Source organism: Leptodactylus fuscus, chromosome 2, assembly GCF_031893055.1.
Source record: "Leptodactylus fuscus isolate aLepFus1 chromosome 2, aLepFus1.hap2, whole genome shotgun sequence".
Lineage (NCBI taxonomy): Eukaryota > Metazoa > Chordata > Amphibia > Anura > Leptodactylidae > Leptodactylus > Leptodactylus fuscus.
This window is the reverse complement of record NC_134266.1, coordinates 217,021,760-217,093,848: the sequence shown is the minus strand read 5'-3', so window position 1 is coordinate 217,093,848 and position 72,089 is coordinate 217,021,760. Positions and strand designations below refer to the sequence as shown.

Here is a 72,089-nt window from a genome sequence, read left to right as displayed (position 1 = left end):
TACAAAAAAAACCCCCGCAGCGGTAGCAGCTGTTGCCAGGCCCCTAATGTCCTGGGCCCTGTGGCAGCTGCAACCGCTGCTACTACCCCGGTATTTACACTCCTGAAACTAACTATTACTGCCCCCAGGAAGGAACCAAACCTAGTTCTTCTTCAACACCTTCCTTCAGATTCTTCCCTATGGATTCCTAAAGACCTCTATAGAATATAAAAAGACACCATAGCCTATAATGGGGTCTGTGTGCTTTCTGAACGCTGCCCACACGAGTCATGTAGACATGAAAGTAGATCATAAACTACTTTTCTGTCCGCATGTTCTGGAGAAAGCACACGGACCCCATTATAGTCTATGGGGTCCATGTGCTCTCATAAGCTCTTTGCTTGCCAATGCATTCGGTATTGCGTTCAAGGGGGTCCCATGCGGACTCCCCGAATGGATTACTAAACGCAGACGTGAACCAGGCATTAGACAGTACTAGAAATCAAAGGATGGAATTCCTCTTGGTTCCAGTAGATGGTGCTAGCACATGATCCTGGAAAATATTTCTTTTCAACATTGATCCAGAATAACACGACTGGAAGATTCAGCTCTGGTGAAAAGAAGACTATTACTTAGCAGAAAACAGATATTCACTGATACTATTCATATTGTAATACCCAGAAAACTTTCAGTACCAGCCAATGGAATATTTGGCAGTATAATATGGCATATACTGCAGTGAAATGGTAGACTACAGTTATATAGGCAGATGTAGAGATTGCTATAATATGCTATAAAATGGAAATGTCCTATAAATCTCAGGAGCTCTGTGTCCTGCTTATCCAGCTTCCCCAGTGTGAATGGCTCATTTATTCATGTTATTTGTGTCATGTTTATTAGTGAATCATCCCCTTCACTGTCACATAAAGCAGCAAGCACTTCCAGAATAGAATATGTTGCTGGGATAGAAATAAGTGCCAATATAGGCGAGATAATATTTTCTATAAGACCAGGGTCACATCATACCTTAGGCACAAAAGATGGTGTCAATAGCTAACAAAAACAATATTACAGGTACGACATACATATCGTTCAGCTCTAATATAAATAAATAAATATATATATATATATATATATATATATATATATATATATAATATACACACACACACATTAGCATAATCACAATAAGGGTGTGTTCACACAGGGCAGATATAATGCAAATTATCTGTCTGGATTTTGCGCCTGTTTCTACAGATCCAACAAACTGAAAGAGATTTTACAAAAAAAAAATAAAATAAATAAATAAAAAATAATAATAATAATTAGAAAATCTACAACATGTCAATTTATTATATTGTGGATTTTCACAGTGGTGAGTCCACAGCAGAATTCCTTCATTGCATGTAGCCTAAGGGTAAGTTCAGACGGGGTTTTTTTGGACCGATACGCAAGGCGGAGGCCACCTCACTTTCCGATCCAAAAACCGGGTAGCCGCAACTAAAAGTCGGTGCACTGCATCGGCATCCACCCGTGCACTCTGATCTGGATTAGGCCCAATGAATGGGCCCAGTCCGGAGGAGGGTGTGTCTTCAGGCCGAATCGCGAGGTGACTCGGCCTGAAGAATGAGCACCTCGCTTCTTTTTTCCCGGAGCCGGAAGAAACAGCTCCCGAAAAAAAGACCTGAGCGGCTCCCATTGATTTCAATGGGAGTCGTCTTTTTAGTCAGGGTTTTGAGGTGGATACGGCCTCAAAACCCTGACCAAAAAACTCTGTGTGAACTTACCCTAATGGTATTTTGGAAGTTACCGTACAGTATCCAAATATGTGTCCTTCATAATAAATAATAGCACTACAATGTCAGAATAAGAATGCCATGCAATATCAAAATAATACTGTCACGTATTATACTGCTACATTCTGTCTAACAGTACCTATATGACAGTGCTATAAAGTGCACAAATAATACCTATTGACATTATTGTATGCGTGTTTCCGGTTCCGTGACATCACTGTGTGTATAATCCTTATGCTGTGACATCACTAACCATAAAGAATCACATATGTTTCAAGTGCCAAACGTGCTGCTTAAGTTGTTCATGGAAGAATGTGGCCACATGGCGTCTTGTTATGCCCCTGACCACCCTCTGACACAATCTGACAGATTCCGCTGCACAATGACCAGAGGTGAAAATGGAAACTCTGGCAAGTGTGACCACACTGTGGGTGCACCGAACAATTCATTTGCATACTAATTTTCTCAGCAGCAAGATTGCACTTTAACACAAAAATAAGTATGTTCACTATGACACGAGCAGCCCGTACTACAGCTTATAAGGGATTTTTGGGGAACAAGCCACAAAAAGAGGCAAATAAATAATAGTGCATTGAGATCAAATATAAACATATAAACATGCAAACAAATCCTACACACATTGTAAAAGGAATACACTGGGCATGTGCGTATTTCTGGTATTTTGACCTTCTAGACTAGGGGTAGGGAACGTACGGCTCTCCAGCTGTTGCAAAACTACAACTCCCAGCATGCATACTTGTTCTGCTGTTCTTGGAACTCCCATGGAAGTGAATGGAGCATGTTGGGAGTTGTAGTTTCACAGCAGCTGGAGAGCCGAAGGTTCCCTACCCCTGTTCTGGACCCTTCATGCCTTTATTAAAGGGGTTGTCCAGGATATCTAGAAATCCCTAGACTATTCTACACACCTTCTACACACCTGATTAATCAGTGACGATCTGTTTCCCCGTTTCTGGAAATGGACTGTCACTACTATTTCCCCCACATCCACCCCGTTATACTTACCCTCCAGGCTTCTTCCGGCCCGACGCTCCTCCTTCTGTAATGAATCTTTCTGTGCGTGCCCTTCTCCACTGTGTGCACCTCCACCAGTAATACATCTCTACTGCGCTTCCATGCATGCAGGAGTACAGGAGCAGTACAGGAGGAGCCATCGCATCGGAAGAAGTGTGGAGGGTATGTATATAATATGGGACAGGGGTTGGGCTGAGTAGCTAGGGAAGGGTATGATAGTTACAGAGACCGGTAGGGGTTGTATGGAACAGGGGGGGGGGGGGGAGGGATTAGGTAAGGAAGTTATATAGCAAGAAAGCTGAGCATGTAAACAAAAGCAGGAGATTCTAGCAGCCCCCAGAGACACCCAGAAATCACTCAAAACACACTAAAAGGTATATAGGCATTTATTAACCCGTAACTAGCACCGACAGACTTTAAAAAAACCTAAAAAACCTTATTTTACCCGGAAAACCCCTTTAAGTGTATATTATTGTCTTTATGCATATATTTGCATTTTATTATGAATTAATAAATGTTTTCCTTTTATGGGTTTTATTTTCAGATTTATAAGTAATTTTGGTGGTAGGTTCCCTGTAATAGCCCTTCAGTAATTCCTGACCAATTCCTTGATGGCAGAGGGCTATGCTTTACTATGAAAAGCTGCAGCATCTCAGAGGAAAACAAGGCAAGCACTGGGACATGAATCCACAGACTCTTCTCCTGCTCCCTGCTCAGTTCTGTCTGAAAAGTCACAGCGTTTCCAGGTACAAGATCTGTCATCACTATCACATTGCCCTTGGTTTGGACAGCATGTACCTTTTAATATATTTTCACCATGACTGTAGGGGCAGCAGAGAGATTCTAGAGAGTATACACCACTCATTATAAGAAAAGAATAGCCGCATTGTCCCAGGACTCTTGCTTCTCAGATGCTTTAAGAGTCAAGCACAGGGATAAATGTAATATCTATCTATCAGCGGGATTATGTCAATTATGAAACAACTGCAGGCTGCTGTCCTAAGTAAACATTTCCAGAGTGGCAGAATGAAGGTTATTACCATGAATCTGGCTACTGAGTGAGTGAATATACAATACAATGATAATCTTAAGAAGGTGAACAGAAGTATTGCTGCAGCACAAGAAGCACAATGAGCCTTATCTACAGTACTTGATGGGATTGTGTTTTCGCTCGTGCTCTTGGTTACAGTCCTGTTACAGTCCCTCACAGAAACATGTGTACCACACCCAGCAAAAAGAAAACACATACACGTATATATTAACAGCAATGTTACGTAACCATAGAGATTTCCAAAAACAATAGACAATATATTTTCCCAATACAGTATAGAAGTATTCTTGTATAATGACTACCACACCCACAGGCAACAATAGATGAATACATTTCCTAATGTCAATCTGAACCTTCAACATAAATCACACCTAGGAAATCATTTCTCCAGTGTACGTGTTTATCATGAGAACGGCTCGTAGTGTTGCAAGAGATTGTTATTGGTAGGATTACCCAAGATTCACAGTACAGAAGCGTCCCCATTATAATCTCTATTAATGAATTCTGACTCATACATTGGGCTGATGTGAAGATTTCCTAGTAGTAGAGACTGAATAATAAGATGGAAAGCTTTCTGCCAAGTTTGAAGGATTTTTATATGGATATTTAGCTAAAGTTTTATATGTTGTGCGTGTTGAGGAAATATTAGGGAGAGTCCAGTTAGTTTGTTGGTGAGGTGAAGAGAAGTTTGCTGCAGTAGTGAAAATGAGAAGAATATGGGAAGCGCTTTTAGGCTATGAGTCCAACCTTTGGGACCTCCACCAATCCTGAAAATGGAGGGAACATGGCATGGATTCAGCTTTGCCACCCTGTGCTCAGCAGCAGTCCTGGCCGCCTGACTGTGCAGGGATCTACAGATGGCCCCATTCACTCTAAATTTTCTAGCACAGGTCAAATAAAAACAAAAAACTTGAGAGTCTTCAGTAGTTGATACCTTTTTTAAATGGCTAACTAATAATGATGACAGATTACAATGTTTCGAAGCTCTCGGCTAAAATCTAAAATCCATATTTCCAGACCCCCCTCTCCTGTGCTATAGACAACCACTAAACCTCAGGAATATGGTGATTAGCAGCTCACTGTCACCTCCAACTAACACAGGAACATTTCCATGCGGACAGAAAAGATGCAAAACCTGCCCTCACATACTGACCACCGACAAGATAAAGATACCAAATTCTAACAAGAAATATAAAATCCTAGGTACGTTCACCTGTAAGACACCCAATGTAGTGTATTTAATAATATGCACCAAATGTTCCACTGAAAATCCGTATGTTGGAGAGACTGGTCAGAAGCTTAGAATGCAGATTAACTCACATTGCCAGACAATTAGAGAACAAAGAATGGACCTTCCCGTGTCAAAACATTTCAGCAATGAAAATCATAATATCACCAATGACATGAAAATTTTGGTTTTAAGAGGGAATTTTAAATCAAGGAAAGAGAGACAGATTTATGAGTACAAGTTTATGAACTGTATGGGCGAGTGCGGCAGTTTACGGGCATATGCGGTGTCTATGTTGGTGATCAGCAACTACTGCTGCTGATCAGCAACTTGCGGACCATAAACTCATTACGGTAGTGTAAGACCAGCCTAGCGGTACAAAAACAAACATTTTCCTTTTAGCACAGGTCACTTAATACTCTTACATCAACCTAATGTAAAGCCTCACCTTGTCCAACAAGCACAAAATATTTATCATCTATACTTCGACCCAAACTCCACTCATTACTTGTCATGGTCCTCATATGGTATAGTTGCTTTGGTTTTACCTGTCTGTGACATAGACGGCAATGTGTCAACACTCACTTTTTTTTTTCTTTGCTTGACTTGTAGTGAACACTATATTTTGTTATTTCTGGACACCCTAGGGTCACCATTATTTTTAGTCAAGGAAATTAAACATGGTTCAGGCCCGGTTCACATCTGCATTCGGGCCACTGCGAGCAGCACTTTTCTCCACATTTTTCGTGCGTAAACCAAGTGGAAACCACATGGACCCCATTATAGTCCATGGGGTTTGCGGGTTTCCAAATGTAAATGCTTTTTTAAGCAGATTAGGTTTCTGTTCAGGGTGGGTTCCCCAAGCAGACTACCCAATCGGAAACCCATGTGTAGATGTGAATCACGCCTTACTCTATGTCCCAGACAGGCAGATGAAGAGTAACAGCAGGACTACTGTTTGAGAATCCCCTAAACAACTCCCTATATCTCAGCTTCACAGAATTCTGAGAGTGTGACCAAGACTTACCATAGAGGAAATATACAAGGCTGCTATGGTACCATTGTGTCCTATGCTTTTCCTATAATAATAATAATAATAATAATAATAATACATTTTATTTATATAGCACCAACATATTCCGCAACACTGTACAAATTATAGGGTTCAAGTACAGACAAAAAGAGACATTACAGAGTAAAAGTCAATTCACACAATAAGACTGAGGGCCCTGCTCGCAAGAGTTTATAATCTATTAATTTTGATGGTAGTAAAATCCAGCACAGGATTATGGTTGCTACATGAGCTACATTAGAACAAAGTGGTGCCACACTGCCTCAGTCGAATGCGTGTCCTCACCGGAAAGGATTCTTCAAACCACGTAGCACAGAGGTGAAAAGCCACGTATGGCGCAGGCGAGGAAAAAAAATCCAAAATGCGGCTCTCAGCTTGATGCTTTTGAATTGCGTTTGCAGAAAGTCATGCATACACTGCAGAAACAACCACATTCAGATCTTCAGTCAGAGAAACAACAATCTGCCATGTCTAAATATACCCTTAGGAATTTGTTTTAAATTATTTTATCCCCTTTTTATGTCACTGTGATAAAGCAGCTTCCCTGGACAGGCGGATTTTTAATTAGCCAGTATTAATTTCACATGGCTAGGATCCTTTAAAAGGACGCAGCTTCCTCCCCAAAACGTGTTTTTTTCTGTCCTGTGTGGACCAGGACAGGTGGAGAGGACGTTGTGTCCTCCTAAGGGATCAGGTCTGAACAGTTACCTGGCCCGGTGTTTGTTTCCACAGCTTCCTTGCGACATGCTTCCAGCAAAGATTATTAAGATCGTTTTCTAAAAGGCTCCCAGCAGACCTACGGCCGCTTACCTCGCTTTGGAGTCATGTCGGCCGTTTTCGGAGCTGCTGCCGGCTCTCCTCCCATCCTCAGGAGCCGGCCGTGCTTGTACTCAGGCGGGACCTCATTGAGCTTCCCTGTTTCCGGCTGGTCACATTTGCGGTTGCGCACTTCTGGCACGGCCCGCACTTCCTGCGAGGCCTTGTTACCGCAAAATGAAGTTCTCCCCGCTGCTGGTTAGGATAACTTTCAGCAAATTCACTTGCTTGGAGCCAGTAGCAGCCAGACTAGGTGACTTAGGCACCCTGCCAGAGATTCTGGAAGGCAAGGAGGAGACAAACCGACGCCCCTTTAAGGTGTCGGGGAGGATGGGGCGGGGCTAAGCGTAAGTCAGTTTTTAGGACTCCACAGATCCCTTATTATAGGAGCCCAACTTTCAGGGCTTCCCAGGAACACACTAAGCGTCCACCCCCCTGATCCTTCTACTCCCTGCAGCCTAACCAGCAGCGGGGAGAACTTCATTTTGCGGTCGCAGGCCAGCTCCTGAGGGAGGGAGGAGAGCCAGCAGCAGCTCCGAAAACGGCCGACATGACTCCAAAGCGAGGTAAGCGGCCATAGGTCTGCTGGGAGCCTTTTAGAAAACGATCTTAATAATCTTTGCTGGAAGCATGTCACAAGGAAGCTGTGGAACAAACACCGGGCCAGGTAACTGTTCAGACCTGATCCCTTAGGAGGACACAACGTCCTCTCCACCTGTCCTGGTCCACACAGGACAGAAAAAAACATGTTTTGGGGGAGGAAGCTGTGTCCTTTTAAGGGATCCCAGCCATGTGAAATTAATACTGGCTAATTAAAAATCTGCCTGTCCTACCAGCACACAGGGGCAGAAAATACCCCAGTCGTGCTGCTGTTAGGACTAAGGGAAACAAGATTATCTTCATAATCACTTGTTTTTTGCACTGAAATGTAAGCTGGAAAAGCTTTTATTGCACAGATTCTGCACACTTATATCAGCCCTAATGATGTCTTATAATCTTCTCCTTTATGTAGTAGTATATTATCTATAGAAATGTAGATATACCAATATTACTGTTAGCATAAACTCTAAAAATAGATAACTATCAGTGGATAGACATGCCCTGTCTAGTTATTGGCAGGGTATCAGAAGTAACAGAGGGCTGCTGAGAGCAGGATGAGGGATGATGGAACGCAGAGATAAATTCTCTACTGAACTACGTTACCATTTACAATATCATAAGTGTTAAGAGCAGAATATCAAAAATATAGGAGTGGGAGCTGAGAGAGTGGACACAGCAGGAGTATTGTGATGTTTGGTTTATGCCAGCTATGTGAAGGAGTTATACAAACTCTACAACAACACAATAATTGGATATTCCTAATGAAGACAACTAAAGAAGTGACTTAATTTTATATTTAGAAAGCAAATGAGTTAACAACAACAAAAAAAATCAATGGATAGAGTTTAAAATACATTTTTTACAATTTACATTTTTGTTTTTTACTTCCTGCCTTTCAAAAATTATAGTTGTTATTTTTCCATCCATAAATCCATATGCAGCCTTATGTTTTTTGGAGGGACATATTCTAGTTCATAATGACTAATTTAGTATTCTGTACAAAGTTCTCGGAGGATGAGAAAAAAATCAGAATGGGGTGGATTTGGTAAAAAAAAAAATGTAATTGTGCCACTTTTATTAGTATTACTTTTTTCTGTGTACAAAGCTGTGTAAGGTATCTTTTTTGTAAGGCGAGATGTAGTTCAAATTGATATTGTTTTTGGCAACATGTTAAGGGTATGTTCTCACTACCATTGTTGGGGTATGTTGCAGTCATCAGTCTCTTTTGTCATGTTTCTAACAGAAGAAAGGTAAAGGTAAAAAAAAATCGTCTGTCATATTTTTTACATGGAGTTAACACCAGAGGGGTTCCGTCTGCATGTGCCGATTATTATCCATTGCTTTCATCCTGCGATGGATGAGAGCAATCGATATTAAATAATGGTAGTGTGAACTCGTCCTTTTCACATTTTATTAAAAAATTTTGCAAGATTAAATAGCAAAACAAATGCTGATTTGGGTATTGTCGATTTTTCCCACTATAGCAGTCACCATATGGGAATGCTATAGTGGGAATGCCTAATGTTTTTGTTTATTTTCATGTGTGATTTCAATTTCTATATTTTTTTTAAATTGTTTTACACTTTTCTTTATTTCTCCTATAGGTCTTAGCCTGTGATCATCAAATTGCTTATATTGCTTGGTGGTCATTATATATTGTCATCAGGGGGACTTATATATAGGAAGTAGAGATGAGCAAATACTATTCGAAACGGCCGTTGCGAATAGCACGCACCCATAAGAATGAATGGAAGCGGCAGGCACGCAGACTTTGCCGGCAGCCGGCCACTTAACCCTTTTGCTTCGTCCATTCATTCCTTTAGGTGCATGCTATTCAAAACGGGAGTTTCGGATAGTATTCGCTCATCTCTAATAGGAAGGTGTAATAAGAATAAGAACCAATGTTACTGATGCCAAAACCTGAAGGAGGTCAAAATTATATATATATATATATATATATATATATATATATATATATATATATATATATATTATTTTTTTTTACAAAATTTAGAGATAAAAATAGTTCTAGAAATGTAGAACGTCAAGCTAAACAGTTTCACCTCACAGAAGCTTCATCACAGGTTAACTCTCCAACCTACTTTCTAAAAATACATGGGCTATATTTATCTGAGCTCTTTTCTTGAATACACTAGAGTGATAGAAGTGATATGTCACATGTTCTGTCTTTGCTGCCTTGTCCCATTTCTTCTACTTTTTGCCCCCCACTAATTCCCTGTCTGTTGCCGTCAGGTCAGTGTCTTACTAGGAACGTGAATAATAGTAGCTCAATGCCAGTGTGGTAGAATTAGCTGTCAGTTTCATGTTTGTTGAGTGTCTGATAAGTCCTTTTAATGTTACCATGCTCTGCAGTACATGTCATTTCTTCCCCACAGCTAGTTACAGTGATCTGATATCATTAGCAATTCAGGTACTTTAACCAGTTCCAGACCGTCCACAGGGTATTTATGTCTGGTCTGTCCACTCATAACTCTCCTAGGATGTATCTGTACATTCTTACAGTGTTAAGCAGCTGTAAAAAATCATCCTACAAATTGAAATTGTAACTACAGCCAGCGCTTCTATAGAGAAGGCAAGGAGGTCCCAGTTATAGGGGAAATCAGCCTCCCCACAAAAAAAAAAAAAAAAAATTGGTAAAATTCCCCCATTTACATAGTTACACAAAGTAAAACAAATTATATAAAAGTAAAAAATAAAAATTAAAGTGAAATAATTAAAAAAAACAAAAACGCCATTACCACACCCACAGCACAGGTTCTAGCTTAATAACCTACGACGCAATACTAAATAACCAAGAGGCAAAACAATTTTAGGCCGGGGCCCTAAGTAGCATAAACGCCGCGATTTGGCAGAAATCATCAACAAAACAGTCTAATCATTTTGGCAAAATATTTAACATTAACTGCAAAGTGGAAGGAATTCTGGCTAATCCCATCCACATATTGCAGAAAATAATCTGCAGCGGAAAGACTGCATTTTGAAAATTATAAGGAAAATGTTCGTTGTTGTACCGTGTTAGCCATTGGGTTGGAAATATAAAAAAACAAGAAAACTTGATAATCTTCAGTAGTTGATACCTTTTTAATGGCTAAGGGGGCGTTCACACTACCGTCGGTGTCCGACATGTAGTGTCCGCTCCTAGTGTCCGCTCAAAATCTGTCACGGACACTAGGAGCGGACACTAGATGTGTCCGTGACACCTGTCATTCACTTGAATGGGCATCGGGTGCGTTCTTTTGCACTCCGTGCCCGTCCTTCCCTGTCCGCAAGAGAAGATGTCCAACTTCTCAAGCGGACAGAGGAACCCTGCATGCAGGGTTTTTCTGTCCGCTTGAGAAGTCGGACATCTTCTCTTGCGGACAGGGAAGGACGGGCACGGAGTGCAAAAGAACGCACCCGATGCCCATTAAAGTGAATGACAGGTGTCACGGACACATCTAGTGTCCGCTCCTAGTGTCCGTGACAGATTTTGAGCGGACACTAGGAGCGGACACTACATGTCGGACACCGACGGTAGTGTGAACGCTCCCTAACTCATAATGATGACAAATGGCTGACGTTTCGGCACCTCTTGGGTCCTTTGTCAAAGTAAATTTAAAAACATTACTGAAGGATGCATATATATATATATATATATATATATATATATATATATATATACAGAGCAGGCACAAAGGGTGTTAGATTTCAGGAGGAGGGGGGGTTGTTAGTAATTGGTAGAGACAATGTAAACAATTACAGGTCTTTATCAGTTCACACGTTACTGTAAAAAGACATGAAGCCCTGTGATGCATTAAGCCCACACTCTAGTGTCTGAAGCAGTGTCATGAATTTATACTCATGTACGCGTTGTTCTCTCTTTGATCTGAAATTCCCTCTCAAAACCAGAATTTTCATGTGATCTGTGATATTGTGATCCCCACTGCAAAAATGCTTTGACACGGGAAGGTCAATTCTTTGTTCTTTAATTGTATGGCGATGTGAGTTCATACGCGTTCTAAGTTGCTGTCCGGTCTCCCCAACATACAGATTATCAGTGGAACATTTGGTACACATAATTAAATACACTACATTGGATGTGCTGCAGGTGAACGTACCTGGAATTTTATATTCCTTGTTCGAGTTTGGTATCTCTATCCTGTCAGTGGTCAGTATGTGGGGGCAGGTTTTGCACCTCTTATTTCCACATGGAAATGTTCCTGTGTTGGTTGGGGATGATAATGAGCTACTGACCACCATATTCCTGAGGTTTGGTGGCTGTCTGTAGCATAGGAGAGGGGGGTTTGGAAATATGGATGTTAGACGGTTGTCTTTTTGTAGTAGTGGATGTAATTTGCGTGTGATACCTCTCAGCGTCTCCAGGTGGGGGTTATAAGTGACAACCAGGGGCACTCAATTGTTATCCTTTTTGGTATTGTATCTTAATAACTCCGATCTTGGTATCCTGGTGGCCCTGGTGATTTGGTTATCTGCTTCAGACACTAGAGTGTGGGCTTAATGCATCACAGGACTTCATGTCTTTTTACAGTAACGTGTGAACTGATAAAGACCTGTAATTATTTACATTGTCTCTACCAATCACTAACAACCCCCCCCCCTCCTGAAATCTAACACCCTTTGTGCCTGCTCTGTATATATATATATATATATATATATATATATATATATATGCAACCTTCAGTAATGTTTTTAAATTTACTTTGACAAAGGACCCAAGAGGTGCCGAAACGTCAGCCATTTGTCATCATTATGAGTTAGCCATTAAAAAGGTATCAACTACTGAAGATTATCAAGTTTTCTTGTTTTTTTATATTTTGAAAATTATACATACGGAAATGCTGACGATTTCTGTATAGGTATAATGAAAGAAGAAGGTCAGCAGAAGAAACCTCTGAGGACTCTCTGTGAAAAGCGCTGTGGGAAAAAACATGATGTGTTTCCTCTGCGGTTTTCCCCACAACACTTTTTGATAAACAAAAAAGTGAAACAATGAAGAACAGACACTTTCTCCCTCCTTTCTTGTTTACATTTTGCCAGATATGAATAAAAAAAAAACATACAAAAATAATAATAACATAAAAATAAAGCCATATCTGTCACCAAAAAAAAAAGACACAAAAATGAGTTGAATAGCCCAAACCAAAAAAAGTTAAACCGAATGTACGAATGTATGTGTCTGGTCCTGAACCAGAGAGATTTGCCTATTAGCAGATCACTAATATAATAAATTATAAATTATACTCACAGGACATCATGTTGTATGAGGACACTAGGAAGGCATCAAAGTGTGGGGCACAACATTAATGAGGAATGATACTGTACAGATGTGTGGGTGCACAATGGTGGTATTATTCTGTATGGAACACACTAACAGGGCATGATAGTATGGGGGGGGCACTATGACCACATTATGATGTGGGGGGAGGGGGGACAACGACACTCCCCCCACAACGTCACTCTGCAGACTTTCTGCTTCCATTATACCAACAGGGAAACCGCCGGCGTTTCAGTAGGTGTAATTGACATGCTGCAATTTCCAAAACCGCAATGGTTTGGGAAATCGTAGATTGTCCACTCAAATCCCACCACTTTGCAGTGATTGTAAAATGCTGCATTTTTTTCTGCAGTGTTTACGCCACATTGGGCAATTTTTATGTGCAAGTTTCATTGTAAAATATTACGCAATGAATGAACTAATATTTTGGTGGACAATTCCCATAGCGGAATAAAGACACTTTAAGGTTTTCATGGGAATTACATGATCAGCACAGTCATTCTAGAAATAAGACTGTTCTCAGCAGGAGAGCGCACTGCGAAGTTAAATGGAGTTGCATACAATAGATCACTGACACAAAGCAAGTTAACTGAGTGAGTCATTGCTGGGCTATAGAAAGCAAAATAGAACAGGCAAACTATTAGAGATGAGCGAACACTAAAATGTTCGAGGTTCGAAATTCGATTCGAACAGCCGCTCACTGTTCGAGTGTTCGAATGGGTTTCGAACCCCATTATAGTCTATGGGGAACATAAACTCGTTAAGGGGGAAACCCAAATTCGTGTCTGGAGGGTCACCAAGTCCACTATGACACCCCAGGAAATGATACCAACACCCTGGAATGACACTGGGACAGCAGGGGAAGCATGTCTGGGGGCATAAAAGTCACTTTATTTCATGGAAATCCCTGTCAGCTTGCGATTTTCGCAAGCTAACTTTTCCCCATAGAAATGCATTGGCCAGTGCTGATTGGCCAGAGTACGGAACTCGACCAATCAGCGCTGGCTCTGCTGGAGGAGGCGGAGTCTAAGATCGCTCCACACCAGTCTCCATTCAGGTCCGACCTTAGACTCCGCCTCCTCCGGCAGAGCCAGCGCTGATTGGCCGAAGGCTGGCCAATGCATTCCTATGCGAATGCAGAGACTTAGCAGTGCTGAGTCAGTTTTGCTCAACTACACATCTGATGCACACTCGGCACTGCTACATCAGATGTAGCAATCTGATGTAGCAGAGCCGAGGGTGCACTAGAACCCCTGTGCAAACTCAGTTCACGCTAATAGAATGCATTGGCCAGCGCTGATTGGCCAATGCATTCTATTAGCCCGATGAAGTAGAGCTGAATGTGTGTGTTAAGCACACACATTCAGCACTGCTTCATCACGCCAATACAATGCATTAGCCAGTGCTGATTGGCCAGAGTACGGAATTCGGCCAATCAGCGCTGGCTCTGCTGGAGGAGGCGGAGTCTAAGGTCGGACCTGAATGGAGACTGGTGTGGAGCGATCTTAGACTCCGCCTCCTCCAGCAGAGCCAGCGCTGATTGGCCGAATTCCGTACTCTGGCCAATCAGCGCTGGCCAATGCATTCTATTAGCCCGATGAAGTAGAGCTGAATGTGTGTGCTAAGCACACACATTCAGCACTGCTTCATCATGCCAATACAATGCATTAGCCAGTGCTGATTGGCCAGAGTACGGAATTCGGCCAATCAGCGCTGGCTCTGCTGGAGGAGGCGGAGTCTAAGGTCGGACCTGAATGGAGACTGGTGTGGAGCGATCTTAGACTCCGCCTCCTCCAGCAGAGCCAGCGCTGATTGGCCGAATTCCGTACTCTGGCCAATCAGCGCTGGCCAATGCATTCTATTAGCCCGATGAAGTAGAGCTGAATGTGTGTGCTTAGCACACACATTCAGCTCTACTTCATCGGGCTAATAGAATGCATTGGCCAATCAGCGCTGGCCAATGCATTCTATTAGCTTGATGAAGCAGAGTGTGCACAAGGGTTCAAGCGCACCCTCGGCTCTGATGTAGCAGAGCCGAGGGTGCACAAGGGTTCAAGTGCACCTTCGGCTCTCCTACATCAGAGCCGAGGGTGCGCTTGAACCCTTGTGCAGCCTCAGCTCTGCTACATCAGAGCCGAGGGTGCGCTTGAACCCTTGTGCACACTCTGCTTCATCAAGCTAATAGAATGCATTGGCCAGCACTGATTGGCCAGAGTACGGAATTCGGCCAATCAGCGCTGGCCAATGCATCCCTATGGGAAAAAGTTTATCTCACAAAAATCACAATTACACACCCGATAGAGCCCCAAAAAGTTATTTTTAATAACATTCCCCCCTAAATAAAGGTTATCCCTAGCTATCCCTGCCTGTACAGCTATCCCTGTCTCATAGTCACAAAGTTCACATTCTCATATGACCCGGATTTGAAATCCACTATTCGTCTAAAATGGAGGTCACCTGATTTCGGCAGCCAATGACTTTTTCCAATTTTTTTCAATGCCCCCGGTGTCGTAGTTCCTGTCCCACCTCCCCTGCGCTGTTATTGGTGCAAAAAAGGCGCCAGGGAAGGTGGGAGGGGAATCGAATTTTGGCGCACTTTACCACGCGGTGTTCGATTCGATTCGAACATGGCGAACACCCTGATATCCGATCGAACATGTGTTCGATAGAACACTGTTCGCTCATCTCTACAAACTATAGAGCAGAAGAAGTTTAGAACAGACCATTAGTTTGTCTTTCCCCATTTACCTTACATCTTTACCTGTATTTGCTGTAGATTGAGATGCAGTAGTAGTATTATTGCTGGTTTGGTCCAGTCTGGTAAAGCTGGCCCTTCTGGAAGCTTTCCATTCTCAATACTGATGTTTTCAGTTAATATACTCGCAGGCAAGCAATTCCAACGTATAGGCCATTATAGTCCATCAGCTACAGCCCAATGACAAGAGAACAAAAACCTTGAGCAGTTCAGAAACTGCGCCATGCAGTGATACAATTGTACACCTGTATTACCGGCAGTGAGCAACCTTCAGAGCTTACTACAAATGCAAGAACAATAAAGTGCTGAAAATAGTCGCTTAGACTCATTAACCCCTGTTTGTCTCAACTTTCCTCAAGATGGATACAAACACTGGCTAATCCCACCTTGTGGTCCTTGACTTTAATATAAGACCCCACGTGAGGCCTGTTCACATTTGCGTTTGGGCCTTTCCATTCCTCTATCTGCATGAAATATGAGGAGAGAAAAGTCCTGCAAGCAGCAATTTTCACTCTGCGGGTTTCGAGTGGAAACCACACGGACCCCATTATAGTCTATGGGGTCAGCGGGTTTCCTAAGGTAACCGCTTGTTTATGCAGATAAGTTTTCATTCAGGGGGTCCCCAAGCGGACTCAGCAGTAAAATAGAAATAAACTTTACTCCAATGGGCATCTTAAAGTCACAGAGCTCTGTGACTGTGTACTGGATACAGGTTCTGGATGACACACAGTACAATGGTTATGCAGACTCTGGTTGGCACCCAATATATTGTTAACAATCCTAGAGAGAGAGTAAGGGTGACATTCTCTATTGGAGGGCACACAGTGTAATGGTTGCAATTTGAACAAGCTCTAACAGTAAGTTCTGATAACTAAACTTGGCAGATGACAGTGGGATGGCACACCCTACAACAAATATCATCACAAACAGAAGCATTCTCTAGGGCTTTATCCAAAATATAGACAGATTTCAGGAGAGGGTCTGAAACCACTTGCAGTGTATCCAGAAACACCTCAAGGTGAAGGGACTTTTTCCACAACTGGCAGTCCCATGCAAGGTCACAGCCTCCTGGATGTGAAGATTCAACCTCGGGCTCAAAGTGGTTCACTGACTGGACCCAACTGCATTTACAGACCAGGCTGGTCCTCTGCTGCAGCTTTTGTCAGTGCCACGAGGCTTGTCTCAGCTGCATCTGACACTCTGTACACATCCAGTGCTCAGTACACTGCAGCATGCATGAGGCAATCAGAGCAGATCCAAATATACTGTATAATATGGCTCCACCCTTGTACAAAGACCATGTGGCACCACAATCCAGAGCCTGCACTCATGACGAGAGAAATGTGCATCCTATATGCCTGACTGTAATGTAACACATGTAATGCAAACAAGCAGTTGACTGCTAAGGGCTAGTTCATACGGGGTTCTGTATGAACACATTCCGCCGCGGCTGCCGCAACGGGATGCCAGTGCAGTGTAACGGCATCCCGTCGCGGCTTTCTGCTCCGGATTAGGCCCAAATGAATGGGCCTAGTCCGGAGGGTGGTTTCGCGAGGCGGATGTCGCGGCTGAATCAGCCGCGGAATCCGCCTGAAGAAAGGGCAGCGCGCTTCTTTTTTCCGCGAGTGGCAACAAACTGCCACTGCCTCAATAGACTAATATCTATGAGGGATCCATAAAAATGAATTACCCTAAGCTGTACAGAAGGATTTTTTCGCCTCCTAGTACATGGCAATGTTGTATGTCTGTAACTTCACAGAAAGACAGACAGTATACCAATGGTGTGATAAGCACCACAATTATTAGAAAGAGATAAAGAGGAGTCAATGCTGAGGTTTGCAATATAGAATTTTCTATACTATATTTATTGTATATTATATTTTTATTACATCAATCTCATTATCAATGCACAAAGGAGACCCTGCTCAATAGAGGACTGGCATTACACAGCATTATCCCTTTAAGGACAGATATATTCTTATGAATGTTATTTAGTCTTGTGCTATTCAGATTGCACCAGTTGGTTTATGCTAGATCTCTGCAGTAAGTAATATTACATGTCTTACATATACATACCTATTACCCTGGGTGACAGAACAGGAATCTGTTCCATGTTCCCTACTGGGAGTTTGTGCCATTGTTTAGTATAGACCAAATTTAAGGCATGCAGTCTGCTGGTTCCCACTGTTGTGAGCAACATACCAGCAATGGTTGCTGTGATGTGATGAGGACCGGCTGGCGGGCAGCAAGGCAAAAGATTTAATGGGATTATGGCAGGGAGATCAACATCAGTCTCTCTCCTGTCTGGCCACCAATCTCTTACATAGAACAATTCCAAAAAGATGGATGGGACCTGGTGAGCAGCTGGGGAATAACACAGAAGTGGGGAGGAAGGCAGTGATGAAATCGTCATCCTCAAAAACAATTGTTCCTTACGTCTAACATGCTGAGTATTAAGAATATGAAATCTGTAGTGTCAGGAAATAACTGCAATGTTAAGGACACATGACTAATAAATGATAGTAAAAGATAAAGAAATATAAATTGGAAAAGTATGAAAATAATGAAAACTGTCTCTATGTGAAGATGACATCATTCAGTTCATATAAGTTCTCTCGATTTCTCAACAAATGGGATATTTAGTTGAACTCGCCATACAACAAGGTGATAGATTATAATTGATATGCATGTTTTCAATTGATATTGCTTCCATATATGAGATTTCATATGTCTTAAAGTGTACCTCAGTTATAAAACAACTTTTCATAAATGAATAGTGCAGATGAACATAAAAGACCTTGTAATATACACTCACCGGCCACTTTATTAGGTACACCTGTCCAACTGCTCGTTAACACTTAATTTCTAATCAGCCAATCACATGGCGGCAACTCAGTGCATTTAGGCATGTAGACATGGTCAAGACAATCTCCTGCAGTTCAAACCGAGCATCAGTATGGGGAAGAAAGGTGATCTGAGTGCCTTTGAACGTGGCATGGTTGTTGGTGCCAGAAGGGCTGGTCTGAGTATTTCAGAAACTGCTGATCTACTGGGATTTTGACGCACAACCATCTCTAGGGTTTACAGAGAATGGTCCGAAAAAGAAAAAACATCCAGTGAGCGGCAGTTCTGTGGGCGGAAATGCGTTGTTGATGCCAGAGGTCAGAGGAGAATGGCCAGACTGGTTCGAGCTGATAGAAAGGCAACAGTGACTCAAATAGCCACCCGTTACAACCAAGGTAGCCAGAAGAGCATCTCTGAACACACAGTACGTCGGACTTTGAGGCAGATGGGCTACAGCAGCAGAAGACCACACCAGGTGCCACTCCTTTCAGCTAAGAACAGGAAACTGAGGCTACAGTTTGCACAAGCTCATCGAAATTGGACAATTGAAGATTGGGAAAACGTTGCCTGGTCTGATGAGTCTCGATTTCTGCTGCGACATTCGGATGGTAGGGTCAGAATTTGGCGTCAACAACATGAAAGCATGGATCCATCATGCCTTGTATCAACGGTTCAGGCTGGTGGTGGTGGTGTCATGGTGTGGGGAATATTTTCTTGGCACTCTTTGGGCCCCTTGGTACCAATTGAGCATCGTTGCAACGCCAAAGCCTACCTGAGTATTGTTGCTGACCATGTCCATCCCTTTATGACCACAATGTACCCAACATCTGATGGCTACTTTCAGCAGGATAATGCGCCATGTCATAAAGCTGGAATCATCTCAGACTGGTTTCTTGAACATGACAATGAGTTCACTGTACTCCAATGGCCTCCACAGTCACCAGATCTCAATCCAATAGAGGAGCATCTTTGGGATGTGGTGGAACAGGAGATTCGCATCATGGATGTGCAGCCGACAAATCTGCGGCAACTGTGTGATGCCATCATGTCAATATGGACCAAAATCTCTGAGGAATGCTTCCAGCACCTTGTTGAATCTATGCCACGAAGAATTGAGGCAGTTCTGAAAGCAAAAGGGGGTCCAACCCGTTACTAGCATGGTGCACCTAATAAAGTGGCTGGTGAGTGTAGTATATTAAAGAGAAATGTTTTTTTCTCTATTTATCACACTGAGTATGGTAGAGTTCACACTACCGTTGGTGTCCTCCGCACAGAAGGTGTCCGTTAAAAAAAAGAAAACATGGACACTTATCATAACGGACATAAACAGACAGTAACTGATAGCTATCAGTTACTGCCCATTATATGTCCGTTGCCCATAGACCTCAATGTTAAAAAAAATGGACAGAAAAGTCCTGCCTGTAGGATTTTTTTGTCTGCTTGAAAAAACGGACATGGGTGTAAACGGACACTTAGGCTGAGTGCACACAAGGTTTTTTGGTCTGGAACCTGCAGCGTTCCGGTCCAAATTACAGGTAGCTGCTACTGAATGCCAATGCAGTGCACCGGTATCCAGTCGTGCACTCCGCTACGGATTAGGCCCAAATGAATGGGCCTAGTTGGGAGGAGGGAGTGTTTGTTCTTTTTTCCAGGAGCCAGAACAAACGGCTTGACAATCCCGACCAAAATACCCCGTGTGAACTCAGCCTAAAGGACACAAACAGACACTAAAGGACACAAGATAAAATCCCATTGAAATGAATGGAAATTGCAAACAAACCAGCTAGTGTCCGTTGCTTAAATCTTGTACGAACAATAGCCACGGACACTGCTGAGCAGACACCGACGGTTGTGTGACCGCCCCTTTACAGTATACATAGAAGTCAATGGGGAGGAGAAGGAGGAACAGCTGGAAAAGACATGCAAACAGCTTCAGCTGCTAAACTCTGCTACCCCAAATGTAAAGCACCATGGAATTAATGGTGCTATATAAATAATAATAATAAAAATAATACTCTATGAGCTCTTTTAACCCCTTCCTACTGCAGTCATTTTTCGATTTTCATTTTGGCTCCCAACTTCCAAATGCTATGATTTTTTTTTTATTTTGTCATTCACTAATTGCTTAAGGGACAAATTGTACTTTATACCTGTTAATATTCCATATTGTCAATGGGGTGGAATTGGAGAAAAACCGCCTTTCTTATGGACTTTGTTTTTGCAACATTCACTGTGCAGCCAAAATGACATGTCACCTGTATTCTATGGATTGGTATAATTCCAGGAATACCAAAATTATACAGTTTTTTTTACTTGGAGTCAATTTATTCTGACACCCGGAACATTTTTATATTTCTGTGTACAAGGATGTATATCTTTTTTTTTTTGCAAGCCCAGATTTACTTTCTAATTATAACAATTCGGGGAATATCTATTGCTTTGATTGTTTATCAAAAATTTTATATGATGCAAAACAGTGAAAACAAGTTATGGTAAATTCACACGTAGATTTTTGGTCAGGAATTTGAGGCAAAATCAATGGGAGCCACTCAGTATTTTTTTTCTGGGAGCCAGCTTGCAGTGCATCGGCTTTCAGTCGCAGCTGCCTGTCTTTTGGACCAGACCTGAGGCAGCCTCCGCTTCAGGTTCCGATCCAAAGAAACCCATCTGAACTTACCCTTAGACTTTTTTTTTTTTTTTTTTTTTGGGGGGGGGGGTTCTGCTATGACTCAGCGTAAGGGAATATATTTTTAGATGTTTGTAGGCTGGGCATTTTCAGACACAGGGAAACCTAATGTGTATGTGTTTAAAGGGGCTCTATCATTGGGAAGGTTATTCCAAACCTACCTTTAGTATGTAAATTGCCTCAGTGGTTTTTGCATAAGTCTGTTTTTATTCATATGCTAATTAGACTGGGTGCACGATGCTTTGCTATTGTTTCCTATGCGTGTATACAGCACAGGCTGCTGATGACTCAGCTTCCTGTTTGCACACACATAGGAGATAATAGCAGAGACGAGTGCTGCTGGGAACTTCCTGTGCTGGCTGGAAGCTCATTAGCATATGAATAAAAACTGACTTATTCAGAAACCACTGAGGCAATTTACACACTAAAGGTAGGTGTGGAATGATGTGGTTAGTTAAAAATGACTTTTCCCAGTGATAGAGCCCCTTTAACTTTTTAAGGGGGCATTCACACTACGTATACTGAAGCTTATTCTGAACGTAAAACACGTTCAGAATAAGCGGCGTATAAAGCAGCTCCATTCATTTCTATGGGAGCCGGCATACGAGCGCTCCCCATAGAAATGAATGGACTGCTTCTTTCACTGCGAGCAGTCCCATTGAAGTGAATGGGAAGTGCTGGCGTGTACGGCTCGGCATGAGCAGAGCTTGCCGTATACGCCGGCACTTCCCATTCACTTCAATGGGAGTGCTCGCAGTGAAAGAAGCAGCCCATTCATTTCTATGGGGAGCGCTCGCATGCCGGCTCCCATAGAAATGAATGGGAAGTGTTCGGCAGCCCTGCTGTAACGCCGGCATGTACAGCTGTGATACACGCTGGCGTTACGTAGTGTGAATGCACCCTTAATGTACTTTTATATGTGTTCTAGGAAAAGGGGGTGGTACAAATTTTTAATTCTTTTTATTTCTTAACTTTTTTAGACTCCCTAGAACCCTAAGTGTCTTAAAGATTAAGACATGTTGTATTTAAATCTGTAAGTTCATGCCTTTTGTATTGTACAAGGCTTGAGAAAGCGCTTTGGAGAGCGTGAAACAGCTGTTGCCCCTTTGCCTATAATGCTATCGCTCCCTCCCAGAAGGTTTTTAAAGAGGACCTTTCATCAGATTGGGCACAGGCAGCTCTATATACTGCTGGAAAGCCGACAGTGTGCTGAATTCAGCGTACTGTCGGCTTTCCCGATCTGTGCCCCGGGTAAAGTGCTATCGGTCCCGGTATCGTAGCGCTTTACATTCAGAAGGGTGTTTCTGACAGTCTGTCAGGTACGTCCTTCTTCACAGCAGTGCCTATCGTGCTGTACTGTGTGAGCGGGGAGGAACGCCCCCTCGCTCTGCTCACAGTGCTCATCCATAGACGAGTATTATCAGGAGGTTGCAACGTAGTATAGAATAGGACAGAATAGAGGCTTGTTGATGGGTATAGGATGTGACTAATATCAGTTATTTTTTCCAAAGGGTAGGCAACCAAATATTAAGTTGAAGGTGCCAATAATATTGTCCAGTCCATTTTTGGAGTTTTGCTTGAAATTATATCATTATTAGCTTTTTTTTCTCTGCCTTTTTGTGTTGTTGCTAAACACACTAAGTGAAAAAAAGGTGTATAACAAAACGTGTAATTGCAATCATTTTTGGGAGAAATACTTTATTTTCTGGAAAAATTTCAGGGGTGCCAACACAGCCATAACTCTATATATGATATAATTCAGCCAGTGTTAGGTATTTAGTTACTTATTACTATCTGAACCTTTCTCTTCAGTAAAGGCATGGGGCTCTCACTCTGACCAGATAAAATTAACAGGACTTAAAGGGGCTCTATCATTGGGAAAAGTCATTTTTAGCTAAGCACATCCTTGCACAGCCTTTAGAAAGGCTATTCCACACCTACTTTTTGTATGTACTTTGCCTCAGTAGTTTTTGCATGAGTCCATTTTTATTCATATGCTAATTAGCCTTCTCCCTGCACTCCGGAAGTGTCTGTGAGCACCCTCTGCTATTCTCTATGTGTATGAGAGCAGAGAGGCTGCTGTGCTGCTGACTCATCTCCCTGCTCTCACACACATAGTGAATAGCAGACAGTGCTCACAGATACTTCCAGAGCTAATTCAAAAACCACTGAGGCAATTTACATACAAAAGGTATGTGTCGAATAGCCTTTCTATGCAAGTATGTCCTTAGTTAAAAATGACTTTTCCCAATGATAGACCCCCTTTAAGGGAGTTTTCAGCTCATTCCAGCACAGAGCTTGTTGTAAATAGTACAGTAGTCTCTGGATTTACATACATTGATAACAGAAGTACTTATCAAGTAACTTCTCTTCTCTTTTTTTTTAAAATCTTTTAATTAGATTTTTAAACATACAGACTTTTATACAGTAAATGATTACTGACAATAAACAAGAAGACATAACAATCCATGTCCTTATCATTTGGGTTTCATAGAAAAGTAAATAGGAGGATATACAATGTCTTACTCATGCCAGGGCTATGGAGACAAGAGAAGTCTCTGTTTTGAAAGTCTCTCCTCTGGTCAGAGATTTTATCTTAGGGTGCATGCACACTACGTAACGCCGGGCGTGTATGAGAGCCGTACACGCCGGCATTACAGCAGACTGCCGAACACTTCCCATTCACTTCAATGGGAGCGCTCGTAAACGCCGCTGTTACGAGCGCTCCCATTGAAGTGAATGGGAAGTGTTCGGCAGCCCTGCTGTAACGCCGGCGTGTACGGCTCTCATACACGCCCGGCGTTACGTAGTGTGCATGCACCCTCAGTGTGAGCCATTCTGCAAGTGGGGCTGGGTTATCTCAGGCGTTTGGACATGTAACTTTAAAGAGATGAAATTGAAAAACTAATAAAAAGCGGAGGGCAGAGGAAGATTGGATGCACATAATGAGTGGACCTTCATTGTTGTGCTATGCTGTGAATATTCATCTGAACCTAGGCAAGGGGGTGGGGGGATTGTTCAGTTAGGGAGCGTTGCTGTGAATATTCATCTGAACCTAGGCAAGGGGGTGGGGGGATTGTTCAGTTAGGGAGCGTCGGTGTCCGATGTCGGTGTCCAACGTCGGTGTCCGACGTAGTGTCCGCTCCTAGTGTCCGCTCCAAATCTGTCACGGACACTAGGAGCGGACACTAGATGTGTCCATGACACCTGTCATTCACTTGAATGGGCATCGGGTGCGTTCTTTTGCACTCCGTGCCCGTCCTTCTCTGTCCACAAGAGAAGATGTCCGACTTCTCAAGCGGACAAAAAAAACCCTGCATGCAGGGTTCCTCTGTCCGCTTGAGAAGTCGGACATCTTCTCTTGCGGACAGAGAGGGAAGGGCACGGAGTGCAAAAGAACGCACCCGATGCCCATTCAAGTGAATGACAGGTGTCACGGACACATCTAGTGTCCGTGACAGATTTTGAGCGGACACTACATGTCGGACACTGACGGTAGTGTGAACGCTCCCTTAGTAGGAAATATGTAGCTAGACCAGGTGTACCAAATTTTTTTTTTTATGTAACTTGTGAGCCCAGTATAGGGATCACAATGTACTTTTTTTCCCTATCAGTATGTCATTGTAGAATGGGAGGAAATCCACGCAAACACGGGGAGTACATACAAACTCCTTGCAGATGTTGTTCCTGGTTGGATTCGAACCCAGGACTCCAGCACTGCAAGTCTGCAGTGCTAACCACTGAGCCACCACGTTGCCCCTCAAACTTTGGCAAATTTATGATGGAATCATGTTTCCTAATGAGCCAGTTCCAGATGACAAATATGCTACCATTCAATCACGGGTGGGATTGAGGGGTACTTCCATTATTTGGAGAGGGTGAGATTTGCTGCTGCAAGAAGGTATCAGATAAGCTTGGCAGAATGACATTGTATCCCAGTGGGAAAAAGGTGTAGAAGGATAGTCTCCAGTGTGAAGGTGAGTGTGACACATCATCCCTTGCATATAATCTGCACTGATTCTTTCCAGAAAGGTGCAACAAGATGGTAGGTGCACCACATGTGCATACAGTTGCCTGGTTCGGTGAGGCATTTCCAGCATTTGGCAGGATAACTTCTATCTAAGTATTTTAGCCTGGATGGGGTTAGGTACCAGCTGGAAAGTACTTTAAAGACGTTTAAAGGTTTTTTAGGTTCTTGTAGGTCTGCTAAAAGTAACTTTTCTATTCCATATCAGGACTCAGCAACTGAAAGCAGTATGCAGAAAGAGGAAGAGAAGAGAATATTTATGGACAGGAGCCATCGTTCTGACCTAAGTGCAGGTCTGTAACCTAGGCATCCAGCTGTAATCACTTAGGAGAGAGATGTAGCTGTATCTGACAGATGGAGCAAGATGGATACATCAATGTATTGGGTAGAAGCTACAAGTCTGAATATAATCCTTGAGATGGTAATACCACTTTAATGCACAGGCCCCTGACCATTTTGACAAGGCTCCCACAGGAAGAGACAGATACTTCTGTCACTAACTACTTATGAACATACAGTTCCTGTCACTTGGTTATAATGAAGGAGTACAAAGCACAGCTATCCTACCTATATACATATAGTCTCAATGAGACTATATAAGGAGACTGTAGAGAGAAGGATAATACACTGTCCCACAGCAGGTAGATATAATCCAGTCTCTAGCTGTCCGTGTGATGCTGTGCATTGCTAAGTGTATTGATTATCAGCACTCTAAAGTGCAAAAACTTCTGTGACACGTTGATAGTATCAGCAGGTATTCTGTCAACTATGGGCCCGTGTACATGGAGTTAACGCAAGCGCATTTTAGCATAATACACGTGTATAGAATACACGTGTAAAAAACAGTTGATATTGAAATCAATAGGCGCCACCTTTTTGGTAAGGATTTTGAAGCGGATACGGCCTCATAATCCAGACCAAAAAACCCCATTAACTCACCCTTAGGGCCCAGTCATATGGATGTGAGTCTGTCAGAGATATAACTTTCAATTTTTGGTTGCAAAATCTTAAACAAGGCTCCCTATCTATTTATTCATAACACAATATCCATAATACTGGTGGTGTTATTATGAGGAAGAAGGTGGCAGAAGACCTTTGGGTCCCATCTGACATGAGGGCAGAGGTAGGATTGCTACATCTAAACCCCCTGTAGTTATGCCCCTGTATTAATAGTCTTTATATCATTCTTTGAGGTACAGTAGAAGTCACATGTCTATGATAAAATACTACCATAACACAATATGCTCTGCGGTATGCCACAACTTTTTGTCTCATGACATCAAAGCAAATGAGACTATAAAAAATCCTCTGTGTGCCTCTATATAAAAGTGGAGGAAAGAACGGGCCTAGAGTTGGCTACGGCACCAAATTTGGGATCGATTTTGCATGAGCCTAAGAGGGTTTTTTTTAGCCAAAGCCACGATTTGCTTGAGCAGGTAAGTATAAGAGCTTCCTATATATTTCCTATTCCTAATATAATCATTTTTGGCATTGGCTCAAAAAAAAAAAAAACACAGCAAAATCTGCAATGGGGGCCCTTGGCCTTAAAGGTGTTTTCTGAGCCAGGGAGCATTACATAAAAAAATACCCCAGCTTGAAAAATCTTTTCTCTTACTGTACTATCCAGACAGCTCTTCTGGACATCAGATGCAGTTTCAGCCCCCTAATCTTGCTTTGTGGGGTACTTTACATGTCTATGTTCAATGAGAATTTCATGACAGGTAGCATCCAAGGTTCAATAGTCATATGGATGTCAGAGGACTGCCATGGACACCCTAGATTTAGGTAATGTTAAATACTAAAAACTATGCTTGCGTTAAAAATCTGAATGTACTAATAGCTATATATAGGAGTGTGGTATAAGGTGTCCATTATAAGAAATTCTACTCTCCACCCATTGTAGGAGTTATCCTAGCACTACCATCGCCCCCATTATCCACAGGCTGAAGGACCCACTGCTTTTCACTCTTACCAACAAAGACTTGGGCTTAATAAGATAAATTAATAAGGATGGTTCTAGAGCCTGGGCACATTTCATTCCCAAAATAAGTAAAACAGACACTGACTTCTATTAAGAGGATGATCCCTGTCCTCCTCCTTTATTCCTTCAACTTATAGCAGATTACTGTAACAGGATTGTGCAGTCATCCAAACATGCGCTGAAATAAAGAATGGGTGGGAGTCTTAAAAACATCTTTCCGGCTCAGGTTTAACTTTACCCCCTCCAAAGCTTGTCACTGAAAAGAGCCACTCTGAATCTGTTAATCTGTTTCTAATTAAAGCTGAGGGGGAAGGAGTTTTTGTGTCTATTAGCCGATGTTCCAGTCCATTCAGGGTGATCGCTGGGAAAATTCATCTCCTATTCGACATCTGTGGGAAGGGACATCTTAGTAAGAAATCGGGATAGACACAATTTTACTTCACTTGATAGACACTGTGTCAGGGGTAAAATCAGATGTACCATATAGCAATCATAATGATAGTAATAAAGAAGAAATCTTAATTTAATGGATAAAGGGGACAAAATAAGTATTAACCACTTTAGTACCAGGCTATTTTCCCTGGTTCAGGACGGACACATTTTTGTGGTTTTTTGTATATGCGGTTTTGAAGGCTAAAACATTTTTTTCCTTTGGGTTAATCAAATGACTTTTGGGCCTTTTTCCACTGATAAATAGCACTTTATTTTGATATTGTTTTTATTTTTCCTAAAAAGGAGGAGAAATGTTTCTCACATTTTTTCAATACCATGACAGTTGTATTTCAGAGCAGTCCTTGGAGTACCCATCTCCTGCTGAGTCACACATCATGGTGGCCTCTGCACTGCTCAATAAACCGTCCCTGCCTTCCCTATGAGATTTCTGGTTATAATAATAGCTGGCATCCCATTACTAAAGCTGCACAATTTTGTGCGGCAGGCGATCCTGTACCTGTACGTTAGAAGTGGACCACCCAGACTTACAGTGCCTACAAGTAGTATTCAACCCCCTGCAGATTTAGCAGGTTTGATTAAGATGCAAATAAGTTAGCGCCTTCAAACTTCAAACAAGAGCAGGATTTATTAACAGATGCATAAATCTTACAAACCAAAAAGTTATGTTGCTCAGTTAAATTTTAATAAATTTTAAACATAAAAGTGTGGGTCAATTATTATTCAACCCCTAGGTTTAATATTTTGTGGAATAACCCTTGTTTGCAATTACAGCTAATAATCGTCTTTTACAAGACCTGATCAGGCCGGCACAGGTCTCTGGAGTTATCTTGGCCCACTCCTCCATGCAGATCTTCTCCAAGTTATCTAGGTTCTTTGGGTGTCTCATGTGGACTTTAATCTTGAGCTCCTTCCATAAGTTTTCAATTGGGTTAAGGTCAGGAGACTGACTAGGCCACTGCAAAACCTTGATTTTTTCCCTCTTCAACCAGGCCTTGGTTTTCTTGGCTGTGCGCTTTGGGTCGTTGTCTTGTTGGAAGATGAAATGACGACCCATCTTAAGATCCTTGATGGAGGAGCGGAGGTTCTTGGCCAAAATCTCCAGGTAGGCTGTGCTATCCATCTTCCCATGGATGCGGACCAGATGGCCAGGCCCCTTGGCTGAGAAGCAGCCCCACAGCATGATGCTGCCACCATCATGCTTGACTGTAGGGATGGTATTCTTGGGGTCGTATGCAGTGCCATCCAGTCTCCAAACGTCACGTGTGTGGTTGGCACCAAAGATCATCTCGATCTTGGTCTCATCAGACCAGAGAACCTTGAACCAGTCTGTCTCAGAGTCCTCCAAGTGATCATGAGCAAACTGTAGACGAGCCTTGACATGATGCTTTGAAAGTAAAGGTACCTTACAGGCTCGTCTGGAACGGAGACCATTGCGGTGGAGTACGTTACTTATGGTATTGACTGAAACCAATGTCCCCACTGCCATGAGATCTTCCCGGAGCTCCTTCCTTTTTGTCTTTGGGTTAGCCTTGACTCTTCGGACAAGCCTGGCCTCGGCACGGGAGGAAACTTTCAAAGGCTGTCCAGGCCGTGGAAGGCTAACAGTAGTTCCATAAGCCTTCCACTTCCGGATGATGCTCCCAACAGTGGAGACAGGTAGGCCCAACTCCTTGAAAAGGGTTTTGTACCCCTTGCCAGCCTTGTGACCCTCCACGATCTTGTTTCTGATGGCCTTGGAATGCTCCTTTGTCTTTCCCATGTTGACCATGTATGAGTGTTGTTCACAAGTTTGGGGAGGGTCTTAAATAGTCAGAAAAGGCTGGAAAAAAGAGATAATTAATCCAAACATGTGAAGCTCATTGTTCTTTGTGCCTGAACTGCTTCTTAATACTTTAGGGGAACCAAACAGAATTCTGGTGGTTTGAGGGGTTGAATAATAAATGACCCTCTGAATAAACTTTTCACAATTTAAAAAAAAAATAAACAAAGAAATAACATTCTTTTTTGCTGCAGTGCATTTCACACTTCCAGGCTGATCTACAGTCCAAATGTCACAATGCCAAGTTAATTCCGAATGTGTAAACCTGCTAAATCTGCAGGGGGTTGAATACTACTTGTAGGCACTGTATATACTCTATCGCTGGTCCGGAAGTGGTTAAAACAACAAATACAAAACAAATAACAGCCCTTCCCTTCAATGTAAAAACAAATAGCACCTGTATAAGAAATATTGGAGTCTAATAAGCTCAGTTCAATTGAATATTGGAATCTAAGGAGATAAAAATCTACAGACTGTTGGACAAAAGGCCATGTTATCCTGGGTTCACCTCTCACTGTCCCATCAGCTGCTCCTATCACTCAATGGCTCCTCACCAATGGTTATTGGATGGCTCCTCGTCCAGCTGCCACTGGCTTCTCATAGTGCCACCTTTTAACTCATTTCTTGCAGCCCCTCCTTAACCATGCCACTCATACAGAGGACAAACACAGAGGAGATAGACACACTGACATATTGGGAACACAAACCACCTTACCACAGACAGCAGGTAGAAAGAGGAGTATTTGCAAATGATATAGGGAACTCCCCTCTTACATGTTGTAATATATATTGCATAGGGCATTAGTTAGAGATATTTCACATTGACCTGTATCTTCTTGCCTAAAATGATAAGCAGAGGAGTTTCTATTCCTAACTCCCAGGATGCATTTTGGCATATATTTCAGATAAAACACATGGATCACAGAGGATTTGTCCAATCTATGACGTATACTTTGTCACATACGGACCGTACTAGCACGTGACATGGTTGTGGCTGTCAGGGGTCAATTCACTCTACTCACTCAATCTTGCATTCACCCTTTACTCAGGCTGCAAATTGGGCATAAATTGCCCCCCATCACAGTCCACGTGCCACAAATACACTTCACCACTACCTATTGTTTTCAGGGTCCATTTGAAGCCCAGACACACACTACTGCTACCAGCAGTCAGATGCAAACTCACTTCAAAAAGGTAATGGGTTTATAGCACAAACACAAAGTACCATTCAATTTAACAATTTAATACCCATAGGGTTAGTGCTATCTATGAGAAAGACAATACATACAACATGACAAACAAGCAAAACAGTTTTAAAATAAGAGGAGAAAAACAGACTAAACCTAATAAGCTAAAACCCTTTTGGTTTCATGAAGTTTGTAGGATCTCTTCTCATGTACTGGTCATACCCAGTCCACTTGCTGGCTCTGAGATGTTACACAAGTGTCAGTGTATTCCCAGTCTTTTGTAATGCGGATCTCCTGGCTGGTACATACCACACCTCCTAAGTGTCCCCTCTTTCCACTTTCCACAGCTGGAAAATGTCTAGTTTTATCTGTGCCTTGGAAAATAGGGATACTCTACAGATGGTTAAGGTTGTTGTCTGGTCACTCTCTCTTATGCCTGATTGTCCAAGAAGTTGTAAATCATTAAATCTTCATTGGCACCCCTGACACCCTCTCCATTGTAATATACTGATGACACATGCATCAATGATAGATACAGGAGCAACATAATTCACTGATGATACATACTCAAGTGGGCTTCTTTCATCATACATCTAATCATAAATTAGGGACAAGCTCCACTGAGTCAGGGACTATTATGACCGATGTGTAAAATGCAACTCTTGATAAATCAGCCTCAGCACTCAGATACCTTGCTCTGTAACTTTATGCAGTCTGACACTTGGTGATTGAGTTGCTGAGGATTCCAAATACTTTTAAAAATAATCACAGTCAATTGCGGAATATCTAGGAGGAAATGAATTTCATGAATTGACTTGTTACAATGGTGACAACCTATTACAGTACCATGCTGGAATTCAATGAGTTCTTTAGAACAACCCATTCTTTTACGTTAGTAAAGGTGGACTGTATGGATAGGGCTGCTGGTCTCTGGCAATAGGGAATGAATGAAACACCTGAATTCAATGACTAAAAGCTGTGCCCTAATACTTTCATATAGTGTATATTGTTTTTCTTTCTTTTGAGATTTTTTTTCATAGTTTTGACCATCACCTATAAGCATATTCAGAATAATGTTGTTTTGGGGGGCCCCTCAGCTGCCCCAAATTGAGTGGGACAGTCCCACATTTTGGGTGCTGTCCTGCTGTTTCGGGTGGCAGGCAGTGATTTTAACGCTGTGTCCTTTGGACAGGGAAGCGCAATGAGCACCGAGCCGCAGACATCATTACAGACACAGCCTGCAGGTCTGTGGGAATGTGGTTAGCAGTGGCGTAACTACTGCCATAGCAGCAGAGGCAACTGCCACAGGGCCCGGGACATTAGGGGCCTGGTGACAGCCGCTACCGCTGCTATCATTATACTCGGGGGTCTTTTCGGACCCCCGAGTATAATGATTGGCGGACTGGAAGAGGTAAAAAACATTAAAAAACACTGTTACTTACCTCTCCACGATCCGTGCAGACTTCGGCCTAGTCGTCTGACGTCTCATGACCCCGGCCTGCGTCCCGGGTCATGTGACGTCATTGAAGATCGACTACTTCGGAGGCTGACAGCGTAGGAGACGGGAGATAGGTGTGTAACAGAGTTTTTTTTATGTTTTTCTCCTCCTTGGTCTCTGATTATTATACTATGGGGTCTGAAAAGACCCCAGAGTATAATAATTGTTTATGGGTGTCCACAGTGGGACATAATACTGTGTGCAGGAGCCACTATGGGGGATAATTCTGTGTGCAGGGGCCACTAAAGGGGATAATAATGTGTGCAGGGGCCACTATGGGGGATAATACTGTGTGCAGGGGCCACTATGGGGGATAATACTGTGTGAAGGGGCCACTATGGGGCATAATAGAGCACGCAGGAATGCGTAGGAGGGGTCGGTCAGGGGGGCCCCATGTCAAAAGTTCGCCATGGGGCCCCGCCATTCCTAGTTACGCCACTGGCGGTTAGGTTGGGGGTTTTTTTGTATGGTGGTTGAGGGGGCAGCAGACCTTATGAGTGGGCTAGATATGGGGAAACTAAATTATGTTTGGAGGCCCACTTACAAAAACTTTGAACAGGGCCACCTAATGTATTAAAACGTCCCTGCTTTTATATTTCTGCCACATCATTCATGTCTTTACATGAATATTTCTATTCATTATTACTGCCGTAACTTCTTTAACATGACTCATATCCTCTTAACCTCGGATCTCTCACTGATCCTTCAAGTTACAGATAGAGAGTGAAATTATCCTTTAAATGTCATTTAATGTTAGAGGTCACAACTCATGATGACCTTTTAGGGTTCTTTCTGCTCCACCTGTTAATAACCCGTTCTGTTCTCATGAATGCTGATAAAATGATATATGTGTACATCAGCTCTGCTTGAAGGGAATATCAAATAAAAAACATATACGTTGTATAAATGTAGAAACCATTATAGTGCACAATAGGTCTGTAGATTTCACCACACCTTGTGTTAAATGGACAATGCATGGAAAATATTTTCCTTCCGTACCACGGACTGAGCATTAAGTAAATCCTTTTTGACGCAATTCATCCTACAAAACCTTTACTTGTCCTGTCATGCAGCTCTAACTTTCTATATAAATTCACACAGTGGAAAAAGTCAGGTCACTGCTCTGTAATCTGAAGGATTAGTTCTCAGATTCAGTGTTCGCCTAATGTCCCAATTTTTTGTTGAGACAGCTCTGCTAACTACGCTGACAGACCCACTGAACAATGATCACTACAGATTTTCTTTTTCCACAAATTTCTCTTAGATAGTTTTTAGCACGTAACCCCTTTTTAAAGGTTTAAAGAAAATATATAATATAGCACCTATATCTTTTACTTATTGAAAACAGATTGCAAAACATGTATTTTTCCTAATCTGCTTCATTTTACGGTTGTAAATTTTCTGTACATGTTTATAGAGACTTGCTTTAGGTGCTATTTTTCAGCATTTAGAGATACGCTTTACAGCAGTTATATGGACCGTAGACCGTAAAGATATTTAGAAAGTTGTGTCCATCACCTACTTGGAATGGTGTTTCCTATGTTATCTATATGTAGATGATACCTGTCATTGTAATACTATCTGTACTTACAATGCGGTGCATGCTGCAAAATATCTTAAACACTTAACGGGTTGTCCAGGCAAAAATGGACAACCCTTTTAATGTTTAAATCAGTTGGGGGTAGTGAAAAAAAAAAAAATGAAAAAATGCATACTCACTTGTCCCCATTGCTTCGGAGTCCTCCGCAACGTCCCAATCAGCAGCTTCAGCAGATTGCCAGAAGAGACCTGGAAGACTCCGCATGAGCAAAGGAACCTGCTGTGCACAAGGACACTGGAGCAACGGGGACAGGTGAGTATGCACATATTTTATTTTTTTCACGGCCTTCAGCTGATTTAATCGTTAAAGGGGTTGTCCATTTTTGCCTGGACAACCACTTTAAGTCTAATCATCTGATGGTAAAGTGTGCAGCTAAATGAAACTGTGACTGTATATACAGTAGTAATGCCACCAGGTACACAAAGGAGGAAGCAGTACTCTGGAGTAAAGGGGTGTTCACATTACTGTTGGATTCCATCAGCAGTGTCCGTGGTTATTGTCCATACAAGATTTTAGCAACGGACACTAGCTGGTCCATCTGAAATTTCCATTCATTTCAATTGGATTTTATCTTGTGTCCATTAGTGTCCGTTTAGACCCATGTCCGTTTTTTCAAGCAGACAAAAAAATCCTACATGCAGGACTTGTCTGTTCGTTTGAAAAAACAGACAGCAAGTGTCTGTTATTTTATTAACATTGAAGTCTATGGGCAACGGACTTCTAACAGACAGTAACTGATAGCCCTCAGTTACTGTCTGTTTATGATAGGTGTCTGAATGGAATCCAACGATAGTGTGAACCCTGCCTAAAGCAAATTCTAGGAAGAGTTTTATTTACCTAGTGTACAGCAACTTTTCAGTTCCTTTATGGAACCATTTTCAAGCCATAGAGGTTTTGAAATGTTCGTGTACATTGAGTGAATGTTTCAGGAAAGCCCCCATGTACATTAAAATCTTTTTGAGTCAACCACCTAAATTTGCACAGAAAATGTACCTTTATAGAGGTGGTATTCTAAAAGAAAAAAGTAAAAAGAATGCCAGTTACAGTGTCTAATGTTGTCAGCAAGCATTTACAGACCCTTTAAAATCTCCCAAAATTCTGAGCCCAAAATCATGTATTTTATGCTATGTATCATATTAGCATATAACACAAACAAACTTAGACTAGGACTGATGAAACAGCCAGGCTACTGTCCACAAATCACTCTAACTCCCCCACACATAACCATAGCAGGCCTCACCTCTTTCTACTTCCCATCATTCTTGATCCCCAGGATGATAACAATCTAATGTGTAGTCTTCAGTAAGGCTTTTCTATTATTCCTAGCTGCTATCTTGGCTCCACTGCCCATTTATGTTCTCCAACATGGTATCCCTTTAATTTGTGGTCATCAGCATGGCTCTGCCGCCCATTAATGGTCTTCAGCATGATGTCCCTTTAAACCTTGCCCAACAGCATCGTTCCTTTCCTGACCCCATGGCTCCCCTCTCATTCTCAGACCCCAAAATGGCTACCCTTTCCATTCTTCTCCTTCAATGCTAATCTTGAGCATACTTGTCGACATTTCATAGGCTAAAATCTGAACTTTAAATCCCTGTGAATGCCCCAAGAATGTCCATTTTGAGGCGGGGTTTAGATAAAACCAGTCCTTTTTTGTGGCCCAGTTCACAGGATTGTCCTGGCAAAAGTGGGGCTGTTCACTTTTTCCCTCAGTGTCCCTTGCAAGTCTTTAGGCAGCGCCGCACCTCCCATGAGGCGACCTGAAGCGAGTGCTTCAGGCGACGCTATGTCAGGGCCCCAGGGAGGCGGCATTTTTGATTACCTAAGCCAGTCCAGGACAAGCTGTCCTGGACTGGCTTAGCACCGAGCGGTGGTTTGGGGAGGCCACTGGAGCAGCGCTGCTCCAGCAGTCTCCCCTCATGCTCAGGCAGAGAGCAGGTCCTCTCCGTGCCTGCTCTCTGTCTGTGAACGGCGCTAAGCCCCGCCCCCTCGCTCCGCCACACCCCCTTCACTCGACCACGCCCCTTCGCTCCGCCCCCTCCTCCTGGGGGGGGGCTTTCTGTAGTTCGCCTCGGGCGGCAAAAGGGGTAGGTTCACCCCTGTCTTTAGGTATTACTTGCTGTAGTCTAGTGACGCAGCGCTGCACAGAGCTGCATCCATATTCGTCTCAATGGATGTCAGCCCAATGTGTGGTCTTTTCAAATAAGTTCCCACTAAAAAATTTGCTCATAAACATGATCTTTGATTGGATAAGGGTCTGCTCATAGAGACAGCTGACATAGATTATTATGGGATGAAAACTGGTCAGCAAAGAAATCACACTTTAAGAAGGGGGGGGGGGGGGTCTTCTGCACATAATATAGCACTGGCCAACAAAGATTTGGCTTCCTGAAAACTTTTGAATGTTCCTTATGTAATTTTAGCTGCTGATGTTGAAAATCACCTTGAAATTTTCCTGTCATGTACCGTTTTTTAGAAATCTTCTGTTTTATCAATTCTTTTTCCATATTTTCAGGCTGTTCAATTATTATCCACACTATATGTGCAGTTATGTAATTTATAGGCAAGCAAAGGCATGAATTCCTTGCATTGCATTGAAGTTGCAAAACGTCTGTACAATTGTTACAAACTAGGAACACCTACACACGTCTGGACTTATCTGGTCACTGCCTACAGAGGCTGTAATATCTGCTTGCAAAGATTCTGCAAGTTATTTCAAATCTAAGCAGCTATAAACTACTCCAGTACAATCTGATATAACTAAAATGTCTTGTCATTGTCAGAACAGTCACAGTACCTTCTGTTACATTTGTTGGGCGTACACACTTAAGCCTCAAAGACGCAAAATGACAGCTCTTAACATGAAAGCCTATGAGCTGTACTTTGCATCAGGGCAGCACCTTTAATTAGGTGAGGTGAAGCAGCAGCGGCCTCAGGCGGCACTCCGGAGGGGGTGCCAGCGGCGGCAATTAATTATTTTTTTGCTTTTTTTTTTATTCTAGTGCAAGAGAGGGCCGCTCTGAAAACAAACCGAGCGTCCCTCTCCTGCGCTGAGACCTTTGCGTCTCAGCGTCATCATGCTGCCTGGGCTGAAAAACAGACGTCTTATTGCAGTGAAGAGGCAGCGACAGCAGGAGCAGCGGCGAGGTTGGTAAGTAACAGAGTTTTTTTGTTTTATAGTAAGCCGCTTCCTGGTGGAGTATATCCAGCACGTAGCAGCCTATTTACCTGCTGGACTTATTTGGCCGGTTTTTAGAGATGAGCGAGTACTGTTCGGATCAGGCGATCCGAACAGCACGACCCATAGAAATGAGTGGATGCACCTGGTACTTCCGCTTTGACGGCGGCCGCTTAACCCCCCGCGTGCCGGCTACGTCCATTCATTTCTATGCGAGCGTGCTGTTCGGATCGGCGGATCCGAACAGTACTCGCTCATCTCTACCGGTTTTGAGTCCAATGAAGCAGGTCACATTCCTTTTCATATAGGAGGCATACATAAGTGACTAGTGGTCTCATTCATCTTAATGGTAGCCCTAATAGGACTCCACACAATCCAAGGCCTGGTAGGGCATGAGCCCTCAGTCACATAGTGTTTATGTATAAGCAGGCATGGCTGGACACCGGCCACTTCTGCTATCCATTCATAGAATTTCTTCCCATCTATGTGGCTGAATGTAGGTGACACAGTCATGGCTGCTGCTCAGGGAATACATAATAGTCGTGTTCTGTGTAACAGCTCTGCTGCTAATGGATGAGTGGGTGATTTTTTAGACATCAGGGCTTCATGCGAGGACCAGGCCTTCTGCCCACTCATTCCTGCAGCAGAATGGGAGCGAGCGCTGCTGCATCTGTTACTATGGAAACCAACGGGAATCTCGCGAGCGTTTCCCGCGGCGCCGATAGAGAAGAGCTGAGGGGCTTCAGGGAACTCTCGCGAGGTTTGGGCCGGGTGCTTCCGGTCGGAGAGGACAGAAGAGTCGCTGCGGTAGGCGAGGAAGAAGAAGAAGAGGTGAAGGTAGGTGCGACAGCTGACGGATAGCGGGCGAGTGAATCGATAATCCAGTGGCCGCTGTCTGGGGCTTACAGCGCGTGTTAGTCGCAGTGGAGGAGGATGTCGCCCACGCATGGAGCACAAGCACCAACCTCCATCTTACAATGAGCACCTAGCAGCAGTCTTCAGGGTCTGAGACACGACACCTCCATTACAGGAGCTCATGTCCCGCACACGTAATGGGCCGGAGCCTGTGCTGTGCTGCTGTACACGGTGCCATGTATATACCGGCTGACTGTGTGCTGGCACTGCTGTCTATGGCCTTACCTGTCATGTACTGGAGCTGTCGTGTACTAGCACCATCTGGTCACTCAGCCAAACATAGGACTCTGCTTGTGCCTGTAACTTTCTGTGCGGTTTACTCTTCATGTCTATGACAGTTCCTGCTTTCTATAGTATTCTGCTATATAGTCACCTTACTCCATGTCACCTTTGCAGCTAGTTGTGCGATCGCCTATAGCCGGCTGGCAGGACACACTTTCTGCCCTGCCTTTCATTATTGATTTGGGATTGACTGTTTAGTATATTAGCGGTATATGCCTTAGATATTATTTCATGACTAGATCATATGTTCACGTTTATTATGCCGTCATCATATACATATGAACACCATCCTGGATCTGCATCTCCATGGCTCACACCCATCGTTTAGGTTTGTCCGAAAGTGGTTCCCGATTTTGTTTTGGCGGTTTTATAGACACCTCTTATGTTCTGAACGGCATCTGTCAGTGGTTCTCACTAGTCCCCCCTCCCCCCCAACAAATAACATCAGATTTAACCCTTTGCTATGATCATACTGTGTGCAGCACTCTATAAGCATATGTGAGGTCCATACAAGTACTGTCTAGAGCAGAGGTGCCCAACATTGCCTGGTCCGAGGAGCACATTGTTAGATGGTGCCACGTGGAAAGGAATGAAAAACTCGCTGTGGTCTGGGAGTGAAATATACTTCACAGCAGGGAATGGTGAAAACAAAATGTAACTGTTATTTGTCGTCAACAAATAAAATTATTAATAAAATTTGACAATAGTTGAAAAAACTGGATGGAGGGTGGGGTGAGTCTATTTTTCTGGAAATATTGCCAGGTATAAAGTAAATGTAAGGTGGCGCATCCTAAGAAAGTGGCTAACCAATGGACATCATGTGGTGTCCGCTGGATCAACTCACAGATACACGAGCACCACCCTATAGTCACTACTACCAATATCCCTCCGCGACAATTCATATGGGTCCTGAATAAATACTAGCCTAACCCACATAATTTAGGGAATAGGTGTTAAACATCTGTTATGTTGTAAATCAATCACGGGGAGGAGATCACTTCTGTAGGGAATAAAACGGAGACCACCCCCCTAATCTGGATAGTTTAATGGGATCCCAGCAGCTAAGTAACCCCCAGATTAGGAGACACAGTGACCACCCCACCCCCCCCCTTAGAAAAAAAAAAAAAATCCGGCGAAACTTGTTTGCCCTTTAATAAGATTGAAGATTCATGCTTTAAAATGTAAAGGTAAATAGATATATAACCCAATACCGAAACCCAATATTCAGTAACGACTGCAGTTCCTGGAGCTCTGTTGGTGGACTACAGAAATCATATAGGCGCTATTTAAGTACCGGAGCTCTGTTCTTCTGATTCCCTACTGTGACGTATAGTTTGAGCCCAGAATGGTGTTCAACCTCTTTGAAGTGAGGGCTTGGAGCGAGTTAAAATAAAAAAAATGATACTCTGGTCCAGTGTTTCTCCCATTCGCTCTAATCCATGGAATGTCAAATCTGGAAAAGCAGATAGGTCCCAGTAATGTCACCGGTACACATCATGTCTCTGAGGCCAGTGATAAGATCAGCTTTCACCTTGATCCTCTGTTCTTCCGATCCCAACAGTCCATGGACTGGAGGTACCATGGTGTGGGAGGTTGTTGGGGGTGGGGTATGGGGCAGAGAAAGAATTGAGGTGAGCATGGCTTTGTCTTTTGTAGTTTGAGAGTTCTGGAAACAGCTGGCTTTCTCACATTACCTATGTACTACAATTGAGGGAGCCATGTTAATGCACAACTATCTTTTCCTCTCTGGAGTGCTAAATATCATTGTGCTAGAGGTGACGGGAGATTGCACAGAATGGCATCATGGAGCAGTTTTTCCCTACCCTAAAGCGATGGCGTGTCCCATAGATTTAGAAGCTGCAATGTATAGGAGTAGCACTTGTGCTTTAAAGACATTCGTATCTAAAATGCCCTTTTAGGCTTTTGGTAAATATGATGTGATTTCAGAAAAACATAAATCTGTATGTGCAGGGATCTGTAAGGCGGCAGCTATGTGGAGTTGGGCCTGTAATACAGAACCTCACACCTGCTGTGTACTGCCATATGGTGCCTTCATGTACCAACATATTTTGTCCAGGCGGCACTGTATAGGGAATACCTCCATAGTACTGTGTGCAATCGAATAAAATGATTATTACATATTCTACAATTATTAATATTAATATAATAATATAATACAGTTAAAGAACTTCTTACACATTTACTTCCATAGGAATTCAGTCACAGTTTTTTCTGATCTAGAGGAGCTTACGCGTCTGTCTGACATTTGCTGCTTCTGTGCTGTTTTTCTTATAACACGGCGTGCTCTGGGTCTGGCTTTTTTTTTTTTTGTAAAAAAAATCTTGAAAAACTCTGTTCACAGAGCTATTTTTAGGGTATTTGTCCATGTGGCTGATTTGTTGCAGGACATGCTGTGACTACATTTTTTTCCATGCATATGAATGGGCTTATTTCAGCACCATTAACGTGGATTTCTACAAGCCGCATTCAGATGAATGGACAGTCGCAGAAAATTTTACAAACAGATCTATTTTTACTTCTCACCTATAGAATCTACCCACAAAGTACAAACATGGGTTGGAACGCTGAATACCTGAAACGTCCCAAATGAACAGATGGACATAGATTATAGACACTATAGACAGCGGCCACTGTCATTGTTCAAGAGATGTAATAAAGCCCTGAGGTAAATGACTGTAGTACGTGGTTGACAACACCACATCCTCAGGAACGTCACTTTAGACAATATGATAGGTAAAACATGTCGTTTAAATAAAATAGAAATATCGCTTTCCTTATATTAAAGGGGTTCTCCACTTTGGTCAGAACACTCTGATGAACTAAATTTACCTCCTGAATTTATTCAAGATTAAAATAAGCAAAAAAAAATCAATCAACTATGTTAGTTCAATGTTAGCATAATAATTTACTAATAATTCAGTGTTTAAAAAGATCACCAGTGGCATCAAACAAATGCACCATTATACCCCAGCCCTAGTAGTGTGTGACAATACAATACACCTCCTTCACAGTGCCAAATGGTCCCCAATAACCTGACTGATACAGCACTGTTTCATCTATACACATACTTCACAACATTTGCAATCTCTTTCCAAGCAAGCTGTATTTTTTTTTAGCAAAACCTGGAATAGATGTGAGTAGTATAAGTGACTCCTTTATAGTTCCGATTACATTTCATGTCACTCATGGATAAAAGCCACAGCAAGATCTGCAACAAAAAAACGCTTTTCTGCAGCATGTAGCCTCAGCCTGGTGCTAAGTTCATGTTAGGTTTGGTTCTTTGTTCTGTTGGTGGATCAGAACAACAGATAGGTGACCACTAAGATAGTGGTTTCATACGGAGCCTGATTGACCCCATTGACTATAAAGGGATCTGTCAATTTAAAACTGAAAATGGTGGACCAAAAACCCCTGCATACTGCTCTTTTTCATCTGACAATTTCAGACAGAAAATGCAGTGGCATCTTCGTGCAAATGTGTGCGTAAGATAGAAGTTGCCAATCGCTTTTCCAGCAGAGAATGAGTTGGCCTCCATACACATTGGTTAGTTGGCAGGTTAGACTTATACAGTGTTGGCCAAAAGTATTGGCACCCCTGCACTTCTGTCAGATAATACTCATGTTCTTCCAGAAAATGATTGTAAGCACAAACTCTTTGGTATTAATATCTTCATTTATTTTGCTTGCAATGAAAAAACACAAAAGAGAATGAAAAAATGTCAAATCATTGATCATTTTACACAAAACTCCAAAAATGGGCCGGACAAAAGTATTGGCACCCTCAGCCTAATACTTGGTCGCACAACCTTTAGACCAAATAACTGCGAACAACTGCTTCCGGTAACCATCAATGAGTTTCTTACAATGCTCTGCTGGAATTTTAGACCATTCTTCTTTGGCAAACTGCTCCAGGTCCCTGAGATGTGAAGGGGGCTTTCTCCAAACTGCCATCAAGAGATCTCTCCACAGGTGTTCTATGGGATTCAGGTCTGGACTCATTGCTGGCCACTTTAGAAGTCTCCAGTGCTTTCTCTCAAACCATTTTCTAGTGCTTTTTGAAGTGTGTTTTGGGTCATTGTCCTGCTGGAAGACCCATGACCTCTGAGGGAGACCCAGCTTTCTCACACTGGGCCCTACATTATGCTGCAAAATTTGTTGGTAGTCTTCAGACTTCATAATGCCATGCACACGGTCAAGCAGTCCAGTGCCAGAGGCAGCAAAGCAACCCCAAAACATCAGGGAACCTCCGCCATGTTTGACTGTAGGGACCGTGTTCTTTTCTTTGAAGGCCTCTTTTTTTTTTTCCTGTAAACTCTATGTTGATGCCTTTTCCCAAAAAGCTCTACTTTTGTCTCCTCTGACCAGAGAACATTCTTCCAAAATGTTTTTGGCTTTCTCAGGTAAGTTTTGGCGAACTCCAACTTGGCTTTTTTATGTCTCTGGGTAAGAAGTGGGGTCTTCCTGGGTCTCCTACCATACAGTCCCTTTTCATTCAGACGCTGACGGATAGTACGGGGTGACACTGTTGTACCCTCGGACTGCAGGGCAGCTTGAACTTGTTTGGATGTTAGTCGATGTTCTTTATCCACCATTCGCACAATCTTGCGTTGAAATCTGTCGTCAATTTTTCTTTTCCGTCCACATCTAGGGAGGTTAGCCACAGTGCCATGGGCTTTAAACTTCTTGATGACACTGCGCATGGTAGATAGAAGGAACATTCAGGTCTTTGGAGATGGACTTTGTAGCCTTGAGATTGCTCATGCTTCCTCACAATTTTGCTTCTCAAGTCCTCAGACAGTTGTTTGGTCTTCTTTCTTTTCTCCATGCTCAATGTGGTACACACAAGGACACAGGACAGAGGTTGAGTCAACTTTAATCCATTTCAACTGGCTGCAAGTGTGTTTTAGTTATTGCCACCACCTGTTAGGTGCCTCAGGTAAGTAACAGGTGCTGTTAATTACACAAATTAGAGAAGCATCACATGATTTTACAAACAGTGCCGATATTTTTGTCCACCCCCTTTTTTATGTTTGGTGTGGAATTATATCCAATTTTGCTTTTTGACAATTCTTTTTGTGGTTTTCCATTGAAGACAAATTAAATGAAGATAATAATACCAAAGAATTTGTGATTGCAATCATTTTCTGGGCAGTACGGTGGCTTAGTGGTTAGCACTGCAGCCTTGCAGCGCTGGAGTCCTGGGTTCAAATCCTGCCAAGGGCAACATCTGCAAGGAGTTTGTATGTTCTCCCCGTGTTTGCGTGTGTTTCCTCTGGGTACTCCGGTTTCCTCCCACAAACCAAAGACATACTGATAGGGAATGTAGATTGTGAGCCCTGTATGGGAGAGTGACTGACTATCTGTAAAGCGCTGGGGAATATGATGGTGCTATATAAGTAAGCATAATAAATAAATAAATTTTCTGGAAGAAAATGAGTATTACCTGACAGAATTGCAGGGGTGCCAATACTTTTGGCCAACAATGTACATCTCATGTGTATGGGCTCCTTGTGCAGTGCTTATTCAGGGCAATGGCTTGTCTGTATAGTGAAGCATTGGATAGTTTAAGACAGGGGTTGGGAATAGAGATGAGCGAGTACTGTTCGGATCAGCCGATCCGAACAGCACGCTCGCATAGAAATGAATGGACGTAGCCGGCACGCGGGGGATTAAGCGGCCGGCCGCCGTCAAAGCGGAAGTACCAGGTGCATCCATTCATTTCTATGGAGTGTGCTGTTCGGATCGGCTGATCTGAACAGTACTCGCTCATCTCTAGTTGGGAACCTTGGCTCTCCAGCTGCTGTGAAACTACAACTCCCATCATGCTCCATTCACTTCCATCGGAGTTCCCAAAACAGCAGAGCAAGTATGCATGCTGGGAGTTAACAGCTGGAGAGCTAAGGTTCCCTACCCCTGGTTTAGGGGCTCAGGAAAGAAAGACGTAGTGATCTTCAGCATGAGTTGGGGATATGAAAATGTTGTTGCCTAACTAGACAATCCCTGTAAATATAACAAAGGAAATGAGTATTAGTCACATTGTTCTTTCTTTAGCACGTTGCTTTGTAAGCAGGAGCTTTGCTCTATTCCAGCATTTTTGTGATATAACCTAAGTGATTAAACCTTGCTTAGTACTGTAATTCACAATATGATGGGATTAAATGATACCTGTGACTATATAGGGAGGCCTTCCAAGGGTATGTCAATAGAAAAAAGACTGATCGTGTCCAGGGCCCCTGGGTGGCGATATGTAATGTGAGTGAGCACGATGATGTGTTATTCAGGTTCCGACTCCACGTCACCAGGGAGCATTGTAACATATCATATGACTGAGGATTTCACCAACTAGTAATCACCTGGCGTTGTTTTATATGGCCGTGTTTGTGGACAATTCCTTATAATTGGTTTTATATGACTGTGTTTTTGGACACTTCCTTATAACGGGTCTCTGGAATTCTTAGTTTGATTTTATAATATTTGCTAGGACACCTGTACATGAAGGGTTCATCGCCCTATTCCTGAGCAGTCCAGGCTTAAACTAAACCAGTTAGACCAGTGTAGCGAGTTCTTTTCTAAATATCCAATTTAAAGGGATTCTATCACTCAGACATGATTTTTTCTGAATACCACGTTGGACTAGCCTTAAGAAAGGCTATTCGGCTCCTACCTTTCGTCGTCTTCTCTGCGCCGCCAGTTGCCTACAATCCCGGTTCTTGTCGGTAAGCTAATGAGCTCTCTTGCAGCACTGGGGGCGGACCCCAGCGCTCAGACAGCACTGGGGGGCATCCCCAATGCTGCAAGAGAACTTTCTCCAGCGCCGCCTCTTCTTCTTCAGCAGTGTCATCTTCAGCCTCTTCTTCCGGCGGTGGTTTGTAACTTCTACGTCTTGGGCAGAGTAGTCTGCGCATGCCCACAGGCCACGAGAAAATGGCCGCTTCCAATACTGTGCGAGTGGCCATTTTCTCGTTGCCTGTGGGCATGCGCAGACTGCTCTGCCCGAGGCCTTAGAAGTTACAAGCCACCGCCAGAAGAAGAGGCTGAAGGTGACGCTGCTGAAGAAGAGGAGGCGGCGCTAGAGAGAGTTCTCTCGCAGCATTGGGGACGCCCCCAGTGCTGTCTGAGTGCTGGGACCCGCCCCCAGTACTGCGACAGAGCTCATTAGCATACCGACAAGAATCGGGATTGTAGGCAAACGGCGGCGTGGAGAAGGCGACGAAAGGTAGGAAACGAATAGCCTTTCTTAAGGCTATTCTGACGTGGTACTTAGAAAAAAAATCATGTCTGAGTGATAGGATCCCTTTAATGTAATAGGACAGACATGTAAAAGGAAAACTTGGATGTGTGGATGCCCTCCAAGTAGTGTACACAAGGCTTTAGTCCGTCTCTGAAAGCAACGATTTATTAAACTGAAAAAAAAAAAGTCTTTGTTTCCCATAGCAACTGATCATATCACAGATCATGTCAAATCCAGAAAATGGATCTTTATTACCGTACCTAGATCCAGACACTTTGGTATCAGTTTGAGCCCCATAGAAATAAATAGAATCTGGCAAGTGAACTGTCATTGTTTTTTTTCCATGTTTTTTTGCTCTTGCAAACAGCATGTAAAGCAAATGTGAACGTCCCTCATAGAATCCTACTTGCCTTTTTTCTATACATGGATATGTTCAGCAATTCTACTTGTTCCTGCCAGATGCCAGTGCCGTCTATAACAACACGTCTTACATTGTGAGATGAATTCAGCATTTGGAAATAATGCTTTCTCTCCATTCAGGTCTATAAATAATTGACTACCTGCTTGGATCTTGCTGGATCAGGGTACAATTCACACCATCTCTGCCAGATCTTAGATGCATAATTTAGATCCTGACCAGGATATTTATTTTACAGGAGAATCTGCTATTCATTACAGGCAAAAATAAGGCAGTTAATCTATATTATGCCATAGAAGATGGGGAATAGATCTATTTAGCAATGCTATATACGTATACCGGTGGCCAAGTCAGGAAACTTTTATGTTTTGGAATTTTGCATGTTTATAGATTGTTATGGCTCACGAAATTCAGATTCTATATAATAGTGATTACTTCAGTCATGATCAGTCTATACTACAGTACCTCAGTAATAGTTCTTTGTTTGACGGGCACCTCATTTGGACAAGGTTTTTGGTAATGGTACCAGAAAGTTTGGTTCTGGTAAGGACTGATTTAGGTCAACGCATAAATATAGTTTGCCGTGAACCGCGTTTTCTTTCCAGGTGGCAGGAAGCTGAACCCGGCACGATGTATCACATAGCAGGACACAGCAAAAAAAACACTGCAGGAAAAACTGCAGCGCAAACGCATCATTCATAGAAAGTCCACAGAGTTTTCCATGGACTTTCTGCTTCCGTTATACCGTCGGCATTTTCTTAGGTATAATTCACATGCTGCAATTTGCAAAAAAACAATTTTGACCTAAATCTGAATCCTGATTAAATGAACATTTTTCCATGTTTAATGAACAATTACTTTAGGGCACCCCCCTTTTTACAGTCCTATGAAAAAGTTTGGACACCCCTATTAATCTTAATCATTTTTAGTTCTAAATATTTTGGTGTTTGCAACAGCCATTTCAGTTTGATATATCTAATAACTGATAGACACAGTAATATTTCAGGATTGAAATGAGATTTATTGTACTAACAGAAAATGCGCAATATGCATTAAACCAAAATTTGACCGGTGCAAAAGTATGGGCACCCTTATCATTTTATTGATTTGAATACTCCTAACTACTTTTTACTGACTTACTGAAGCACAAAATTGGTTTTGTAACCTCAGTGAGCTTTGAACTTCATAGCCAGGTGTATCCAATCATGAGAAAAGGTATTTAAGGTGGCCAATTGCAAGTTGTTCTACTATTTGAATCTCCTCTGAAGAGTGGCATCATGGGCTACTCAAAACAACTCTCAAATGATCTGAAAACAAAGATTGTTCAACATAGTTGTTCAGGGGAAGGATACAAAAAGTTGTCTCAGAGATTTAACCTGTCAGTTTCCACTGTGAGGAACATAGTAAGGAAATGGAAGACCACAGGGACAGTTCTTGTTAAGCCCAGAAGTGGCAGGCCAAGAAAAATATCAGAAAGGCAGAGAAGAAGAATGGTGAGAACAGTCAAGGACAATCCACAGACCACCTCCAAAGAGCTGCAGCATCATCTTGCTGCAGATGGTGTCACTGTGCATCGGTCAACTATACAGCGCACTTTGCACAAATAGAAGCTGTATGGGAGAGTGATGAGAAAGAAGCCGTTTCTGCACGTACGCCACAAATAGAGTTGCCTGAGGTATGCAAAAGCACATTTGGACAAGGCAGCTTCATTTTGGAAACAAAAATTGAGTTGTTTGGTTATAAAAAAAAAAGGCGTTATGCATGGCGTCCAAAAAGAAACAGCATTCCAAGAAAAACACATGCTACCCACTGTAAAATTTGGTGGAGGTTCCATCATGCTTTGGGGCTGTGTGGCCAATGCCGGCATCGGGAATCTTGTTAAAGTTGAGAGTCGCATGGATTCCACTCAGTATCAGCAGATTCTTGAGAATAATGTTCAAGAATCAGTGACGAAGTTGAAGTTACGCTGGGGATGGATATTTCAGCAAGACAATGATCCAAAACACCGCTCCAAATCAACTCAGGCATTCATGCAGAGGAACAATTACAATGTTCTGGAATGGCCATCCCAGTCCCCAGACCTGAATATCATTGAACATCTGTGGGATGATTTGAAGCGGGCTGTCCATGCTCGGCGACCATCTAACTTAACTGAACTTGAATTGTTTGTCCAAAATACCTTTATCCAGGAACTGATTAAAAGCTACAGGAAGCGACTAGAGGCTGTTATCTTTGCAAAAGGAGGATGTACTAAATATTAATGTCACTTTTCTGTTGGGGTGCCCATACTTTTGCACCGGTCAAATTTTGGTTTAATGCATATTGCGCATTTTCTGTTAGTACAATAAACCTCATTTCAATCCTGAAATATTACTGTGTCCATCAGTTATTAGATATATCAAACTGAAATGGCTGTTGCAAACACCAAAATATTTAGAACTAAAAATGATTAAGATTAATAGGGGTGCCCAAACTTTTTCATAGGACTGTATATGCCACGCACCTATTTAAATGCCATGGCAATAAATTTTGTTATTTCTTGATATGTTATCAGTCAACAATTAAAGGGGCCTAAAAAAGAATGTGATCTACTTACGGATCGTGCACGCCGGGCGGGCATTCAGGGTGCGCTGTCTTCTTCTTCCACGCCTCTTCTTCCTCCGATGTCCTCCGGTCCCGTCCTCCTCCGGCGCTCGCAAACGGACACTGATATAAAAAAATAGCCTGGGCGCATGCGCAGTAGCATGCGGCTTCTACTACGGCTACTGCGCATGCGCCCAGGCCATTTTTTTTTAATCAATGTCTGTTCGCGAGCGCCGGAGGAGGACGGGACCGGAGGACATCGCAGGAAGAAGAGGCGTGGACGAAGATGAAGACACACCCTGAATGCCCGCCCAGGGTGCACGATCCGTAAGTAGAGCACATTCTTTTTTAGGTTATTATTTTAAAACGGGGGGGGGGGGGGGGGGTAGTGTAATATAACTTTTACGGTGCCTGAATAGCCTTTTTAAAGGCTATTCACGCATATGTGGGGCTCTATCAGCATGATTTTGCTGATAGAGCCCCTTTAACAGATATGTAATATTCTGCATATGCCCTATCTGTGTGTGCGTGTGTGTGTTTGTGTGTGTGTATATATATATATATCAAATCAAATCAAAAAAGCTTTATTGGCACGTCCGAATAGATATTTGGCATTGCCAAAGCTAGTAGAGTGGGGGGGGGGGAGTTGGACTCGGGTGGGTGGGTGGTGGGGGTGGTGTGGGTGGTTTGGGGTATAACAGTCCATGGAGTCTCATCTTCCTCTTCGTTGGTGACCGTTATATGGGGAGGTGGGGTGGGGCGGGGCGGTTGGTTTGGGGTATAACAGTCCGTGGAGTCTCATCTTCCTCTTCGTTGGTGACTGCTATATGGGGAGGTGGGGTGGGGTGGGGCGGGTGTTTTGGGATAAATATAACAGTCCGTGGAGTCTCATCTTCCTCTTATTTGGTGACAGCTGGACACGTATTGGGCAGCGATCTCCACAGTGGCCTCTTCTTCTCCCAGTAGGATGTAGAGTTTCCTCTTCTCGTCTGCAGATATGAAGTCTGGGATGTGGGCAGAGAGTCTTTGGTAGTAGGCGACCCTCACAGCTGAGTATTTGGTGCAGTGTAGCAGGAAGTGGGTCTCGTCTTCTAGGACCCCCTGGTCACAGTGCTGGCACAGTCTCTTCTCCCGTGGCTTGTACATCTGCCTGTATCGCCCCGTCTCTATCTCTAGGTTGTGGGCGCTCAGTCTGTACCGGCTCAGGGTCTGTCTGTGCTTGGGGTGGCGTATTCTCTCCAGGTAGGTGGCCATGGTGTAGTCCCTTTGTAGGGATTGGTACACGGTGAGTTTCTTGGAGTTATTTATTTCGTTTCTCCATTCTTCAATGTACCGCTCTCTGTTTGCCTCTGTGGTCGCCTTTATTTCGGCCTTGGTTATCATCTGTTGGTGTTTTTGGTTTGGTGGTTGGCTGTTGTTTGGTTGGTGAGTGTCTGGTTTGCTCAGGTGGCTTAGCCATGCTTGGTGGTGGTATATATATATATATATATATATATATATATATATATATATATTTATTTATTTATTTATATTTAATTTATATTCTATATATATCTATACACAATGTTGCACTTATAGTGTATACAGAGCAGTGCACATTGGTGCCCTTATACTATATTCTATAAGGGTAGCCATGCGCCTGTATGTAGTATAAACAATAAGAAAAGGACATGTACAGAGTGCACTTCCGCCCTACAATACCTGGATGCCCATTGATTCTTCTGAACTTGGCTCTCCATAGGGTTCTGCTGGGATCTAAGTTTGGATGATTAGAACTCCATAGGAACCAGTTCTTGTGTGGACCCGACCTTATTCTGTGTACCCAGTGCTATGTCTTCCACATATTTCCAGGACAGAGTTATGACTAGATGTGGTCTGCACTTCAGCTGCTACAACACTGTGAATCCTGCTGACTCCGGCTTAAATAAATGTTTACTGACGATGCCTTAGAATATGGAGCAAGTGTGGCTAAAGGTTTCACCTAGGAAGAGCCTTAGATACACAGTAACATGGAAAAATAAAGTTCAGGATGAACAGCCTTATATATATATATATATATATATATGTGTGTAACTTTATATATAGAAACTTTATATAGATTTCCCAAACACTAGTCCCCAGTAGGAAATAAGAAATCTGACCCATAATGCTTGCGAGAAGTCATTTACTGGAGCGCAGTCACTTCTCATTAGCCTTCATGGGCCGGGTCATCTCTTATCTTGTCAAAACTATGTGGGTTAAAATGGATAATTTACCACAGCCATTTACTACATTACAGATAATTCATTAAGCGGCTGCTCTTGATAAATTATACATTGACTCATCCGTCAGAGTAAGGTTAAGAAAGAAGTTTACTAGCAAAGTCATTCCAAAGCAAGAAGAGAGATTATATGAGCTGACAGCAGACTGATGTGCCGGCAGCACAAATCTACATCAGAAGACATACATGCCCAAATAGCAATCGATACAAAAAGCATTCGTTATGGATGTAATTCATGGTAAAACATTATAAAACAATCTGTGTCAAGGGGAAAAAGAAAAGATCAATGAAGTCCCTAGACACAAGAACACAGAAGGATACAGCACATAGTACGCCAGATGTCGTATTGGTGGTAACACCCCCAGTGACCATGTATAAATGCATAATGCAGGTGAATGCACAATAAGCTTTAGGCTGAAGCCCCACGTGGCTTAAGTGCTAACAAATCCCATCCACACATTGCAGAAAAATGCCCACGGCGGAAATGCTGCAATTTCCAAAACCAGCGCGGTTTTGGAAATCACAGCATGTCAGTTATACCTATGGAAATGCCAGCGGTTTTCCTATAGGTGTAATTGAAGCTGAAAGTCCACAAAGGAAACCTCTGCAGGCTTTCTGGGAAAAACCACGATGTGCAGGGCCTTAGCAGGTGCATATATAGCAGACACAATGGCTAAGGGTGGGACTCTATAGTACTTTGTTATTCTATAGTACACGCATTTCACTTGCTTTAATAGGCGGTGGTGCTTTGGAGTGTACTAGTACTAGTGCATGTACTGGTGAGAGCAGGCTTGTTTATTTGGCACATTATTTCGGTGATATTGGTTACGTTACTATTTATTACTTTATAGCATACCTAAACCTTCAAATATCTTTTGATTTTTCTGGCAGCATTTGTGACATTAGTAAATATTGTAATATACTTTAACGACAGATTTTGGCTCATTTCCATGAAATCCTTGGCCGAAATCCACTTCTGTCCCTTCTCTATTCTCTGCCTTGTTTCTTACTGAAATACAGGTGAGCTGTAATAATGCCGGGACACTGTGTTTGGGGGGGTGGAGGTCAGCGCTGCAGAGTCTCTAAGTCAAAGCACCAACTCCACTTTTTTCCTATGAAATAAATGTACAACATACTATCTAATTAATTATGCAATACATCATAATTGGATAATTCAATTAATAATAAATAATCATTTTACTTTGAAGCTAGAGCTGGGAGTTTTTTTTTTACTCTGACTCCTCAACTTGGGGGGGAGAAGTCACTTCAAACAGTTATATCTTGGCCATTATAAAACATAGAACAGTGCTTTTGGTGTCATATGAAAGGTGAGATTCTCATCCGTTTAAAAAAAAACAAACAACTGTCTAGATTGGAAAATGATATCCCTCAAATAAATATGGGTAGAACTGCGCCTAAAAGCACTGCACTACATTTTCTAATGATACGCCAGTCCGCCCTACACGCCCTTCCACTCAGACTCTGTTTCCCTGCTTTATTAGTAACTTATACAACCCCGTATTCCAGAAAGAAGCCAGGGAGAGAAACAAAGCAAAAGGACACAGAAGGGGATTTCACAAAATGGAGGGAAAATCTGTTAATAAACTATGTTACAATATTTATTATTGTCACAAAAGCTGCCAGAATATCAAAAGTATTTCAATGTTTAGGTACACTTTAAAGCATTACTAACCTTTCTGACAACTTTTGATTTCTGGCAGTATTTACGTCATTAATACATTTTGTAATATATTTTAACAAGTTTTGTCTCCTTTCTGTGAAATCCTGCATTTTTATTTTTTACTCATTCCCTTGCTTCTGTATTGAGAGCTGTTTCTGCCTCTCACTGAATGTTACCGTGTACGGGAGTATTGGGCTGTGTAACGAAAGAATGGTTGTAGGGGAGGGTCACTTCAAACAGTTATATCTCGGACATTATAAAACTTACAAACTTGCTTTTTGTGTCATATGATAGAGAGGATTCTCTAGTTTAATGACACTAAGGTCACAGTACTATCTAAATCAGGGGTGGGCAATTAATTTTCCTATGGGGCCACATGAGAAATTGAAATGCCTCTAGAGGGCTATGCGTGCTGCAGAAAATAGCTCCACCCACTTCTACATTAACTCCGCCCATTCTCATCTATTTTTACATGTGCCTCCACACAGTGTAACGCTCCTATAGATACCCTAACATTATATGCCTTTATATTATAATGTTCCCCTCCAAATGCCCCACAGTATTAAAATGGCAGAAACTAGAGGGGGACATTAAACAGTGGAGGTAGTTGGAGGGAGACATTAAACTGGGGCAACTAGAGGCAAGGACCTCAAACTCAAGGACCTGTGATAACATCATCTCGGGTCCTTTAATCTAGCACGAACATAAATTCGTTGTTAGCGTTCGTGAAGTCCGGTCATTTACCGGGATAATAAGTAGCCTATGTTTCATTCCAAGTTTCAATCTATGTATGTGCCAAATGTCAGCCAAAATCCGTTCAGCCGTTTTTGCGTGATTGAGGACCAAACATCCAAACACAAACATCTGAACACACAAACTTTCACATTTTATAATATTAATAGGATATATTATGCAGTTGCATATAAATCTCCTAATCCCGACTGTGTTTTCAACCAGTGATCTCTCAGGTAATAATTTAGTTAGCCACTGTCTTAATGTCATATAAAATGACATTCTCTTCTTTAATATAACATAAAAAGTAAGTTTGTACATTTTACAACGTCCTAGATATAACTGTTTGAAGCGACCCTCACCTGCCCTCATTTTCTCTAGCACACAGCCTCAAACTCCATACAAAGTAACATTCAGGGAGAGACAGAAACAAGGGAAAGCGTGAACAAGAATTTCACAGAAGGGATCCAAAATCAACTAAGTATATTACAAAATGTATTATTAGCACAAGTACTACCTGAAAATCAAGAGTTGTCCGAAATTTTAGTTACACTTGAAGGATTCTTGTTTAATGTATTCTGTTGGCGGCATTGTACTGTTGTGTCATGTACATGTTATGAGGGCATTGTGTAATATTTATACATGTTTATTCTCTACTCTATCTTTGTGGCAAAAACATGAATTCACCGCTACTTCCGTTTATACAGCAGGCCACCTAAGGCAGTGGAGAACACGTATGATCATCCTGAGCCATTATCATCTCAAACTGTTTTATCTTCAATTTTGCTTTGTGTTTTATGTAATTTCAGGAAAGAGCACAAGCAACGCATTTACTTTTCCTAATAAAACCGGTTATCCTGAGAACAGAGCCATGGGAAACCTCTTTGGAAATCTGCTCAAAAGTCTTATTGGAAAGAAGGAAATGAGAATACTGATGGTGGGACTTGATGCTGCTGGAAAGACCACCATATTATACAAACTGAAACTCGGAGAGATCGTGACCACAATTCCAACCATAGGTAAGTTGTATTGAACTGTATGGATGAGTTTGTCAAGACCTGTATCCCAGAATTTTAACTTCAAAAAGTCACACAATCAGACTTTTGCAACTTTTTGTGTTTTTGCGCAGAAATGTTGTATTTTTACGACATGCACTTTATTTTTGTAAAGCCGAAGGAAAAGCGGATGCGGCTAGCCTGTGCAGCTGATATACACTGGATTTATGAGATATTGTAAAAGACACAAAAATTGTTTGCCTAGTAGGGGAATGGTTTAAAAAGTGGGATAACACATGAAGACAGAAGTGTTAGACTTAAAGGGGTTATGTGGGGAGAGAAAAGGTCTCACACTGCATTCGGTGCACTGGACAAACCTTCTTATATACATAAATGAGTGTTCCCTGGTGTACCAGTTATTAGATTTGCAGAGTGCAGTGGCTGACTGTATACTCTGTGTTCAGCCTCTTCTGTTGCTGCTTTGGCTTTGTGGTGTCAGACTCTGCCCTACTCCAATTTGGAGGTGGTTATGTGGCTGAAAGACTGTGTCAGCAGGGGGCAGCAGAGTGACAAGCCTTTCTGTAAAGAAGGTTTATCCAGTGCAATGAATGTATTGGAAAAACTTTGCTGCCCCTTTCAAATACTTTAAAGATGAGACAAATTTATCAAATGTTTGATATATTTTGTAAAAATTTCGGCAACACAAATTCCACAAAATTGATTTTAAAAATTCCCGTCATAATCCATATCCCTCGATATAGAACTGGGCATTTAATCAAAAAATAACCAAAACCGACTGTCAATCCAGATGATTGACATGATTTTGTGCATGTTGGTTATGACATTATTTGTGAGTTTTTACCTGCACTTTTGTTCAGACTGGAAACATCCGAATCGGAACTGCTATTATAATCTGTAGTCTCCTCCTACGCCAGAGTATAATTAGCAGAGGCCCATGGGAGGTGATCACAGATGAAAAAAACAGTATTACTCCCTTCCCCTGCACTCCGGCACTGGCACTCATCCTCTTCTGGCCTCTGAAATGAAGTTGGGGAACCCTGAGGCCTGTGATTGGTGCAGAGATGCCTTGATTCCACATACCACTAAAGCCCAATCACAGAGAGACACTAGAGTACAGTAACAGTTATGGTTCTGACGATTTCACGCCAAACAAAAGTGTCTCACAAATAATGTAATAACCGAACTGAAATAACCAACAGGGAGTCTAGGAGAGATGAGTAACACTGTTTTTTATATTTGCTCACCTTCCGTGGGCTTACTGTTATGCTCTGCAAAGACCCCAGAGTATTATAGCAATTCCAATTTAGATGCGTTCAGTGAAAACAAAACCGCCAGGTGAACCTCACGAGATGAATTTCATAAAACTTGTTAGGGTAACAGATGCAGTTCTGAGCCTGCCGCACATCTGTCACTCCACCTGGTGGTGAGTTCTATCCATTTAAAAAGCCTCCGTCCTTTCTGTCCCACCCTTTATTGCAAGCTGCCCAGCGCAGACTGTAATAGAAGTCTCTTAATGACAAGTCTGGGAGTCTTCAATGGGCTCCCTGCTGTTATTTTAATCAATGGGTGGTCTAGCTGGATGATGCTCAGAGCTGGTATACCCTGGCACCAATGCCATACAGGGCTGCACCTCTGCCCTCAATATTGAATAGGAGCAGAACTGCTTCCGAGCCCAGTATGGTATATCAAATAGAAGCAGCAAAATACAAACAAACAGCTGACAGACTGGTATATGGAATACCATAATATGGAGAACATTGGAAACTTTAGTGTTGGGGGCCCCTTTAACATGTTATGTATCAGACTGTTTCTATATTTTTTCACAAATCAGAATAATACAATATACTCGAGCCTAATTTTTCAGCACAGTTCAGCTCTATATTCAGCCAGGCTGAATTCCAAGTGGGGGGAAAAAAAACTCAAGCTCAGGGAAGGGGCAGACAGACAACCAAAACACCCCCTCCCCTTCCCCAGCAACTACTGCACCCAAAAACTCCGACCATTTTCATTTTTGAAATGTTCCAGTAGCTGCTGCATTTCCTCCCTCGGCTTATACTCAAGTCAATAAGTTTTCACAGTTTTTTTGTGGTAAAATTAGGGGCTTATATTCGGGTCGGCTTATACTCGAGTATATACGTAAATCTTTTCGACACTGTGAGTCAAGTATTGTCTTTATAAAGCCTAACTGCATTAACCCCTTAGTGACAGCATTATGTATATGCCGAAGATGTTGCCAAGAAACTTCTCTGTTATGTTTTTTTGAAAGCAGCAGCTCTGCAACCTGTGACCCTGATAAAAAAGGATTTGCTTCTGGTGACGTGTTAGTCATGGCCTTCAGCAGAGGATACATATGATATTTCTTTTATGTTCTCATGTACTGTTTACAATTGCCTTTATCCTGACAGTCTTAAGTACTTGCTATCCTTTCTTCCTCACAGGCTTCAATGTAGAAACGGTAGAATACAAGAACATCAGCTTCACAGTGTGGGACGTTGGTGGCCAAGACAAGATCCGACCACTGTGGAGGCATTATTTCCAGAATACTCAGGGTGAGCTCTTACATATACCTACGTACGGTATGACAGTATTCAGTCATTGATGAATGGACAGGGTATATATGGACAAATGTTTTTTTGCTCCTATTTTTTTTCTTTTGATGAATATGACATTAATCTACATCTTTTTACACAGTTTTAATGCACTGTTCACAAACAGAAAATTGATACAGAGCAAGGGAAGTTGTGACATTAAATCTGCAGGCAGAATGTTTTAGAGTAAAATGAGCTGAACATATATTAAAGAAAAGGTTTTTAAACGCACCAGCTCTCCGGGTATCGACTCATTTATTTATTTATTTATTATGCTTACTTATATAGCGCCATCATATTCCGCAGCACTTCCGCAGGTCAGTTTTTCTATATATGTCCTGTCGGATCCTTGGTCTATTTCGGCGTGAGAAAGAGACAGTCATGGAGCAGACTGTCCTCTACCTAGTTTGTGCAGTATATGGCAGCTAGTCTTTACCCACCAGTTTATAGAGAACTACAAAATTCCTATAGCATGTAGAGGGGAAAACTTGTAAATAACGCAAAGTATCAGTCATATAATGATTAGATATACTGTTACTTCTCAAGTATCCTAATATGGCAGCTTTACCTGAAAAGATAAGTGAAGCTACAGGCGTTAGGGGATTACCACAAACTTTAGTTTAAACGTCATTTGGCACTCTAAACCACCACCATGTCTTTATGGACTAGTGGTTTAATACCTGAAGTATACCAATAGTATTCTTGTCTTCTCTACAGTTAATATAACAGGCTAATACTTAGCAATAGATGTGCTACCAGATCATGCGCAGTTGACTCCTAAGTTATACACCTCAATTTCACTGCACATTCGTAAAATGATTGACTAGAAGAACCAGAGAAGTCCAGTGAGAACATACTTATTTTCATCTTATCTTCTGTTGTCCTACCAGGTAATCCTTATTGCAATAAAGAAAGAAAAATAAAAGAAAAACTCTGGCAAACAGGCATACTATATGAATATTTGGGACAAAAAACCCTATAGTCCATAAAGACATGCTGGTGGTTTAGCATCTCAGATTTGTCTGAGTCTTTAAACATGGAGCTTAGTAGCTGAGCAGGCACTACAAGCAGATGCTGGTTCACCACTGTTTTACAGCGTTTGTGGCAATGCCCCGTGATCAGAAAATATCTGATTACAGATAACCCTTAACCCTTCAAATAGGTCCATTGGTCGACGCATTTGAAGGCTCCCAGGCCTGTCATTAAAGGGGCTCTATTATTGGGAAAAGTCATTTTTAGATAAGCACAACCTTGCATGGCCTTTAGAAAACCTATTTCACACCTACCTTTTGTATGTAAATTGCCTCAGTAAATTTTGAATACCGTGTATACTCGAGTATAAGCCGAGTTTTTCAGCACAGTTTTTGTGCTGAAATAGCCCCACTCGGCTTATACTTGAGTCAAACAAAACCAATTTTTTTCTTTTTTGTGTGTGTGTGGGGGGGTGCTGTCCATGACCAGCCCAAATAGTAATAGAATCTCCCACAAAATAGTGAAAAAAAAGAAGCTTTAAAAAAATAAAGTAAATAAAAGTTCATAATCACTCCTTTACCACATTAGGTATCCCTGTGTCTGAAAGTGCTCGGTCTACTGATTATAGGGTATCTGCAGTGCTCCTGTTCTGTCAGGAAGGGGTTAATAGGAGCACTGCAGATACCCTATATTCAGCCAGGCTGAATTCCAAGTTGGGGAAAAAACAAAACAAAAAAACTGTCCTCAAGCTCAGGGAAGGGGCAGACAGACACCCAAAACACCCCCTTCCCTTTCCCAGCATCTACTGCACCCAAAAACTCAGACCATTTTAATTTTTGAAATTTTCCAGTAGCTGCTGCATTTCCCCCCCTCGGCTTATACTCAAGTCAATAAGTTTTCCCAGTTTTTTGTGGTAAAATTAGGGGCCTCGGCTTATATTTGGGTCAGCTTATACTCGATTATATATGGTAAACCCGTTTTTACTTATGTTAATGAGCTTCCACCGTGCACCGAAAGTGTGTGTCTGCTCTATGTGTATGTACAGCAGAGAGGAGTCATCAGCACAGCAGCCTCTGCTATACATACACATAGAGCAGACAGCGCACACAGACACTTCCGTTGAAGTGTGGAAGCTCATTAACATATGAATAAAAATGGACTTATTCAAAATCTACTGAGGCAATCTACATACAAAAGGTAGGTAGGTGTGGAATAGCCTTCCTAAAGGCTTTGCAAGGATGTGCTTATCTAAAAATGATTTTTCCCACTGCCCTTTTAATATAGCCCTTATAATATAGCCCTTTTAATATAGCTGCACATTAATATTGCAGTATATGTATGTATGTATGTATTGTGTGGGTGATTAGACTTTCCAGGGTTCAAGCTATAATAATGTTTACCTTGTACATTGAGCTCTGTTGCAAGGAGGGAAAGAAAAAAAATCAATTTTGTGGGTGGTCAAATACAGAAAAATTAGTAAAGAAAAAGTGAACAAAACATTTAACATTTTCCAAACTGGTAAAAACAAATTCTACAATCTGTCCTACAAAATAAGTTTATTTGTTAAAGCACAGTTGCAGTTTTTTTTTTTTTCTAATGCCACCCTATTCCCAATTTCTTTTTTTCAGCTTCTCAGTATATTGTATGTAGCATTTATGTTGTGCTATTATGAAGTGCCATTTATCCGGCAAAAAAATAAGCCTTTATACAGCATTACAAGTGGAAAAATAAAAGTTACGGCTTTTTAAAGACGGCATGTAAAAATCCAAAAAATAGCTGCAGCGGGAAGGAGTTTAGCGTAATCTCTTCCTTCTGCCTTCTCCTCAACTGCTCTGAGCTGTTACACTGAGGATATGACTTGTTCATGCTTATTTGGACAATTACAGAGATATAAGTTTTTAAAGGGGCTCTATCATTGGGACAAGTCATTTTTAACTAACCACATCCTTGCATAGCCTTTAGAAATGCTATTCCACACCTACCTATAGTATGTAGATTGCCTCAGTGGTTTCTGAATAAGTCAGTTTTTATTCATATGCTAATGAGCTTCCAGCCAGCACAGGAAGTTCCCAGCAGCACTGGTCTCTGCTATTATCTCCTATGTGTGTGTGTGCAAACTGGAAGCCGAGTCATCAGCAGCAGCAGCCTGTGCTGTATACTCCCATAGGAAACAATAGCAAAGAGGGTGCACGACACATCGTGCACCAGTCTAATGCTAGGTTCACACCACCGTTTGATCACCGTTCTGAGGCATGCAGAAGATGGAAACCTGTCAGACCGGGTCCGGCCGTGAGCACCGGTGAGCGTTTTATGCTCTCTGCGGTGAAACCAGTTTTTTTTTAAAGGCGGACACAAAGTCCTGCATGTCCGCCTCTGTGTCTGATTAAAAAAAAAAAAAAAAACAGTTTTGCCGCAGAGAGCATAAAACGCTCACCGTTCTCACGGCCGTCTCAGGTTTCCGTCTCATGCCCAATTTCAGGCAGGAAACAGAAACCTGCAGAACGGAGACCGGGCGCAGATGTGAATGAGCCCTAATTCGCATTTGAATAAAAACGGACTTATTCAAAAACCGCTGAGGCAATTTACATACTAAAGGTAAGTGTGGAATAGACTTTTTAAAGGTTATGCAAGGATGTGATTAGTTAAAATGACTTTTCCCAATTATAGAGCCCCTTTAATCACAAGATAAGTGCCGGGTTGTTGTCAGGTTAAGGGCATACTTCACAATATATGGCATCCCCTTACAGATACCGGATGATAATATCCTTTTTTGCTCTGATAATTCACTCTGTGTCATTCTATTGTATTGGGAATCATTGCTCTTTGCCCTGACTTCCTGGGGAGCTTGTGCGTATACTTAGTAGCCAATCTGAATAATCAGAGCTACCCTGTTTCCCCGAAAATAAGACAGTTTCTTATATTAAATTATCTAACGAAATATATGACCTTTCTTATTTTCGGGGGATGTCTTATGCAGCGGCTGGAGCGTGGAACAATCGGAAGTCATGCTGATGCTTCCTTAGCATGACTGCCGGTTGTATGTGATCCAGAAGGTGAAGGGAGGGGGTGTCTTATTTTCGGGGAAAAAGGGTACAGTGTAAAACAGTGTGAGGCTCCTAGGACCACCCAGATTATTTAATCTGAAATTTGGTGGATTTCAGACATTGCAGGTCCACTCTAACGAGTGACTTGTACCCTAATTGTTCAGAGCAATACAAAAGTACTACCAGGTACATAAGTACCGAACTACAAATTATTTGTAGTTGTTAACACAACTGCATTTTTTTCATTAATGCCTATAAAAAAAATCATATATCTGTTTTCTGTCCTATTTCTTGCAGGATTAATATTTGTGGTTGACAGTAATGACAGAGAACGAGTTAACGAGGCACGTGAAGAGTTAATGAGGATGCTAGCAGAAGATGAGCTTCGGGATGCCGTACTGCTTGTGTTTGCAAATAAACAGGTTTGTATGATGTGTATTAATTCTCTGTGTGTGACATCCATCATCTCCATTTTTTCATTGCACGTTTTTTTATCACATCATTTTGTAATTCATCTCTTTCCAGGACCTTCCCAATGCTATGAACGCTGCTGAAATCACGGACAAACTGGGTCTCCATTCTCTTCGTCATCGCAACTGGTACATCCAGTCCACCTGTGCCACCAGTGGAGATGGTCTCTACGAGGGCCTGGACTGGCTAGCCAACCAACTAAAGAACAAGAAGAATTGATTCCCGGCCCTACCTCTGCCTCCCCAGCGTGCGCCTGACTCTTCCTCTCCATTCCCTCCATCCAAAATTCCCTCTTCAGCCAGGGCAGGTTGGGGTTGGCTGCCGACACAGACCACCCTATCCCACCTGCTTCTCCTGGTTCCACACTCGCTTACTTTGCCGTTTTGGTTTGGGGTGTTTTTATCGGGTGCCGTGTTTCTTCTGACTCATCCAGCTGCTGTTACTTGCTCTTTATTTGTCCTTTGGAGATTTTGGGTGGGGGAGGACTTGTGAGATTTGGCACTAAATGCCATAGCAATCTACCCCCTGTAGACAGGGTTGGTAAGGAAAGGATTGGGGGAGCTGTGCTGTTTTGTGTCTGTATGTTCTGTGGAAGCTCCCTTTGCTGAAGATTGAGAGATGTTTTTGGCTTCTTGTGTTTGTTTTTAAGGCAGGTTGTCTTCAGTGCTTCATACAAGAAAAATTAGTACACCAACCAAGTGAACTTTTTTATTTATTTTTTTTTAGTTTAAGGAAAGGGTACATTACATTTCAATCCTTTAAAATGACTTACTCCTATTACTTTAGTAACTTATTAGCATTTCATCTATTCCAAGGCTGTATAATCTGTTCTCAATAAGGATCTCATTCCATATGGTATACGGTGGTATATCACGGTGGACCTGAAGTCAGACTCTACTGCTCTTGTGCTTCATTTATATCAGATACACACAAGAACGGGCTTCTTTACTGTGTTTGAAGTGAAGTGTAGTGCAATGAAGACTCAATGGTTGTTAGCAAAATGAATCCCATGTACTGCGGTGGTTAAAACTGACTGCAAAAGCCATAGTATTATTTCCTTTGCAACTGTATTGAGCCAGTGGGAGAGTTTAATGTATATGAACTGTGCATGTGGGTTGTGCTTTTAATTTCTAAACACCTGCTGTAATGAAATAAGAGGTTATTTGAGCACATTGTGCTCTAGTCTCACCACCCTTATTTATAATGACTGGAGCAGCTCCCAATGAAGTCATTGTGGCCATCTCCACTCCTCCTGTCAGTTACATCACTGGGAGTCCGTCCAGCTGATGCGAGTCCAATAGCATCGTATTTGCATTAAGACATTTAAATAAAAAGAAGAGTTTTTTTCTATAATCTGCACTGACACTTCTATTCGGTCTTCTTCTTCTTCTCTAAATAGTTCATGTTCAGTTTTAATGTTTTTTGTCACAATAATTCTTCTAAATGAAAGAAATCGAACAGCTGCGCTCATGGTTTTCAGCCGAGTACTTTTGCAACTTGTTACTCTCTGTAAAGCAAACAGCATGTCGGGGATTTGGTGTTAAGGTGATTCATCTTTACATCATAGATTTAAAACAGATTTTCCAAGTGACCTTTTTCTGTCTGCAAAATGTTTTCAGATGGAATAATGCGGATTATTGAAATGACAGGAGTGTCAGATACCAAAATCACTCCTCATATCTTATTTATATTTTCCTGGAAAAATGTGAGATTTAGAGAGTGTGCTTTGCTGCGGGCCCAGGATGGGTAACTTTTGGCCCTTGGCGGTTAGCACTTCATCATGGGAGATGTAATTCAGAAACAGTTGGCATGCTGAGAATTGTATTTTTGTGCTGCTGTTCTTCTTTTTTTTTTTTTTTTTTTTTTTTTTTTTATCTTCTGCTCCTATCTCCGGTCTTCTTTGCTACAGCAGGATTTCAGGAAATAGAGCATGAGACATACCAGGTCATCACATTTCAGTAAATACTGGTAAATTTTCCATCTCCTCTATAGTACTAATGGGTCAATACCACTGAACTGTGGCCATCACTGACACTTGCTTATTTAACGCACAACTTTAGCGTAAGATCTTGATGTCCCGCATATCTTTATTAAGGTTGGCTCACTGCGATGAGCTGACCAATGAGTGCTTGCATGTCCTCAGACTGTCAATCTCTGGGCAACCTGTTATATAGCATGAGGCGCTGAACGGATTGATATGCAGTGTGGTGGAAAAAGATTTATTGTCAGAGGGCGGTCCTACTCTTGATTGACACCCTTTCTCCTGTTAAAGGATATGCTGAGTCACTGATTAGGCCCGCCCACCGGACTCCTAAGCCTAGACGGCTTTAGGGTATGTTCACCTGGCAGAACGGTTAGAGGAATTTGAGGTGGACGTCTGCCTAAAATACCTCTTTCATTTCTGGCATCTTCACTTCCACTCAGATAAATTAATTTAACCTTTTCGGGAGAGCAGCTTGTGAACAGGTTCGATGGCTGAATTAACCACAGAATTCATGGCAAGTTCGTGCAGGGCGCTTGTTTTTTCAGCGTCCTGCTTCCTTTTCTACCTGGCAGTAATGGATATTTCCTAAAAAGATCAGGGCAGCCTCATGCTTCAGTATTCAGGAGACAAATACCTAGGACATCATTCCATAAGTGTATAAAGATTCCCCTATAAGAAAACCGCTGTAGGACCAAAACTTACAAAGGTTACATAGATCACCAGTAAACGAAGTCGGGTGTGATATCGCGGGCAGTACAAGATTTTATACTTTACAACTCTTTAGATGAAGGAAGCTTTGTCTACCAATTATAATGATGCCAAATCCTGCGAAATATGTTTTTAAGAATTTTACACTAACATTGCTGAAATGCTGGCCTCATTTTACTGTGATGTATTTTTTTAAAGGGAAAAAACTTCCAAGATTTGGCTGGTTAAAGGAACACTAAGCACAGAAAAAGCACAACAAATAAAATCAGATCGCAACTATGATTTGTAAAGTGCTGCGGGATATGGTGATGGTATATACATAGAAGTTATTAGTAGTAATAATAGTACTTCCTCCCTTATCTCATCCTTGTCCCATATCACACTTGAAACTGATAACTATATAAAGAAATCTGTACGTATCCCAAAAGCTCGGCCATCTCCCCTCCTTCTCCTTACACTCCTGGGAGACAGGCTTTGAGATGAATGGCTGAAGCAGGGGTCTCGCCTACCGTAGGCCAAATAGATTGGTAAGCCATGACCCTCAGCCAGTGTCCAGTCACAGATGGAACAGATCTGCAGAAGGTTAACCTGTGGTGTTTGCAGGATTTTTACAAAGTTGTTTGTATCAGCAAACAGTGAGGGCAGCTATATTACTTCCTTACTTTTATCATTCATTTCTAGGTTTAGTGTTCCTTTAAGAGGCTGCAGATACAGAGCGTGTGGAATCCTTATCAAGGAAGGCAAGCAAGCAGTACAGTATTTTGCTCAAATATAAAATAAAGAGATAGAGATATATAGATCTCTCTTTATTGTACAAGTGCTGTTTACTTTAACCCTTAAGTGCTACATTGAAATGGAAAATCCAGATGAATTTAGAGATTCCCATCCTTGACAGTATCTGAAGATCAATCAATAACCCTGAGTTGCTGCTGGTACTTAAGACTCTTGGGTGCTTTTGACTATATTCCTGTCTTGGGAAGACATGGGGTTAATAAACCTGAGCTGCCGTCGTCCTCTTTCAAACCATGTAGTGCACTTTTTACATAAGGGACCATTTTGTTTTCTCCAGTGATGGTTGATTTGATATTTATTGATATTGTTTGGTCGTATACAGGTTACTTTACTCGTGTTTCTTTTCTTCTCATAACTTACGCTGTTGCCTCAGTAGACTTTTTCAACTGTACTCTATCTCTACTCTTTTACCTCTGGTCTGTGTGGTGTATAGTGGAACGTATGGTTTCAGCTGGTTATTCTCTTTTTGTTTGTATATTTTGGAATGTAAGCTGTATGTGTTTCAAAGACAAGAATTAAACCACTGGAAGCAAGACTCGGCCTTGTCTCTTTTATTCCTTCAGGTTTCAACATGTATATATGTAGCAGTGGCTATATAGCCCATATCCATCCTATTCTATATTTCAGATTAGTAATGCAATGTCTACAATCCAAATTCCAGTAGGCTCACTGTTACTGTTAAAATACTCTTGGTGCACCTACCACAATTCTACCCTAATCTTCTCATTAGATCTGAAGAATTGTAATATTATCACTTTGAAGTGTGTTTTAGGTCTGACAGACCTTAAAAATAAAGGAAAGAATGGAGAGATGAACTTACAGCTATATTTTTATAATCTATTTACAAGACAGAGAACATGGCTGTTTTCTTCATTAACCATCTCATTCTTTTGATGTTTGCTAAAAATTTCTAATAACCGCCAAGTAGGCGGACACTTTTACTTATTCATGTTACATTGAATTATAGTTCAGAGCCTCGCTCGTATGTGGCCGAAATTGCTTTGTGTCCTGTTTCTATTCAGTATATTGAATATTTCCAGGACATACGGATTAGAGCTTTCTGCCTGACTGCTCCATTACTCTTCTACCTTCAACTACAGTTCTACTTGAGGAAAATCCATCACTTTGGTGATAATTTCTCAACTTTGGGGTTCTCAGAAAAGACAGAATGTGTATTCTAATTGATGTCATCTCTCATGTGTTCTCACTGATGTCAGTAGTGTTGCATCTCCGTTGTTGACTATAATCAGGTCTGTTGATTTAAAACAAATCTGGGGTGGAAAAAGTCCTGCTGATTCTCAGAGACTCCACAGCAGATGTGAATGTAGACTTGTGATCAATATGTTTTACCTTCTATTAGAGATGAGCGAGTATATTCCATTGAATACCTCCCCTGCATAGTTATTGGTGTGAAAAAAAAAAAAAAAAGGCGCCAGGGAAGGTGGGGAGGGGCATCGAATATTTCCTGCGATTCCGCTTGGTCGAGTACACCATTAACTATGTAAATGGAGGTATTCGATTGAATACTATTCGCTCATCTCTACCTTCTATCCCATTATCTGACCTGTATATTGGGTCTTACTGTGTAGTTTAGTATGGCAGGTATTTTCATAGAGCAGTGGAAAGCCTCAAAATCTGAAGGTATATATACACTCACCGGCCACTTTATTAGGTACACCATGCTAGTAACGGGTTGGACCCCCTTTTGCCTTCAGAACTTCCTCAATTCTTCGTGGCATAGATTCAACAAGGTGCTGGAAGCATTCCTCAGAGATTTTGGTCCATATTGACATGATGGCATCACACAGTTGCCACAGATTTGTCGGCTGCACATCCATGATGCGAATCTCCCATTCCACCACATCCCAAAGATGCTCTATTGGATTGAGATCTGGTGACTGTGGAGGCCATTGGAGTACAGTGAACTCATTGTCATGTTCAAGAAACCAGTCTGAGATGATTCCAGCTTTATGACATGGCGCATTATCCTGCTGAAAGTAGCCATCAGATGTTGGGTACATTGTGGTCATAAAGGGATGGACATGGTCAGCAACAATACTCAGGTAGGCTTTGGCATTGCAACGATGCTCAATTGGTACCAAGGGGCCCAAAGAGTGCCAAGAAAATATTCCCCACACCATGACACCACCACCACCAGCCTGAACCGTTGATACAAGGCAGGATGGATCCATGCTTTCATGTTGTTGACGCCAAATTCTGACCCTACCATCCGAATGTCGCAGCAGAAATCGAGACTCATCAGACTAGGCAACGTTTTTCCAATCTTCAATTGTCCAATTTCGATGAGCTTGTGCAAATTGTAGCCTCAGTTTCCTGTTCTTAGCTGAAAGGAGTGGCACCCGGTGTGGTCTTCTGCTGCTGTAGCCCATCTGCCTCAAAGTTCGACGTACTGTGCGTTCAGAGATGCTCTTCTGGCTACCTTGGTTGTAACGGGTGGCTATTTGAGTCACTGTTGCCTTTCTATCAGCTCGATCCAGTCTGGCCATTCTCCTCTGACCTCTGGCATCAACAACGCATTTCCGCCCACAGAACTGCCGCTCACTGGATGTTTTTTCTTTTTCGGACCATTCTCTGTAAACCCTAGAGATGGTTGTGCGTGAAAATCCCAGTAGATCAGCAGTTTCTGAAATACTCAGACCAGCCCTTCTGGCACCAACAACCAGGCCACGTTCAAAGGCACTCAAATCACCTTTCTTCCCCATACTGATGCTCGGTTTGAACTGCAGGAGATTGTCTTGACCATGTCTACATGCCTAAATGCACTGAGTTGCCGCCATGTGATTGGCTGATTAGAAATTAAGTGTTAACGAGCAGTTGGACAGGTGTACCTAATAAAGTGGCCGGTGAGTGTACATATATATCTTTAATCACACTGAGGAGCTCAAAAGTTAGGGATATAACCAAGTTGCTACCATTCTGATAGCACATTCTGCACTTTTTTTTTTTAATCTCTTTCCTTTCTTCCATCATGTTTGATATAGGACGCATAGTAAAAATAAGTCCAGTGTATGGATACATCACATCCAACATACTGGAGAGGAAAGGATTCCTGCTAACATCTTGATCTCAGATATCACAATACACCTTCATTGGTCATGTGGAGTCCATGCCTTGGTAGGTCTCAGGTTTTTTTGTGGCATGAGATGAAACTACGCAATATTAGGCACAATATTCTAGTTGATCAATGTAATGCATTAGGGGTCGGCAGCCCACCGGTTTCATTCGGACCAAACACGTCTGAAACAAAGCTGCTATTGTTCTACTTGGGTCTCTTTATAACTCCAGAGTATAATAAGCAGAGGCCAAAGAGAGGTGAGGAGACATAAAAACAATGTTACTCACCTTCCCTGGGCTTCAGCGCTTCATGTTCTTTTTGTCCGCTGATTGGTTCTCAGGGGTGACATCAGCATCATTATGCATCATGACCACTGAGACCGAAGCAACAGTCTCTGACGTCAGGTAGTAGCACCGAGGAGAACTGCGAGCCGTGTCTGAGTCCAGGGAACGTGAATAACATTATTTGTTTAAAGTGGCGAACCCCAAAAAATTCATTGGGGCCACTATGGGATATTATACTATATCAAAGATCCAATATTGGAAATTATACCATGTGGATGGGCAGCTACGGGATATTATACTGTATGACGGTGTGTTTTTGCACAAAAAAACGCTGACCGTTTTCTATTAAAAATACATGCATTATTGTTCAAAAAACGCACCATGTGACTGCAGCTTTACATCAACGTGGGAATTCCAACTATAGCTTCATCCAGATACATCGTGTGTTTCCACCCTGAGGGTGCTGCTACACGGTGCGCCTGGACACATACATTTACTACTAATTGGGAGCTACACATGGACTTTCGTTGCTTCTAATGGTAAAGTACAGATGCGTACCATGCGTACCAATAGCAGTAAATGCGTGCATCCTGAAGCATCTGGTGGCAGCACTTCTGTGTTATGGTTTGTGGTATATGACTTTAGTATAGGAGTCGTCAGCAGACAACAATTATTATGGAGCACTCCGGCATAACCCTTTTAATTACCTCTACTTAAATTCATTGCTAAATAAATGTAAAATATTTACTTATTTAACACCATTTTTAGGAAATAAATTGTCATAAATTATCCATATCATGGTTCAAGATATTATTATTAATATTGATTAATAATTATTAGGTTTACACACCCATGGCACTGAATTGCGGTTTTAATATACGGTAATTTTGGCTGATGCTATGAGATTGTGCTGGGTAATATTTTATATTTCAGCTGTCATATTTTATAAGACTGCTTATAATACAATTACAATACAACTTATGGTTAATATGCTATTGACATTTCTAATTAAATTGTAATCTTTATAATTAACTGTAACTATTACCTATAGGTTGTTACATACAGTGTGATTATGGCATATACAAAAAAGTAAATTTATAATATTTAATAACTGAATTTTATTACCCAAAAATATTAAAGTGTTCAGCAGCCTAATGGTGGATTTACAGTCCTCAACATTGCCCAAATTGCAACAAGAAGAAGAAAAAGTTTTAAAATTATGGAAATTCACATTTAGGCCCCATAGGCCCCTCAGGCTGTGCCCCAGGGCTGGAGTTATCGGTGCCGTTATAATGGCAACAATCTCAGCTCACTGTCATAAGGGCGTTCTGACAGTCCAGCTGGGCTGTAAGGAATGCCCCTCCTGACAGTACTTGTCCATAGACTAATACTGGGGGCGTTCCTCATAGCTCAGCGTCATGGTTGGACGGTAAGGAATGCCCCCTCTGTCATTAGAGGACTATGGACGAGTACTGTCAGAAGGGGCGTTCCTTACAGCCCAGCTAGATTGTCAGGAACGCCTTTCTGACAGTGGGCAGAGATCGGTAATGGCACCGATATCTCTTGCCGCGGGGCATATAACGGGAAAACTGACAGTGCGCTGAATTCAGTGCACTTGTTATCATTGTTTGCCGCACTCAACTTGCGATATGTTTTCCTATTTCAGTACAGAATGAATCACTGTGCCATTCTTCCAAGCAGACGATTCACCTTCAGCCTATCTTCACATCTTGCTTTCTTTCCATATCACTGTTGTTCTTCCAAATACCAGGACATGTAGCGTTAACCAGAACTGACATCTCAGCCTAGGCGCGTAGTGCTGGAGTGATAAACCAAGGTCTCTGAGTTCACGGATTCTGTCCCTCTCAGTTTGTGGCAAGTGGTGGGGCGTCACACAAACAGTGCTTGATCTGACCTTGAGGCTTGATGTGGCTAAAAAATAAGCTTTCAGTTTGGCTTTCATGCGCCTCCCACATGCCATGGATTTGAACTTGGTGCTTAAAATGAGTTCGTCATGCATCTTAGTGACACCTACTACTTCCTCAAGTTGCATAACTTTACAACTTTTCCTTCTTGATGTTGCACTCTCCGTGTTGAGGAGCGCCTGTACTAAGGAACCAAGTTTAGGAAGGAAAATATAAGTATGGGAAGGGTGGTATCACTTGGCAGGCTTCCCAGTGGCACTCAGGTACAAAGATTGGTGAAGATTGACGCAGGGACATTCATATGAGTAATGGCTTGTATGAGACAGGACAAACTTAATAGACGGCCTGTCAGATTCAAGGAGACAGTATAATACACAGTGTATTACACAAGCAATCGGAAGATCGCAAGTTCATGTTCCCCGGGGGCACTAAACGTAGTATGAAAGAAAATAAATAAAAGTTTTATAGTTAAGAAAAAACTAAGTTAAATTATAATAAAACATTAGTCCCCCATTCTGAAAATGATAAAAAATTAAAACATAACACACTTATGAAGTATTGTTGTGTCCATGATGACCAGAGAAATTCAACTATAATATTATTCACTCTGCATGGTGAATGGTGTAAAAAGATTAGAAAAGAACAATACCAGATTTGCCGTTCTTTTGTCTATGAAGAATCATTCATAGTGTGTTATGTTCCTCAAAATGGCCTCACACAATTCTAGTGAGAAAAAAGATCTGCTGCATTATTTCTTTTAGCAAGAAGCCGAATCTTCCATGGATATCACCTGAATTTTACCCTCTCTAGTAAATGAGGGCTATGGGTCCTTGTAACCTACTCCCACCTTAAAATGACACATTACCCACAATATGAAAGAAGCTTAAAGGGGTTATGCAGGAGTCAAAAACATGGCTGCTCTCTCAGGAAGTGACCTCACGTCCATTGGCCATATAACAATGAAACATCCCCATCCCATTAAAAGGAATGAGACTGAGCTGCCAACCATGGGCAGGTTTCCAATGGCACTCAGGTAACATGGTCAAAATGGTCACTCAGGTGACATGATCTCAATTCCTGAGGAGAAAGCAGCCATGTTTTTGAAGTGCAGAACAAACCCTTTAAAACAGCAATGACAGGCCTCTGTAGGCATTGAATGGCACTAAAGTATGAGCCTTCTGAATTTTTACAGAGTTTTTACTATTTTACCAGACTAAAGTATGGCTAGCTGAAGTGACTGAAAATGCAGCATTTCTACTGTAAATTTCTATCTGAAAACAATGTACCAAATGGTGTTCTGTTTTATTCTTTTTATTGCAGATTTCCCTACAGGATCTGTTACAGATTTAACTCATGTAAAATGTGTGATAAAAAAAATTCACAGCATTGTATAACATGCCACAGATTTAACACCCAGTTCACATTTGTGTTCGGTATTCTGTTCGAGGGTTGGGGTCTTCTAAGCAGTACTTTTTTCTCTGTATGTTTCGTGCGAAAACCACGCGGACTCCATTATAGTCTATGGGGTCCGTGTGGTTTCTTAGCTAAACACTTTGTAATACATATAGGTTTCTATTTGGGGGGCCCCCATGTGGACTCCCCGAACACAATACTGAACGAGGATGTGAACCAGGCCTAAAATCCGCACCGCAGCTCAGTTTCAGCTATGGGTTTATTTGTTTACAGGGTGCTACTTTAATACGCTGCAGTTTTCTGCACTCAGTTTCGTAATTTAAAGCCTATTATGAAATATCTGCATCATGTGAACATACCTTTAGTGGTCAAGAATAGAAAACATTGCCTCAAGTTCAGACTATGCTGTTCATCTGTAGTCAGGGTTAACCTGGCAGATATCTCAGACTCTAAGAGTGGCAGTCAGTTTGTGGGCAGCTGTCAGAGACGGCCTTTAAGGTTCCAAATTCTGACCTCACATAAACTGTCTGGTTTAGATGAATGACTTACGTTTCCTTTTTATTTTTGCATGCCACTTTTGGTGGAGACGAGGGATGACTTGCCGTCGGTACATGCCTTTCCAACGTAACTCTGCAGGGTGTAGAAGTCCCTGAGGTGCTGTGTTTTCAAGCAGGGACCTGCCTCACATATTATTAAAGGGGAAAAAACTCCAGATTGTTTTTTCTCGTAACTAATGTTGTTAATCAAGGTTCTCATCTCCAGATGTCTGGGTCCCTAATCTTCATGGCAGATGTCT

The 72,089-nt window shown here is 42.0% G+C and overlaps 1 protein-coding gene across 1 annotated transcript; it reads left to right on the top strand.

Annotated features, from left to right (window-relative positions):
- The first annotated feature begins 37,666 nt into the window (after window positions 1-37,666).
- ARF3 (ARF GTPase 3) lies at window positions 37,667-65,128 on the top strand. Its single transcript, XM_075265577.1, has 5 exons — window positions 37,667-37,735; window positions 53,830-54,039; window positions 56,475-56,585; window positions 60,938-61,062; window positions 61,166-65,128. The coding sequence occupies exons 2-5, from the start codon at window positions 53,892-53,894 to the stop codon at window positions 61,328-61,330; spliced, it is 549 nt and encodes a 182-aa protein (XP_075121678.1). The 5' UTR covers window positions 37,667-37,735; window positions 53,830-53,891; the 3' UTR covers window positions 61,331-65,128.
- Window positions 65,129-72,089: the final 6,961 nt, after the last annotated feature.

Bases quoted from the DNA above. Each gene is read 5' to 3' on its own strand.
- ARF3 (XM_075265577.1), top strand. From the start codon at position 53,892: ATGGGAAACCTCTTTGGAAATCTGCTCAAAAGTCTTATTGGAAAGAAG. The intron at 56,586-60,937 runs GTGAGCTCTTAC...TATTTCTTGCAG, and splicing joins TTATTTCCAGAATACTCAGG to GATTAATATTTGTGGTTGAC. The intron at 61,063-61,165 runs GTTTGTATGATG...ATCTCTTTCCAG, and splicing joins TTGTGTTTGCAAATAAACAG to GACCTTCCCAATGCTATGAA.